At 33.6% G+C, this 72,089-nt stretch overlaps 3 protein-coding genes across 4 annotated transcripts; 1 reads left to right on the top strand and 2 right to left on the bottom strand.

The window, feature by feature from the left end:
* The first annotated feature begins 2,876 nt into the window (after window positions 1–2,876).
* LOC120088643 (ZIP metal ion transporter family) lies at window positions 2,877–9,564 on the top strand. 2 transcript variants are annotated; one of them, XM_039046058.2, is made up of 12 exons: window positions 2,877–3,437; window positions 4,280–4,338; window positions 5,029–5,121; window positions 5,219–5,308; window positions 5,416–5,494; window positions 5,701–5,756; window positions 6,795–6,851; window positions 7,692–7,732; window positions 8,059–8,126; window positions 8,433–8,489; window positions 8,583–8,700; window positions 9,301–9,564. In XM_039046058.2, exons 1-12 carry the CDS (start codon window positions 3,374–3,376, stop codon window positions 9,344–9,346), a joined length of 828 nt encoding a protein of 275 aa, XP_038901986.1. In that variant the 5' UTR covers window positions 2,877–3,373; the 3' UTR covers window positions 9,347–9,564. The 2 variants fall into 2 exon arrangements, with proteins under 2 accessions (XP_038901986.1, XP_090162061.1); XM_090305935.1 differs by lacking the exon at window positions 4,280–4,338 and having other exon boundaries at window positions 2,901–3,437.
* Window positions 9,565–27,825: 18,261 nt separating this feature from the next.
* On the bottom strand, window positions 27,826–30,724 carry LOC120089206 (zinc finger protein WIP2-like). The gene is made up of 2 exons (XM_039046617.2): window positions 29,926–30,724; window positions 27,826–28,421 (listed from the first exon to the last, which is right to left on the bottom strand). Exons 1-2 carry the CDS (start codon window positions 30,598–30,600, stop codon window positions 27,996–27,998), a joined length of 1,101 nt encoding a protein of 366 aa, XP_038902545.2. The 5' UTR covers window positions 30,601–30,724; the 3' UTR covers window positions 27,826–27,995.
* An 8,324-nt stretch (window positions 30,725–39,048) lies between these two features.
* Window positions 39,049–54,965, bottom strand: OEP80 (outer envelope protein of 80 kDa). The gene is made up of 16 exons (XM_039045562.2): window positions 53,952–54,965; window positions 53,338–53,431; window positions 53,150–53,232; window positions 52,876–52,973; window positions 52,646–52,715; window positions 45,198–45,291; window positions 43,756–43,837; window positions 43,598–43,639; window positions 43,199–43,352; window positions 42,987–43,115; window positions 41,842–41,912; window positions 41,665–41,743; window positions 41,480–41,595; window positions 40,820–40,967; window positions 40,083–40,152; window positions 39,049–39,363 (listed from the first exon to the last, which is right to left on the bottom strand). Exons 1-16 carry the CDS (start codon window positions 54,750–54,752, stop codon window positions 39,209–39,211), a joined length of 2,286 nt encoding a protein of 761 aa, XP_038901490.2. The 5' UTR covers window positions 54,753–54,965; the 3' UTR covers window positions 39,049–39,208.
* Between the last annotated feature and the right edge of the window lie 17,124 nt (window positions 54,966–72,089).

Below are 72,089 nucleotides of genomic sequence, written 5' to 3'. Positions count from 1 at the left end.
TAAGGTTGGAAATGCTATTGGAGATGCTGTGTTTGAGATCATGTTTTGGAGACGTTTTCATGTTCTTTCTTTTATGTATTTGTGAAGACATATTTCTTTTATTTGTTTATTTCTTCTATGTATTTTGCCAACTTTTGTCTATTTCTTCTATGTATTTTGCCAACTTTTGTCTATTTTAATAAAGAGTATTATGGACTTTGTTTGTTTGTTTTATTTCTTATGTGAATATTTTCTACTTGCTTAAGATCAAATTAAAAAAATAAAAAAATAAATGACTATCTCCTAACGAAAAACGTCGGGAGTTTGTATATCTCCCGACGACTGGAGCCATCAGGAGCCCGAAGAACTCCCAATGACGTCTATACATGTGTTAGAAGTACCAAACTTTCGACGTGGTATAACAGGTGTCAGGAGTTGCTTCTAACTCCTAATGTGATATAATAGGCATCAGGAGTTTCTTCAAACTCCCAACGGTATATGTTTGCACGTCGGGAGTTGTACTCCCGACAAACATCTCCTGACCAAACTCTCGACGACAAGTATGTCATAGGGAGTTTAACTCCCGACACATTTTTTAGCATTTCTCGACGATTTGGAGCATAAAAAAAAAAGGGTCATTTTCTTGTAGTGAATGGGATGACGAACGAAATCGGCGAGCATAAGTAGCAGCGAAGGGAGACGCGACTGGTTGGCAATGTATGTGATGGTCGCACGAACGGGCGTGACGTCTACCGACAGTCAACGGCAGAAGAACTCTGATGAGGTGAGACGATTGGACCTATTCAAACAATTAGGAGAAGACGTCCGGCTGCTGGACTCACGCGTGAAGAGGATGAAGACTCCCTTCTTTTTTTCTCTTCCACGTTAACTAAGGCACGTATATATAAAAATATATATATATATATTATATATATATATATATATATATATTATATATATATATATATATATTCATATTTCATTTTCCTTTTCCTTTTCCCTATCTAAAACAATTCCTCAAATTCCAAATTTAGTCAATTTTCTTTTCCAAATCTCAATTAATTCCTTCCAAAATTTCAAAATCAAATTTTAACCTCAAAACTCAAAATAACAACCAAATAACTTAAGATAATTAAATAAAAAATTATCTCAAAATTGGGTTGTTACAAGATACGACAAAAATGAAAATTGAAAGGAAAAAAAATGATGTGGTTTCTTTTCTACCTATTAACTTTTTATTGTGACTTTGTGAATATGAATGAAAGAAGTGAATGATTTATTTAGACAGAAAGATTTTAGGGATTGAGAGGAATTTGAAGGATTGGGAGAGATAATGAAGAGTTAAAAGAGAAAAGGGAAATGTGAATAAGTCAGAGTCTGGGAGATGGAAGGTTAAAGAGAGATGGATGTGAATGAATGAGTGGGAGACATAAAAGAGAAATAATGAGATGATTAATTAGATTTAAATGGAATTAGGAGGATTGTGGAGGTAGGATGAGAAGAGTAGTGTAAGAAGAAAGCAATAAATGAATCATAAAAGTTTCTCCACAGGATATTAGAATTTTCAAGGGTTTAGAATTTAACTTCATATGAGTTTTAGGACGTTTTGATTGAGAGAATCAAAATAGGAATAAGGTTGGAAATAGGTGAGGGATAAACATTCCCTTATTTGATGCAAGTTTTGTAGTTTTAGTATTGGAATAAGCTATTCTCATATATCTATTATATCTATGAATGATTTTCAAAAAATGTGGGTTTTCTTCATTCTTACTCTCTTTTTTTATAATACATTTATTTATTTTTTTTATTTTAAATTATAGGGTATGAATTTAACTATTCCTATTTAATAAATAAATATATTTTAAAATTTTTTAATATATACTTGGTTTTTATTTTAATTTAATAAATTAGTTTACATATACCTTTCATATAGATATCTATACTTATTTTTCAATAAATTGTAAACATCCGAAGCAATGAATCTATCACTTAATTAGTTAATTATATTTATAGTTAGTTAATGATCGTTATGATTAATAAATATGAATTTATCTTTTTAATAATTATAATTAGTTTATCATTAATTAATTAGAATTCATTAGTTGTTTTATTAATAAATTTATCAAATTATATAATCAAGTAACTTTAATTATAAATTTCTCATTTTACAAATACTTGTAATCAATAATTTAATTAATATTATTACTTGATTGTTAAATAATTGATTTTTCTCAAAACTTTGAATTGAATTTATTGTTTATTAATCAATCTATTAAAAATTTATAGAGTTTTCATGATTAATTTTATAAATTAAATACAAAAATAATTTATTCCCATAAAGTTTTGATAACATTCCTATGACACAACCAAACACAATCATTCTGGATTCTCATTAATTTTATTCTCAAACTTACTATTCCCAAACATCTTTAATTTCTAGGTATCTAAACCACCTGTAAAAGGTTTATTGTTTTTCCCTTCAAATGGGCCAAACACAATTGAATCAAACTTGTAAAAGATATCCTTAGGCTAAAAAATTGTCGAAGCACTAATGCAAGCTTTTGGCCTTGATTATGGCTTCCTCATTATCTAATTGAGCACTGAGTGTGATTAGTTGATATAGATATGGAACGCTTAGGTTTATTCAAACTTGTGTTCACTTCTACTTCGAGCCTCTTCTTTCTAACCTTCTTTAAGACTTGGACTTATTTTCTTTAAGTCTAATTTCACCCATAATAACTATAAATCCATAATTTGTTAATGATTTAAGTTTACTAATTAAATCCTAATAACCCTAAACTTGAACCAACATGAAATTAACAGCAAGGTTTAATTTCATAATTTGAGAGGTAAGGTAATTACTGAATTTAAAGCCTAACTGAAAAGATATAAAACACAAATAATAATAAAGTTTTAGGAACAACTCAAGAGAGAAGAAATAGAAGCATAAGTTAAGGATAAACCAGTGTGTAAGATAAACAGGAATGACGATTCAGAAAGTTAGCCGAAACCGGAACGAAAAAAACAAAAAAAAAAAAGTGCCCAACTTTCTTGAACCACTTTCCTAAACCATCTCTTCCTTTCGCCGTAAAGATTCTCTCCAAATCCCTCTAATCCATTTCGCTCTAAAGAAGATGAAGAAAAAGAAGTTTTTTAATCCATTTATTATATATTTGCTTCAATAACGGCGGCAAGTTCCACGCTGCTTGCAGAATTTAGTCACCCTCCCTCAGTTGCGCGCGTAATATCTCTTCAACATTTCTCTCTATTGTTAGCGTTTTTCCCCCAATTTTCTCTGAATTTTGAAGTTTTGAAAGCCCTCGAATCTTTTCGGGGGTTCATTGCTGTAATTACCGACGCCTTTGAATCCGGGATACAACTCTACAAGACCTCCATGGCTTCTCAGGTGTTGGTAGCTCTGGCACTTTCGCTTGTGGGTGGATTCAGTACATCTCTAGGTTAGTCAAGCTTATTCTCGTAATATGCTATGTGGGTCTGCTTCCAATTCAGAATTATCTCATGGGTTCTTTTCAGACCTCACTGCGTACTTAGTTTGTACCTTTTGTTCTTCATTCTTGATCATCTTTGGTTATGTTTTGAAGTATTTGTTAATTGGGTCTTGAGGCCAAATTTAATGTGAAATGTTTCTTTGATTATATGTCAGGAAGTTGATGTTTGGCAAATTAGTTATGATTGTGCTTCATCTAGTATTTTCAGTCTCAAAATCTTGATTGTTATATGGTTGGAGTATATCTATCTGGTTATGAGGTTTTGAAGTCGATGGGCTTTTGAGAATCGTGGGAAATTTTTACTGCCGTGCTTTTCCAGATGATAATTTTCTAGTTTTGACTTGAAAACCATTTTCTTCATTACTGATAACCGAGTTCCCCCGTTTTCTTTTTTCAATGGCTACAGTGCCCATTCACGTAGAGAAGAGCACTTCAAAGTTCAAAGTCATATTCTCACGGATTTATATGTTGAATTAATTCATTGGTCTCGTATGATTGACTTGTACTTTTCTTTCCACAACTTCTTTTGTTTCCTTGTGTGAAATTAGTTTTATGCGTCCTTATGTCCTATTGCACACAATCGATACTACTTCAACTCTCCATTATCCATGCGTAATTTCACAAAGAAGAATCAGCATGGTCTCTTATCCTCTCCCTCTGGGGTGGGGTTTGGAACTTAGTTATTTACAATTTTTAATGGACCAGTGTCCCTATTGAGCCTCTACACCTGCTTATTACTTCTGGTCAATTAGCATTTAAGCACGCATTTCTGTTCATAACATTTGGAACAGGTGCACTTCTAGTGATTCTTAGCGGGGCTCCAAATTTGAAGATGCTCGGTCTTCTACAGGTGATGCTTGGAGGTTTCCTTTTTTGGTTCTTTTGGGGACGGGGGCTAGCTTTGTAGCATAAATTGAATACTTTAATATTGTTCATTGGTGGTGATGAAAGGCTAACTGTTTTCTTATTTGTTATTTTTACTTTGTGATCAATGAAAATTGAAAACAAATTTCACCCTTACCTTATGGTTCCTATACGGTTTTATCATTCCTTACAGCTCCCTGTGCTTATGTGGGGACCATGTGGATTCTATCTCAGTCTCTTTAGAAAATGTTAAAATAGAAAAAGAAAGAGAAGGAAAAAAAAGGAAAGAAAGAATATGTAAAATTAAAATTTTAAAAAAAGAAGAAGAAAGAGGTCACCTTATCTTTAAAAAAAGGTGGAAACTGTGTTTTTTCTTCTTCTTTCCTCTTGCGTTTACCCATCTTTGAAGGAATGGAATAATGTCCGAGATTGAATTCAACTTGAACTCCAACACTTTCTAACAGTAGTAATTTAGGATGAATTTAAGTAGCTCAAGTTTATATTATGGGTCACTACTGCTATATAGTATTGACTTCTTAAGTTTAAAATAGTCAAAATTCTTGCAATGAGGAGTGGTTAAATACATCAGTTTCTTACTATGTGGCTGCCCGTTAACTTAATGTTCAAGTCAGTTCTACTACATGGATTAGTCTAAATTACCAAGTCTGGTTTGCAGGGCTTTGCTGCAGGCTTAATGTTGAGCATTTCGTTCATGGATTTAGCTCATAATGCTATTAACTCAATTGGATTCTTGAAAGGAAATCTTTGGGTAAATAATTATTGATCATTTCATCCAATATGTGTCATGAGCCTTTGTTGAATGATTTCAACTATTATATGTAAGTGTCTTGTTATCCGCACTGCAGTTCTTTGCAGGTGTAATCTTCTTTGCTTTTGTTGCTCACTTTATCCCAGAACCCACACTTGGCCCTGTTTCAGATACCAAACGTAAGAAGGTTGGGATTCATTCTCATCTAAAATCACTTTCTGTGCACAGTAAAGCATTCTCAAAAGGAGTAACATTAATTTTATCTCTAGAGTTTGACTCTATATTGGATAATAGGACAAGGATGAAGGGGGCAAGGATATTATGAAAAAGCACCGCCGTCAGGTTCTGTTCAGTGGGATAATAACAGCAATAGGTACGCGTACAACTGTCATGTTGAAATGGTATAAGTTTATGCTCTCTATCAATTTGTCCAAGATATGCCTAGGTTTCTTTAAACCTGATGGTCAAGCTAGTTGAGTGCTTAGGCAAATACTAATGCTGTTGAATAATTTACTTTCACCATTGAACCACACATCCTGAAAAGTAAGAACATCGTTAATTTAGTCTAATGAAATGCAGGAATAAGCTTACATAATTTTCCAGAAGGGATGGCTGTTTTTCTTGGATCAATTAAGGTATAGTCAGCATATCCCTTCTTTAATTCAAATAAGATAATGTAGTTTGATCTTATTTTAAAGAAACTCAAATAATAAATTCCAAGGTATTATTTTCTTCTTAAGAAAACTGTAAATGCTTTAATGTTGGAGTGTTGCTTATTCTTTTGTATCAGAAGCATATGACATGAACAAGGAGCCTACTTTCTTATCTGTCAGGTTGCTATTTGCCCATTTTTTCTTAATGTGTCATGTGTTATAATACCCAAGCATTTTGAGATGCGTGGACTCCCTCAAAATAATGCTTACAAATTCTACCCATCCCCAAACCATCTAATTCACCCTATTTATAACCCTGTGCTAACCAACTCCTACTATATGCGCTTCTAATATTTTCATAGTATACCTAATGTTTTCCTACATATACTCCAAACAAGTCTGCTTTTTTTAAGAAAAGAATATGAAAATTTTCATTAAGAAAATGAAAGGAGATTAATGCTCCTATACAACTAAGAACATAAATCAAATTACAACAATGATGAAGAAAAACAAGAAACTTAAAAAGATACGAAATTATAAAGGTGTAATTAAAGCAAGGCAATCACAATAGATATCTTGAATTGGAAATCCTTCAAACTTCTTGGAGAAAAAACACCTTGAAGATGAATTGAGCCAAGCCGAGTCAAAAAGGGTAGAAGTTTGAAAAGAATGCTGAAAAATGTGATGACTTCTTTCCATCCAAATCTCATAAAGCATGCCCTTGATAGCAACAACATTAACTCACAGTAAATAAGCTTAGTTATCAATGTATATTAGTTTCCATCCGAACAACGATGTTGAAAACAATATTTTCAATTATTTATTTTACAGCCAATGAAATTATGTTAAACTTAGTTATCAGTGTATATTAGTTTTACAACTTTCATTCTTCGTTGATTTGGAAATTTGAAAAGGAAGATCCACTGGGAATTCATTGGTGATCTTTTCATTTTTGGTTATTCTGAGCCATATTGCTTATATTTGCTGATACCAACCAAGTTTCTTTTTAATGTTATGTAGGGTCTTCGTGTTGGTCTGAACTTAGCCTTAGCCATCGCCTTGCACAACATACCAGAGGTATTTATTCTCTTGTTACATAGCCAACATTTATGCTTTTCTCTGGAAGTAGGTGTCCATATCATATTTAGCATCTTTCTTCAATGGTTATATGGATTGATAATCTGACGGTGTATGTAACCAGATAGTCTTTGAATAAATAATAATGACATACACGGAGTGGAGTAGATGTAGATCTAAGATTATCTGGTTCCAAAAGCTCTATAAAGAAGTCATAAATTTAAAAACCAACCTTAACAGACTTCTTTTTTCTTCTTTTCTTTTTTTTTTTTTTAAAAAATAAAATTTTCCTTAACTTTGGGTATTGTATCACTGGTTGGTGATTGTTCTCTAACATTTATGTGATGATTAATATTAAATTTATTGGTCTTAACAATGAATGTTCTACCTTTTTTTTTCCCCTCCAAATCTTTCCCTCTTAGTTTTGGACCTTCTATCTCCTTAAATTAATAAGAATGCAAAAGGTGTGTAGAAATGTTTGTTTTAGGTGTCTTAACTGTAAATATCGTGTTACACCAATTAACCAAAAAGCTTAAGAGTTATGGTATTGGGAAATCAACGCTCCAACACTCCCCTCACTTGTGGATTTGAAAATTTATTGAAGGCCCAATAAGTGGAATTCAATATTAAATGGGGAATAATTACTTTACAAACTCAAAACTTCTGCTCCGATACTATGTTAAATCACCAATTACCCCAAAAGCCTAAGCTGATAGGTTATGTTGATGGGAAATCAGCACTTTAACATATTGGTTAACGCTAGTGGAATAAAAATTTACTATGGGAAATGTTGCATGGAAATGATCGACGTTAGGTCTTGACTCTTGTATTATTATGCAGGGTGTAGCTGTTGCGCTTCCTGTTTATTTTGCTACACAGAGGTTAGTGGATAATTTCAGTTTATCTTATGTAATGGAGTAAAGTCAGTGCCTCATGCTTTAGTTAATCATTTTCTCTCGTATGAAATGTGCTATCGACCGACTAATTTTCCAATATATTCCTCAATCAAACGATAAGTTTTAGACTCTTTTTAGAGGATGGGTTCAATTTTGTTGTTGGTTACCTATGAATTTTTTGCTCTAAATATTTTAAATTCAAGCAGTAGTCGTTACCCCTAGAAAAAAGGTCACTTTGTTGTTAAGATTTTCACCTTATCCCATTTAAAGGATTGAATATGGTAAATTTATTGTCATTTTTTTGTGCTCAGCAAATGGCAGGCATTCAAGTTGGCTACTCTCTCTGGCTTTGCTGAGCCCCTTGGTGTTATAATCGTAGGTAAGTCCAGCTACTTTAAACAGACACCGAATCTAGATGTTCTTTGACTGAAAATGTGCGCTGGATTTCAAAGTGCTATTCATGCATTACTATATTCAATCAATGTTAGATAGTGATATTATTCCTGCCTTAAGTATGAAATATTTCGACCAAATGCATTGATAATACTGGCAGATTTGTGGGATTAACTGCAATTTTGGCCATTAAGGTTTGTGATATGGAATTTAACTTGAGACTTGTACGTTTATAACTAATCTTTTGAGGACATATGTAAATGATTGATATTTAAATGCATTTTATCCACAGCCTACTTATTTCCAAGCAGTTTGAGTCCTGAGATTCTTGAAGGTCTACTAGGATCTGGTATGGAAAAACAGAATATTTGGATTAGAAATTGAAGGAACACATCTTAAATTCTTTTTGACATAGTTCTATTCTATGTATTTCATGTTTCAGTTGGCGGAGTAATGGCCTTTCTAACTTTGCATGAAATGCTGCCTTTGGCATTTGATTATGCTGGACAAAAGCAAGCTGTGAAGGTAGTCTTCTTAGGAATGGCCTGTATGTCGGCAAGGTAAGAAAACATGGGAAAAAGTAGCCAACCATCTTATAATGCGTGACCCTTTTTCTTTTCCTTTATTTTAAACTAAATTTTCCATCTAAATTCACAGATTTTTATGTAGTTATATTCAAGATCATCCGCTCTGGTATCCATTAAAATTTTAACTGATGAAAACAACTTAACACTTTGCTCCTTGCTGAAGTGAAAGTGAATCGACTTTAACTTCATTATTTTCCTGATTGCTATTAATTTCTACCATGTTTTCTGTTTCAATGCCAATGGTCACTGCTTCAATTCTACTCTTGAGCACCCTGCCTCCGGGGAAGAAGGAAAATGGGAGCCAAAGTAGTAAAAAAAACGAAAGTTTTTTAACAAGGGGGATCACCTAAGTTATTGTCTGAAGAATAATTTTGTGAAAAAACATACTTGAAGTAGTTACGAGCTTCCATTTGCTAAGGCTTGAATCTTGTTCAGTCATTAAGGGATGATAAAATGAAAACGGATGAGAAACTGATGGTTTGGCATGCATTTAGCTCTTTCAATAGTTTGCTGCCTTATTTCTTTGTACTTGATTAAATCCATCTAATGTCACAATCTCACTGGTTTTTGCAGCCTTTATTTTCTGGAAATCAGCTTGCCGGAGGATTTGAGCTTGTAGCTACCTGTCTCTTCTGTTCCTTGCCATTTCTGTGCTGTAAATTTACTGGAAAAGAAGAAGATTGGGGAATCAAGGATTACCATTTCTGTGTTACCTGCCATTTGCCTCAACAAGCATACAGCCCTCTTCCATAAAAATGCTAATTCTGTGTAAAATATTGAAATTATTAACCTCATCAGAAGGTGAAAAATGAATCAAATTCTTTTACTTGATCTCAATTCTGTGTTCATTCTCGTATCTATGGTTTGTTTAGATGGCCCCATCATTTCCTTTCCTCTTCTATTTTCTGATACATTTATTTCTGGTGAGATCAATTTCTTTAAAATTCCTTCCTGAGACACGTCCAAGTTTGAGCTGAGATGGGCTCAGGGCTTGCGTATCAAAGGAAAGTAAGTGCAAATCGAAAGATGTGCACAGACCTCATGAAGGATTCCGTTCTTGTCAACTTTAATTTTCTTTTCCTTTTTCTCCTTTGAGGAAAATAAAGGCAATTGTTGGAAAACTACCTTAATCCTTCATACATGAAAGTTTGGTTTTATAGGTCGATGGATAATGATATTTTTCTATATTTGTAAATAAATTAACTCATTTTGTTATATTTGAAATAATCCTTTCTATAATCATTTAAAATATTTATTTGGAATTTTGCTTTTAAAAATTTCATAGAGTAGAGTTAATTGTCTTCATTTATATATTATAGATCCCTTTTCTTTTTTTTTTTTTTTTTTCTTCTAGTGTGAGCCTTTATTTGTATTTAACATTTTGTCTTTAATAATTTCAAATTTACCCCCTTACAAATCAATAGGATTTTATTCATTTGAATAAGCTACATAATTTAAATAAAATATGATGAATTCTCTCTCAAAAAACGGAAATTATATTATGCAAAATGAAAATCATAGTTACACTTTGATTCCCAAACACTCAAATATCTAATATTGGTTTAGATTTTAATGATTTTTTTTTTTTTTAATGTGGTCATGATTTCACAGCTCCTTGAAAACAAAGTAACCATAATAATATAATGGTTTATGAAGAGATTCATGGGATATTGAAGCTGTCTACTCCCACAACTTTGGTGTGGTTCATTTGATTGTATTTGGTTTAAAGTTGGAATAAAGAAATTAAAGTAACTTATATAATCAAAACCTAAGAGAGAGATTGTTTTCTCATCCAAGAAAAGATATTGAAAGCAAAACCAAAACTAAAACCAAAACCAAAACCAATCTTTTCTGTCAAACCAAAGCTTTATTGGGAAGAGGAAAAAGAAACCTTTTTAGATTCAACAATGTTTCAACAGTGGATGGACTGATTCAATTCATAGGACCCAACTATTAACAGATGCAAAAATCAATATCCAAACCAACCCCACACATAATACTTCTTCATCTTTTTTTTGACCCATACTTAGAAAAATGTTTCAACTATGAAAACATTAGCTTATAAAAATCTTAAATTACAAGTTTAGTCCCTAACTTGAACTTTTAAGAGTACTATATCTATTTTGTTTCCTAAATTTTTAATTTTGTATCTCATATGATATTTAACTTTAAACAATGTTTAATAGGTCTTTAAGCTTTCATCTTTGATTCTAATAGATCCGTAGATTATTTAACATTTTTAAAGTTCACAAATTTATTAGACAAAAAAAAAAAAATCAAAGTTTAGAGTTTTATTAAACATAAATTAAAAAATTTTAATTTCATATCTAATAGAACAATTAATTGCAAGAATTTTGAATATTTTAAGAATCTTGTAGATACAAAATTAAAAGTTAAAAGACATATTAAAGACTTTTTAAATTTTAGGAATCAAACAGACATAAACTTAAAAATTTATGGACTAAACTTGTAGTTCAATATATGCTTTAATAAAGACAAATTCTTACAAGTGAAGGGTTAGGTGACATATAAAATTAACAAATAAGTAATTTAAGATTGAACAATTTTTTTTTTTTTTGGCTGAGATTGGAGTCTTCATTGACGAAATTCTTTTTGTTTGAAACATTATTAACGCTATTCAATTTTGTCCTATCACTTGAGAGAACATATTTGCTCATGATTTTGCAAAGTTGGCTTCATTTCAAAAATGTTCTATGTTTTGGAAAGATTGTTTTCTGAACATAGGGGTTTTGTGCTGGCTTTTATTGTTCCTTTATTTCTGCCTAAACAAAATAAATCTACCTATTATATACAAGAATTAGGCTGGCATATGTATATATTTTTGCTATTAAATATAGAGAGATTTTCAAAAATAGAAAAATAAGAAAACTATTTACACAAAATAACAAATTTTAATTTTCTTTGATAGAGGTTGATAGAAGTCTATCAACGTTTATAAGTGATAGATACTGATAAAAATCTATCACTAATACTATGTGATAAATGTTGAAAGAATTCTAAGTGTCGTCTAATAACTTTTTTTTATTATTATTTCTATAAATAATTTGACATTTCTTTTTATCTGTAAAAATTTTAGGTAAACATATTTAACATCGAAATTTTCTCACTAGTTCTCTCTCTATGTGTGTATTATTTTTCGTTTAAATTAAAGCTGTTGTGCCTCCATTCAGAAAAACAAAAAGAAAAAAAGAAAAAGGCGTTGTTGTGCCAAGTTTATTATTATAGTAGATTACTGTCCTTTGCATGTTTCCTATAAGATTTCTTCACGTAAAATAGTATATTTTTATAATCAATAAAGGAAATATATGTTGGATTTAATTTTTCAAAGTGTTTGTTGATTTTTACATATATATATATATTATATATATAATTTTAAATTGTTTGACAACTATGTAAAATAACTTTTAAAAAAAATGAATTTATGAAATAAGTTTGTTGGAGAAAAACACATAAAATCAACTTTTAAGAAAAAGAATTTTTGAGTACGTTTAATAATTAATCTCTTCTTAATTTACATAATACATAAGATGATCAAAATTTCCTCGATAATCTTTATCTCAATTCCACCATTGGTGTCATCAGCTACCATCATCCTTCGTTGACCACCACCTTGCAAACTACTTCGACTAGACTTTTTGCCATCGTTGGTGACGCACCTCTGCCAACTAATTTTGGCAACCATCTTCGACAACCACATATGACGACCCCCTTCTGGAACCAATTCCGACGATGACGTTCTTTGATGACAAGTTTAAATGACTAAATGCATCCATTATCTCCAATGATCAACTCTAAATCGATCATATGCTAAAGAAAATACAAACGAAAAATTTTGATTATAGGATTTAATAATTAATTTTTATATCAATTTGACATTGATAGAACACTTTGAATACATGACAAAAACAAATAAATTTATATATAGAAATACTTATAGAAAATATAACTAAATACATAACTATTTTTATTTTAAAACATGTTTTTATAAATAATAATAATAATAATAATAAATAAAAATGACTTTTAAAAAACATTATTTTAAACAATTTTTTTCAGGTCAATATCGAAATTTCATTGGTAAATTTCTGGATATACATATTTCCACATCAGTCCAGAGCAAAAGTTAGAAAAAGTATCTTGGAATTAGGAGACCTCAAAGAGAAAGTGGTTAGATAGGAACTATTAATTATATATTCTTGGAGTAATGTATCCATAAAAACTTTTAAAGCCATCAAAATCTGCTTTGGAAAAAAGCATATCTTTTTCATTAATCAAAAGGTTGATTTATAATGCTTTCATATTTTTACTTTTATCTTTTTTTCTTTCTTTAACTAATGTAAGACTTTCCAAACATTTAACAAAATTATTCAACAACTTGAATTTAAGTTTTAAAAAAATAATAATAAAACTTGAAAAGTGGGTATGCTTAAATTTTTTTTATTTTTTTTTATTTTTATTTTTTGCTTATGCTTTTATAATGAGGAAAATTATAAGAACTGTTTCATTTGGTTGAGAGGAAGAAGAGAAGTATATTTATATATGAATCTAAAAGTTATCTTTTTTCCACTCCCTTAGAACATAATGTAAAAGGCTTGTGTTGTTCTTTAGAGGTTAAATTATACCCCCACCCCTAGAAAAACAAAAGAGTGAATCAAAGAAGAAAAGCAAAAGGTAGCTAAAAAATGGAGTAAGGAATGAATCGATGTGGGGAACTAAATCCATTTAAGTTCCATCTAAAGGACATCAACCAACATGATCAGATGGGATAAAGGTCAAATTTGGATGTGAAACATCCCAACTTTTAGAACAGTGAAAAGTGTTTTTAGTTAATTTTAAATATTTTATATTTTCTTTTAATTATTTTTTTTGTTTGTTATATAATGGTTAATGTTACTCTAATTAATTATAAAAATATTAATATATAAGAGATTCACTTGAAAGAAGAAAAAAAAAGACTAGTTATTCCATAGGTGACAAATAGTTTTTTAGATTAAATTTTAATCATTTTATAATTTCATTTAGCAAATAGTAAATTATAAACTAGAGATTTGAACTTCTGAAATTTTGATTGAAGGTATTATTATGTCTTCACCAACTAATAGAGCTATGATTCAAATATTCAACCCTAAAATATATTGGACTATAGTTGTAGAATCTTTTTTTTCTTGTTCACTTTTTTCAATATGTATATATATATAATTTCACATTGTTGAGCTAAAAAAATCATTAGTTTAGAACCCATTTAATCATTATTCTATTTTTAACTTTCCATGGATTTACTCAAGGCTATGAGTTTTTCACTATAAAAAATTAAACTATATAATTCACTAAGTACTCTTATAAATCACAAACCTATATAATCCAAAATAAAAGTTATAAAACTCATAATTCATGGATTATAAGACAAAATATAGATTAGATAGAATTTAATATTTGAATAATTTTTTTTAATAAAAAAAAAAGGGTGATAGAAATTGATGTAGTGAAATAGGGTTACAAATTGGTCTTAAAATATGAAAGGCTGTAAAGGGTTTTGATATTCGATACTTCAACTACGTTTCCCAATTGCATGATTTCCCATATTTCACATATCGAACAGAACATTTTGAAAAATCAGAAGATAAATATTAAAATTAATAATATTTGAATCTTAAATAGAAAAAAAAAAAAAAAGAAAAGAAAAAAGAAAAAGTAAAGTAAAAGTAAAATATTACTGCGACATCATGTCTTTCATGGTGAAGGGGAAAGATGGATCCATCATGTCTGAATGGCAGACAGATGGTTATTAGTGCTGCGACATCACACTGGAAATGTAAGACTACAGATTTAACAAGAAAAGAAAAGAATCGCATTTTTTTTTTTTTTTTTTACTTTACTTTTTTGTTTTTTTTACTGTTGTGTTAAATCACTCATTCATTTCTACTTTCAAAAATCCCCTCTTCCCTAATAACTACTATAACTGTTCTATTTTCCTATTTTAACAGTCCTCTTTCTGGACCTAAAACTTTGAGATGACATCTCAATAAAAACCCTTCCTCTCTCTCACACCTCATCTCAAACCTCTTCCGACACTTCAACAAAACCTTCCACTAAATCATCGATTAACTTAAAAATTTAAGTTTATTAATAAATTAATTATAGGATTCCAACACAAGACTTTCAATTTTGATTCTATGTTAAATCAATGATAAAAATTCTATTTTTTTTATTCAATTATGAGATGGAGAATTCGACATTTTTTTTATCTGCGTAGACTATATATGTTAATTAATTAAATTAATGGAGAAAATCCTTAAATATTTGAATGTGTGGGAGAAAGATGTAATAATTTTTAATCATGGTCAGGAATTTATGATGGGGGAGTTGAGTTGTTTGTAAATAATTGTTTCAGTTGCATATAAGCTATGCCCTTTATCATAATTTTGGACCCCATTTCTTGTCCTTTTACACCTTTCCAATCATAAGGGAAATAGTTTGATTCTAGATCAAATCTAGTAAAATTAGTTTTAGGCTATATTGTATTTGTTGGGATTGATACCCTAAATCTCATGGGTTTTATAGCTTGTAATTGTAATGTATAAACAATTTATTTATTTAATAAAATATGAGATATTTTATTTATCATTTAGTACTATTAACCCACAAAACCAATAAACTAACATCATCTGTAGCTTAAACATGTATGTAGAGACATATAGGTGGATCATGTTTAAATGATAACCTAAATGATCTGTAGTAGATGGATAAGGCTGGATATCTTATCCTGGTGACACTACGAATACGACCAACTTTATAGATGTTATAATTGTTGTAAAGTGCTACTAATGATCTAATCCTGATCATTTGTGTAGAGACATGTGAGCGAGAGTGTTCTATACAAAGGAGTCTGTATAAGACCGGACCACGAAATGACTAGTCTCTTTATATAACACCATTCATAATAGAGACTTACATTTCACCAAGATGACCATAGGTGACATGACCTGAATCCTAAGTGAGTTGTGAACTTTTGCCTATGAAGGCGGTCCTTTGGTCTGTATGGGTGAGAGTGGTCAGATTGCCGACTCAATAAGCTTACCATTTTTCAGATTCGTTTGATTGGGGAGTTGGGAACATAGTTACATAAGACGAAAATCGCTCCTTCTCAGATGTCGGGGTAAGTAGATAAATTTCTCCCTTAAAGGTTGATTCTGGGGCTTGAACAATGTAGTGCCTGTTGGGATTGGTGTCCTAATTCTCCCAGAGTCCCGTAGTTTGTAAACTATACACATTGTTATGAATAAAATAAGAGTTGTTTTATTTGGCATTTACTCATATCCAATAAAAAAAACTCCATGGTTATTGTATGAAAACTTAAGCATGTATATGAGATATACAAATGGGTCATTCCTTAAGTGATAACCTAAAAAGCTCTATAGTATAAGGATTAAGGAGGGATACCTGATCCTTGTGACAATACGGATACGGCTCGCTTTGTAGAGGTTTACAAGTATTGTAAACTACTATAGATGGTTGATCCTGACCATTCATGTGAAGACATGCGAGCGGGGGTGTCCTATACAAAGAGTTTATATAAGACCAGACCACGAGATGACTAGTCTCTTTATGTAATGTCGTTGATACTTGAGACTTACATCTCACCTAAACGACCATAGGTGACAAGACCTTAATCCTAAGTGTTTTGGGAACTCCGGTCTTTGAGAGCGGTCCTTTGATTAGTATGGGTGAGAGTGGCCAGATTGTCAACTTAACAAGCCTACCTTTTTTGGGGATTTGTCTGATTTGGGAGTTGGTAACTTAGTTACACAAGATGAAATTCACTTCTTTCCCGAAGCAGAGGTAAGTAGATAGATTGCTCCCTTAAAGGCTGATTTCGGGTCTTGAACATAGTGGCCACAACTTCTCTTTGGAAGAGATGACTTAATCATAGTAAGACTATGAATTATTTTCATTAGAGGGATCAGTGGTATTTAAGGAGTTAGATGTAACTTCAGGGGCAAAACGATAAATTGGTCCAGCTATATTTACGAGCAATCTGTGAAGGGTTATCACACTATTGATTGGTTGATATGGACACAAAATATATCTGTAGTAAAGAGAGTTCAGTTGCCCTTAGTAGAGTGTCTGACAGTTAACGAATGGTGAATCTCGTGACTAAAGAGTTTTGTCAGTTATTCACGTACCATTGGAGTTTTGAGCTACATGTTCATAAGGTCCCCTTGGTAGCTCAATGGATTCAAGTTGAGGATCAGTTCTTGGTGTTGATTTGAAATATTCAAATTGGCAAGAGATAATTCGATTATATATGATATGATCTGTGTAGTGTATGAGGTACATCAAGTGGAGGATTAATGTAAATGAGATTTACATTAAGTACCATGAAATAGAAAAGAAGCTATGGTTTATATTTTTCATGAGATGAAATATTAAAACTATAGGTTATAAGTATACTATGGTAAGCTGGTTATCATATATATCTATAATAATATTAATTCTTGGATCATTATCTCTTTTTCTCTAATAACCAATTGAGTGGGAGATTATTGATGGTTTCATGGTAATCGTGAGATAAAAGGAAAAATGTTTTCCTAATTTTAGTTATGTTTTTGTGAGAGATTCTATTCTCGGAAAGTTCTACAGTGGTTGTCAAGTAAATGAGATTTACCAAATGACAGCTGAAGAGAGACTAGACGATCGTGGAGTGTTTCTATACGATAGTCACTCAGTTGGCCGATTAGCTAAACATCGCACAACTTTTGTTAAACGATCGCATAGCTTCTGTTAAATGATTGAGCATCGTCTATACAATAGATATTTGTCATCTTCCACTTACTCAATCGTTTACACGATTGTTCTTTCTCCGGTCTCGTCCTCTAACCAAGTCCACATAGAGCCCACACTTATGGATTCTTACACCGAGAATACTAAGGTAGCCATTTTGGTGGTGTCGTACTTAACTCGATATTGTCAAGGTTTATTGGAGGCATTCGTTGTGTTTGTGGTCTTGGAGTTTGCTGTGTTCGTGATCTCGGAGATCGCTGAGTTAGTGGTCACTGTGATTGTGTTGTATTGCGATCAAAGTGTTTGAGCGTTCATGATCAAGGGTGTTGAAGATGAGTCTTCAAAGGTATGTAAAATTCTATCCCTTGATCTTATAGTAAAACATGCTGTAATTTCATTTTGTGCATAGTCTGTATGTTTCCATTTCTTGATTGTAATTATTAATATTCATATACGAATGAAATTTTGAACGATCATTCCGTTGCTCATAAAAATCCTCACATCTGATTTCCTTCAACGCCACACCCTTTCTTGGCTCGAGAGGGGTATGGTCATAGTTGAACTATGACTTATTGTTCATTAGAGGGATCGGTGGTACTTAAGAAGTTAGATGTAACTATAAGAAGAAAAAAAACAATAATTTTGGCCCAGTTGTACTTACGAGCAATTTGTGAAGGGTCATTGCACTGTTGACTGGTTAAATCCAATGGACACAGAAATATATTTGTAGTGCGAAGAGTGCAGCAGTCGGTCTTTAGTAGAGTCTCTATTCCAAAATCACAGAGCCCACACCTCCTGTGATTTTCAGACCCTATGGAGAATACAAAGGTAATTTTTGTGGTGGTGCCCCTAGGTTTTACCGTTCGTGGTTGTAATTGTTCGTGATTTTTATTGTTCGTGGCTGATCGTTATTGGAGAGGGGATTTCGTGAAAGCTGTGAGTTCTTCAAGGGTAAGTGATTTCTAAACCCTAATTCCTAGTGATTTCTAAACCCTAATTCTTTTTCCTTCTCTCAGCAAGCTGTAAATCAGTTGACATAATACATATTTTGGTTCTGTAAATTTCTGTTTTGTATAAAATTAAAAATTGAGATCGATCCCCGCTTTCGCTGCAGAACTTCATTGTTCCTTCAATTGGTATCAGAGTGGTGGTTTTGGTCCCAATTTTTTTTTCCAAGATTGATTTATAGATTAATGATGGGTATGCATTCTGTGAAATATTTCATATCATGAATGTGTTTGAAATGATGATGGTTTACAATTATGGATAATTTCAGGATTGGACCTTAGATTTATCGCTTTATTTTACAACTTGGTTTGTAAGAGCCTTTAGTTTTTGGACATAAATTGCAATAGAGTATGTAATTTGAAAGTTTTGAGTCGTTCATGATCATTTCAGAGTTTTTCTAGAGAAAACGAGGCCAAAATCGGAGAAGATTCAACGGAATTTGCAACTGTATAGTGGCTACTGTACAATAGCATTGCAACGTTGTGTCATAGCATTACAACATTGTGGAGGGCGAATGGAATGTTCTTTCCATGGTGTTGCAACGCTAGGTCACCGTGTTACAATGCTCTGAGATGGAAAGAATAAATTAGTTCGTGGTTCGGCTCGTGGCTCAATTGGTTCGCTTGGTTTGAGCCGTTCATGGTCGTTTTGGGTACTGAGCAGTCCGGTTTATGCAGTTCAAGAATCGATTCACCTATTTAGAATCGGTTGGCTATTAATTATGTAGTAGTTACTTTTAATTAGTTAAATTAACATAATAGTTATATTAATTTAATTAATTGCCTTAGGAGTCCAATCCCAGTCCAATAATTGTTGTTTAAATTATATATTTGATATATAGTTTATTATTATTTATATATGTCATAATGAATATCATATAGTAGAATCCCACCATAGGTATGTATTATTTATACATCATTTATATTATAAATGTCATAATATATAGCTGCATAATTTAATTTTATAGCATGTTCATGCATTATATAATATAAGTATTATAATATATGTTTGCATGCATTAATAACATAGTCATGCATCATTTATATTATAAGAGTTATGATATATAGTTTGAATGTATGGATGGATGTATGTTATTAATTATTTCATTATTTTATTATATAAGTGTTATGTATGTTAAGTAATGAAATGGAATTGCATGAAGCATATCACTACTTTAGATTATTTTATAATTGTTATAATTTATCTAAATATGTTTTCACATGCAATGATTGGTTTTAATTTATTTCATTTCTTTCATAAAATTTATAATTAAATGAAATTAAAAATTAAAATCAATAATTTAGAATTGTATGCAAACTTTAGGTTAAAATCATTTTTTAAAATAGTTTAAAAATATGATTCACATAGACCTAAGATCACATTTCTAATTAGATTAGAAATAAGTTTAATCTTTTAATCAGTTTAATAGGATTAAATTGGTTTTAATTAAAAGATTAAATTTATAGTAAATGCATCTATAAAGGATCTTTTGTCTAAGGTTAGTTTTGTCTAGGATGGGGTATTTAAGTTGACGAAAACGAAACACCCCTACCTGGGAACTAACCTAGAAAGGTGAATTAGATAGATTTGCTACAAGCATACAATTATTGATTAGAGTTTATTAAAGTGTTTAATGAACATTAATCAAAGTTGTTTAACTATCCAAAGTAAGTGTTACTTTTGGGCAAATTTAAACAATCACTTAGTAAAAATAAGTAGTCTTTTCTAAGTTAAAGAACCCTAGGTAAAACACTCAGTGAGAGAAAAATAGAGTATATAATACTTCATTTTTCCTTTTTTCACTTTTCTCCATATAAGTTCACACGGTGAGATCTATACTCGGCCCCGAGGCACCTTTGCTTATGTCCCCCTATGGGTGGTGTTTGTATAGGATAATACCAAGGTGAATGGAGAAAGTGTTTATAGTAAGTGGGAGCAGGACGTGTGTTAACACATCCCACGGTCTCTCTCATTAGTTTATAGTAAATTTTCATGCTCGGTCTCGAAGCATCTTTGTTTGTATCCCCCTACGGATGACATTTGCATGACTCTTTACTCAAACTTTAGAAATTGATATGATTGTTTTAGTTTTTATCCTAATCGATTTTTTCCTACTGTTGGCTCATTGGACGGAACTCTAGAATCTAAATGGTGGGTTACACTTACAAGAAAATGTTAAGCTAGTTAACATTAACATTTTCTGGACCGAACAATGGTGACTAATAGTTACAGTAACAAGGAATTTTCTGTATATTGGTTGAGATTGTCTCTTCAGTGAAGGGGTATTTAATCATCCTACAGTGGCTTTTACCCTGCCTCACTGAAACATCATTGCAAAATAGATGTCACATAGGGTACATTAAATTATTTTGCTAAATTTGATTGACTTTTCTAAATGGGTAATGCTTGAAACTAAATTTAAATAAATTGTATGTTTAAACAAATTCATTATGACTTCCGCAACACTAAACTTACTCACCGCCGACAAACTTACCGATGAAAATTACGTAACATGAAAAAACACAATCAACACAATATTAATCATCGATGACCTGAGATTTGTCCTTATAGAGGATTGTCCTCCTCTTCTTGCTTAAAATGCTCCTCAAAACATTTTGGAGGCATACGAACGTTGGACATGGGCAAATGAAAAGGTCCGAGCGTATATCTTGGCAAGTCTTTCTAAAATCTTGGCCAAGAAGCATGAGTCCATGCTCACTGCCCGTGAGATCATGGATTCTCTACGGAGAATATTCGGACAACCGTCCACACAGCTCAGGCATGACGCTCTTAAATTCATCTTCAATGCCTTTATGCAAGAAGGGGCATCTGTTAGAGAGCATGTTCTCAACATGATGGTCCACTTCAACATGGAAAAAATGAATGAGTCTGTCATCAATGGGGTCAGTCAAGTTAGCTCCATCCTGGAAACTTTACCTAAAAGCTTTCTACAGTTCCGAGCAATGTTGTTATGAACAGGATTGACTACAATCTAACCACTTTGCTCAATGAGCTACAGACTTTCCAATCTTTGATGAAAACTAAGGAATAAAAGGGTGAGGCAAATGTTGTTTCATCCTCTAAGAAGTTTTACAGAGGTTCGACCTCTGGAACTAAGTCTGTGTCTTTTTTTTTCGGTACTTAAAAGTGGAAAAAGAATAAGGGTGGAAAAGGGAAAGCTAATCCACCAGTTGCTGCCCAGAAAGGCAAGAAGGCCAAGATTGCAAAGGGAATTTGTTTTCGTTGTAATTAGAAGAGACACTAGAAGAGGAATGATCCCAAATACTTGGTAGAAAAGAAAAAAGCCAAGCAAGGTAAATAAATTACTTGTTTTGAAGACTTGTTTAATGGAGAATGATGATTTAGCTTGGATAATAGATTCAGGCGACACTAACCATGTTTGTTCTTCATTTCAGGGAATTAGTTCCTAACGACAATTGGAGGCTAGGGAGATGACGATGCGTATTGGAACTGGACACGTCATCTCAGTTGTGGTAGTGAGAGGACTCCGGCTTACTTTACAGAATAGATATATTTTATTAGAAAATGTATTTGTTGTTCCTAACTTAAAGAGGTACTTAATTTCTATATAAAGTGTTTACTAGAACAAAAATATTTTGTTTCATTTAATGTAAATAAAGTGTTTATTTACAAAAATGGTATCAATATTTGTTTTTCTAAGCTGAAAGATAATCTTTATGTGCTAAGATCGTTAGCAACTAAAGCATTCTTAAACACTAAAATGTTTAAAATTGCGATAACTCAGAATAAAAGACTTAAAATTTCTCCTAAGGAAAATGCTCATATTTGACACTTAAGATTATGACACATAAATCTTAATAGGATTAAGAGACTAGTCAAGAATAGATTTCTAAGCAAGTTAGAAGAAAATTCTTTACCGGTGTATGAATCATACCTTGAAGGCAAAATGACTCAAAGATCTTTTACTGGAAAAGGTCACAAGGCCAAAGAGCTCTTAGAACTTGTACATTCAGACTTCTTTGGTCCGATGAATGTTAAGGCATGAGGAGGGTTTGAATATTTCATCGCATTTACTGATGATTATTCTAGGTATGAGTATGTTTATTTAATGCAACATAAGTCTGAAGCCTTTAAAAAGTTCAAGGAGTACAAGGTTGAACTTGAAAATGCATTAAGTAAAACCATTAAAAAATTTCGATTTAATCGAGGTGGAGAGTATTTGGATCTAAAATTTCAAGACTATTTGATAGAACATGGAATTGTATCCCAACTTAGCACCTGGTATACCTCAACAGAATGGTGTATCAGAAAGGAGAAATTGAACCTTGTTGGACATGGTTTGGTCTATGATGAGTTATGCTATCCTACCAGACTCGTTTTAGGGTTATGTGGTACAAACTGCAACCTACATTTTGAACTTTGTTCTGTCCAAAAGTGTTACTAGAATACCTTTAAAATTATGGAATGGTCATAAAAGGTAGTTTATGCCATTTTAGGATATGAGGATGCCCAGCACATGTGTTTGAGACAAATCCTAAGAAATGGGAACCTCATTTAAAATTGTGCCTATTTGTAGGTTACCATAAAGGAATGAGAGGTAGTTACTTCTATGATACTAAGGATAATAAGGTGTTTGTGTCGACAAACGCTACCTTTTTAGAAGATGATCACATAAGGGAGCATAAGCCCCACAGTAAAATTGTATTAAATGAATTTTCTAATGAAACTATTGAACCTTCAACAAGAGTTGTTGAAGAACCCAATACCTCAACAAGAGTTGTTGAAGTTGGTTCATCTAGTAGGTCACATCCACCTCAAGTGCTTAGGGAACCTCGACGTAGTGGGAGGGTTTTGAACCTACCTGTTCGTTATATGGGTTTAACATAAATCCTGACTATCGTAGCTGATGGAGATGTTGAGGATCCATTGTCTTACAAGAAGGAAATGGAGGATGTTGACAAAGATGAGTGGATCGAAGCTATGGATCTCAAAATGGAGTCTATGTACTTCAATTTTATTTGAGATCTTGTAGATCAACCTGATGAGGTTAAACCTATAGGTTGTAAGTGGATCTACAAGAGAAAACATGATGCTGATGGGAAGATGCAAACCTTCAAGGCCAGATTTATGGCAAGGGTTATACCTAAGTTGAATGAGTCGACTATGAGGAGACTTTCTTACATGTTGCCATGTTGAAGTCTATCTGGATCCTCCTATCCATCGTCTTAGATTATGACTATGAGATTTGGCAAATGGACATCCAGACAACTTTTCTGGATGGCAATCTTAAGGAGACCATTTATATGGAGCAGTTTGAGGGATTCATAAACCCAAGGTCAAGAGCAAAAGGTTTGCATGCTTAATCGGTCCATTTATGGATCAGAAAGCTTCTCGATCTTGGAATATAAGATTTGATACTACGATCAAATTTATGGCTTTGATCAAAATGTTGATGAGCCTTGTGTATACAAGAGAATCATCAATAGTTCAGTAGCTTTTCTAGTGTTGTATGTAGACGTTATCCTACTTATTGAGAATGATATAGGCATGCTGACTTAAATTAAAAGTTGACTAGCGAACCAATTCCAAATGAAAGATTTAGGAGAGGCGTAGTTTGTTATGAGCATTTAAATCTTTAGAGATCGAAAGAACAAATTGGCCCTGTCTCAGACATCGTACATTGACAAGTTGCCTATCAAGTTTTCGATGCAGAATTCCAAGAGAGGTTTACTCCCTTTCAGGCATGGAGTTATTTTGCCTAAGAAACAATGTCCTAAGATACCTCAAGAAGATGGGAAATGTGATGGATCTCCTATGCATCGGTTGTTGGTAGCCTGATGTATGCGATGTTATGTACATGACCTGACATCTACTATACAATGGGGATAGTCAGTAGATATCAGCCTAATCTATGATTTGATTATTGGACCGCCGTTAAGAACATCTTCAAGTATCTGCGAAGAATGAGGGACTACATGCTCATGTATGGTTCTAAGGATCCGATCCTTATAGGATACACGGACACTGATTTTCAGACTGATAAGGATTCTAAAAAATTCACATCAGAATTTGTGTTCACTCTTAATGGAGGGCCAGTAGTCTAGAGGAGCACCGAACAGGGGTGCATTGCTGACTCCACTATGGAGATTAAGTACGTAGCGTCTTGTGAAGTTGCTAAGGAAGTTGTGTGATTCAGGAAATTTCTGACAAATTTGGAAATAGTTCTAGACATGTCTAAGTCCATCACCCTTTATTGCGATAATAATGGTGTTATGGTAAATTCCCAAGAGTCTAGGAGTCACAAGCGCAAGAAGCATATAGAGCGAAAGCATCATCTCATCCGAGAGATTATGCATCGAGGGGACGTGATCATCACGCAAATAGCTTCAAAGCACAATGTTGTTGATCTATTTACAAATGCCCTCATGGCTAAGGTGTTTAAGGGTCACCTGCAGAGTATAGGTCTACGGGATAGGCCATATTTAGTCTAAGGCAACTAGAAGATTATGTATTGGACGTGTATTATGCACTAGTTTACGGTTTTACGTACTTGTCTAACTTTTATGATGTACACCCCACTAGCTTTAGGACAAGTGGGAGATTGTTGAGGTTGATGTCCTAAATCTCGTGGGTTCTGTAGTTTTTAATTGTAATGTACAAATAATTTGTTTATTTAATAAAATATGAGATATTTTATTTATCATTTAATAGCATTAACCCACAAAACCAATAAACTAACATCCAAGGTTATCATCTGTAACTTAAACATGTATGTAGAGACATATAGGTAGATCATATTTAAGTGATAACCTAAATGATCTGTAGTAGATGGATAAGGCTAGATACCTTATCCTGGTGATACTACGAATACAACCCGCTTTGTAGATGTTACGATTCTTGTAAGTACTACAAATGATCTGATCTTGATCATTCATGTAGAGACATGTGAACGGGGTGTTCTATACAAAGAAGTTTTTATAAGACCAGACCGCGAAATTACTAGTCTCATTATATAACATCGTTCATAATAGAGACTTACATTTCACCAAGATGATCATAGGTGAAATGATCTGAATCCTGAGTGAGTTGTGAACTCCTGCCTATGAAGGCGGTCCTTTTATTTGTATGGGTGAGAGTGGCCAGATCGCCGACTCAATAAACCTACCATTTTGGGAATTTGTCTGATTGGGAGTTGGGAACACAACTATACAAGACAGAATTCACTCCTTCCCTGATGTCAAGGTAAGTAGATAAATTTTTCCCTTAAGACTGATTTTAAGGCTTGAATAATGTGGCGCCACACCCTTTTATGGCTCGAGAGGGTATAGTTATGGTTGGATTATGATTTATTATTCATTAAAGAGATTAGTGGTACTTAAGGAGTTAGATGTAACTGCAGGGGAAAAACAGTAATTTTGGCCCAATTGTACTTACAAGCAATTTGTGAAGGGTCATTGCGCTGTTGATTGGTTAAATTCAATGGACACAGAAATATATTGTAGTGCGAAGAGTGCAATTTTCGGTCTTTAGTGGAGTGACCGGCAGTTAATGGATGTTAAATAATTTAATTAAAGGAGTTTAATTAATTAGTGAAGTACCATTAGAGTTTCAATATACAAGTCCATAAGATCCCCTCTATAGCTCAACAGTGATTCCTGAGAATCAATTTTGGATTAACTTGAATTGTTCAAATTAATTGAGGGAATTAATTATATGTGATATAATTAATATAAGGTATTTGATACATTATAAAAAGTTTGTTTGAGAGGAAGTAAATATTTGAATATGATTCAAATATTAATCATGTGAATTGGATTCATATAATTAAATTTAGTATAAATGGGTTTATATTAAATACCATATATTAATGAGAGAATTAAAATATAGGTTATATTGTATTTAATACAATATTAAACTATAGGTTGTGTGTTATATATGATATAACATATATATAATAAGTTAGTTATTATATATATATATATACACACACAATATTTATCTAAATTTAAATTAATTTATTTTAATTTAAATTTAAAATTAAACTTCTCTCCCTTTAATGCTCTCTTAATCTCATGTAGTAAGTGGGACAGTTGGACTGGTGATAATCTTCTTGACAGAAGACTTGTGATAGCGATATTCTCTGTGTTTGAGATCTCAAGAAAATCCTAGACACTCTCTCTTCTCCTCTCAATCTATCTTCCTATTTCAAAATCACAGAGCCCACACTTCCTGTGATTCTCAGACCCTATGGAGAATACATAGGTAATTCTTGTGGTGGTACCCCTTGGTTTTATCGTTCATGGTTCATGATTTTCATTGTTCGTGGTTAATCGTTATTAGATAAAGGATTTCGTGAAGGTTGTGAGTTCTTCAAGAGTAAGTGATTTCTAAACCCTAATTCCTTTTTCCTTCTCTCAGCATATTGTAAATTAGTTGAAATAATGCACATTTTGGTTCTGTAAATTTCTGTTCTGTGTAAAATTAAAAACTGGGATCAATCCCTACTTCTGCTATAGAACTTTACCATTTCGTCAGTATTATTGTAGCTAATTATTGCATCAAGTATCAAAACGAATTAATTTATCAAAGCAAGAATTAATTTATCAAAGCAATACTTAGTTATAAGCTAGGCTGCACCTAAATTTCATGATACCCTTTTCTAGTCACACAAAAATATTTTGTAATTATCGCAACAGAGGTTGTACAAGAGATGAGTGCAACACGGCTGCACATAAGTCTTTTCCTTCGTCAAGTAGTATAATTTCATTAAACCCAGATTTTATATATATTTAAAAAAATGTAAAGACAAAATTGTACAAGTGGAAATTTCTTAATTTCTCTAACTTTTTCTTTGATTATCATTTAGTTTTTGAAAATAAAAACTTGGTTTTTTTTTTTTGTTATTCACTTCTCTTACAAAAAAAAATAATTTTGAAATTTAGTTAAGCATTCAATTGCTTTTCCTTTAAGTAGATAAATTATGGCAGAAAACACAGTTAAAGCAGAAAACTAACAAGAAATTGGAACCTAAACTATATCTAATTTATCCAATCTGTTAATAGCTAAAATGAAGTATTATCTATATAATTGTATTGCAAATGGTAATTTCGCAATTTTGAGCATTTTTATAATCACATGTAAATAATACATATAACCTAAATTCCTCGGCCACCAAAAATAGTAGGTTTCAATGGAAAATAAGGAAATCAAAGAATAAATAAAATTAAACCCTAGGCATATTCAAGGATAATATATGAAGGCAAATTTTAATTTGAGTATAGCATATTCAATTAGCATATACTTGGTGAAAAGAACAACAATAATAATGATTTAAAACAACTCCAATTTCACAGTACAAAAAGCTACAATTAATGATGATCAGAATTATGGAAGCAAAAATTAATCCAAAAACATTTGGGATAATATATCAATAAAATGGTCCGTTATTATTAATAATAATAATATATATATGATAATCATGTTTCAATCTCAGAAGCTGGCTCATCATCTTCATCAAAAGAGTGATCATCAATCCCATAAGCTGCATGGCCATGTCCAAAGGCTTTGATATGATCTTTAAGAGATCTTTTATGCTTAAAATCAGAGCCACAAGTGCAATGCCAAAGCTTCCCACAATTCTTCTCATGAGTTCTCCAATCTCCTCTTACAGCAAAAGCTTTCCCACATTTTCTACATGTAAATGGCTTCATTCCATGCTTTCTTTTGTAATGTGTTTGGAGAGTTCTGAAGTCTTTTAATGGCTTTGATCTTGGATGGTCTATGTTGTTTCTGCACCCAGCTGCACAGCAATAACATGGCAGCCTCAGCATTGCTGTTGGTTGTGTTCCTCTTAGTGATTGTGGCCCTTTTCTATATTGACTCCCATGCCCCCACATATGCATCTGTTAACATGTCAACACGAATATAGCTCAGCATTTAATCATGTCATTAATAAAACCGTAACAATAAAAGCTTAGGTTATACATGTTACTATATTCATGATGACAACGTCAAACATACGCCAACATGAATATATATAACTCAACACTTTAGAGTTAGAATATGATATGAGTGTTAAGAATGTGTCAACTTAATTGAGATATTCAAATACACCGACGGTTATAAAAAACAGAAGAAATCAACCCTAAGCGATGGCGATTACTAAAGTGGCATCAGCTACATTCTTAATTTCAGACAGATCGATAGTCAGCTTGCATGTAATTATGATCTTGAGGAAGGGTTTGAAATCTTAATTATTTTATGTAGATATTTCATAAAATTTATGAAGTTTTTTTCAAACATGTGTATGAAGTAGGGGGTTTGAAATTAAACATATATATAATAAAGTTGTTGCACTGAGGTCAATCTGATCAAGTTCAGTTCCTTTGTTACAAATTTTTCTTGTACATATATCATCACTCTCAGTTCTCTTTAGGCAAAAGATTCTGGAGTTTTCAACTTAATAAATGATATCAAATCTCCTGAGTCAATTATGATGGTCAAAGGGAGAATTGGAAAAGCAAAGGGGTAAAAAATTTAAACAAGAAAAAAAGAAAAAGAAAAAAAAAACTTTTGTTGTTCTCAAAAACTTGGGATTCCTTTTAGTGTTGAAGTACAAATATACCAAGAATATAAAGGCTCAAAATTGCATTAAACAGGGTTCAAGTGAAAGTACACAAAGAATATAATTAGGAGCAATAATGTTTGAGTTAAATTAGATTTAGATTTCACACGAATGCCAAAGTTTATTAAATAACACACGAAGTTCAAAATGTGTCAAAACAGCAAAATGGCTGCTGTGTGTTGTTCAATCACATAAAAGAAGGGATTTACACTGATCTCTTATATTCTGAAAATACACCAGCAGATATGAAGATTTGTTCTGATCTTTTGAAAATCCCCAAAACTACAATAATTATGACCATGCACCAAATATATATATATATATGAAAATTACTTAAATGCATTGTGACGAAATCTATCTTTGTATATCCCACCAAATATTTAAATAATAATTGAAAGTTAAATGCACGAAGATAGTAAAACTTGGGATATACCAAAGTATTATATAGATCATCTGTGAAGACAACCAAAACCCTAAAAAAAATTAATAATTAACCAAAATTATGAAATCTCATGAGAAAAAAAAAATAAATAAATAAAAAGGGCCCTAAAGAGTCTGCAAATATTCTTTATCCTAGTCACTCCCAAGTTATCAAATTACAAAAGAGCCAAAGGCTGAAAATCAGTCTAGAAATTTTCAAAAGAGTAGGGAAGCAAGCATATGGCATAAAGATGAAAAATTTCCTCTTTTTCAGCAATATTATCATGATAAAATGAATAAAAAAAAAGGTACTGATGAACACATTAAAATTGAATAATGAACATAATAAAATAAATAAATACCTGCATGTTGTTGTATCTGTTGAAGGTTTTAAAGCAAAGAGGGCAAGAGAACTGAGTTGGACCAATAAGAATCTGAGCAGGAGTTGGAATCCAATATTGACCCTTATTAAGTCCAGTAGTAGTAGTAGTAATAATAGAATTATTAGATAATGAGGAATAATTATTAGGAAGTTCTTGTAATTGATGATGATCTTCTTGATCTGATATCTCAGTTGAAGAAAGTCTCAAAATCAAATCAGAATTAGAAGAAGAAGAAGAAGGAGTTGGAAGCCCTAAATGCAAAGCAACAGTAACATTTTGATCATCATTGTAAACATCATGATCAACATGATCATCTTCACAATTAGCAGCAGCTGGAAGCCTGCACAAGTTCTTCATCAAATCTTCACTGTCATGATCTTGTACTACTCTTGCAGGGCTTAAGCTTAAAAGGGGAAGAAGAACTTGGGGAGAGGAAGAAGAATGATGAGGAGAAAATAAGGGAGATGTCATGTTGTTTTCTAGGGTAGTATTGTTATTATTATTATCATTGGAGTAAGAAAGAGAGAAGAGATGATCATGATAAGGAGAGTAAGAATTTGAAGAAGAAGAAGAAGAAGAAGAAAAGTAGTGGTGAAGAGGGTATAAATTACCAAAAGAGCCATTATTATTGTTGATGGAGTAAGGATCAGTCATTTTGAAAAATGGTTATGGGGAAGTAGATGACTGTTTAGACAAACCCTTATAATATATAGGAGAAAAAGAAGGGACTGAAAGTTAATAAGATAGAATAGAGAGAGAGAGATTTTGGACAAATCACAACAAAATTAAAGAGAAGGGTGTTGTGTTGTGTTGTGTTGTGTTGTATTGTGAGGGTTTATTGGAGAAATAAATCCAAAAAAACAACCCTTTTTTCTAAATATTTTGAAACCAATCCTTTTTTTTCCTAATTTATTTTTTAAAAAAAAACCTTATTTCTCCAATAAACCCTGTGTTGTGATATAAAAAGGGAAGGAAAAAGAAAAACTAAAGAGGAATTCCCAAGTGAGTGGAAAAAAGGACAAAGGCCAAAATCACATGCTAGAATGACTAAACAATGAGAGCAAAAAATAAAAATTAGAAACAAAGGGTGTGGGAAGAGAGATATCACAAGTCTTGGGATTTGAAAGAACAAGCGACTCATTGAACAATGTGAAAAGAGTATATCTAATAATATTAATTAAAATTAAAATTTAAAAAAAAAAAAAAAACATAACCCTCTCCCCTCATGAATAAAACAAAAAAAAATAATATAATGCATCATGAGTTGCACTCATCTTTATATACGTTATTTAAAATATTAAATTATCAACTTACTATATGACAAACATTTTTTATAATATATTTTTATCTTTTATGATTAAAGGAGATGCATGAAAATATTTACAATCCGAACTGTCTCAAATATTATCGTAAAACAAATTTATGTACACTTTCTATTAGTTCTTTAAAAGAAATTACAATATTATTCTTAAATTTTCTTAAATATTTCAAGACTATTTAAAAATCTCCAATAAAATTTTGGATGAAAATTTAGAATGGAAAGGGTGTATTTGGTAGTGGCATAAACACATTGTTACAAGTTCACAAACTCTTTATTATTTTAAGGTCACCACTACACTTATTCCAAATCCCAACTTACATTAAGCATAACTTCCTATAGATTTTATATTTCAAAAGTATATAGTTTTGAAACATATCTTAAATAAGAAGGCATAACTTTCAAAAATTATAATAATTAATATCCTATTCATTAAGTGATGCACTAATTTAGTACAATAACCTTACCATATCTAAGCAATTGGTTTAACTCCCAAGTCCCAACATATTAATTGGATTGGAGCCGATATATTTGAAGTGTTGATTGAAGTTCACGTGCGAAGAGAGATGGGAGAAAATCATGAATTAATTAATTAATGTAAAAGATGAGAGTTTATATAATAAGAAGAGTTGAAAAAATGGAAGAAGAAATGAGGAAAGAAAGCGATTAGCATTGGAGAGTGTATTAGGAGACCGTAATGGTAATTCCATAGCTATTGCCATATTTATGCCAAAGACTAGAGAGTAGAGAAGAAAGGGGCAAAGAATTGAAGTTTGTAGAAATTGAGGGACTTTGGAAATGAAATTAAGTGTGGAAGCCAAACATTTGCTTTGGTGGTCACGTCTTGGTTTCCTGGTCGGCTAATCCAACATTCACCATTGTCCCTACTACTAATTCACACACAATTCCACAAACATTTTTTTTTTCACTTATTCCATTCGTGTCCTCACCTTATTAATCCTTCCCCTCTTACCCTTGATTTTTTTTACAGATAATTGTAATACCTCCAAGTATTAGTGAATATAACACAATATAAAATTTATAAATATGATAAAATTTAGATCTGTAACTTTTAAAAATATTGTTATACACTTGATTATTATCTCTACTCTTATTTCAAGCTATAGCTATTTCTTTCCCATCTTTATTTTCAAATTTTCTTTTTCTATATCTCCTTAATTCTTCACTTAAATTACCACCGACCTTCTCAACTCAATGTTTGATAAATACTAACATGGGAAAATTAATAACAATAATAAAGTTGAAAATGACACCCAAGTACCAACTCTCAATTTTCTTAATAATGTATATTTTTTTATAAATTTTAAAGCAGTTTGTTTACCAAATATTAATACTTACCATTTATATAGATGGTTGTTATCGATTAAAACTCTAAACTAATAATTATATCAATTTTTTGTCTGAATTTTCATAAATATATCAACTTATAATTTTCTTTAGATTTATAATTTGAGGGAATTAAACACAAATTTTTATAAGCCAATTAGTTTAGACCCTTCATTATAATTACCTTTAAAAATCATCATGTATTAATTCTCAAACGTATGTAGACTTCTTCAAATATCAGTTTTACAAAATAGACGATTATGGTGAATGCATTGATAGTTCTCGAAATTCTGACGAAAATTCTAAATTGATTCATTTATGAAATTTTGAGGGTCTAATTGTTATGACGGGATTTTTTCAAATAAAATGTAATGGAAAGTGTATACTTACAAAATTTGTTGAAATTGATACAATATTTAGTCCAAATTTTAAATTGAAATGCAACTCCTAAAATTTAGAAGTTTAAATTGATATTTTCTCAAGTTTTAAATTATATAGGCTAAATCATTATAAAGAATATATCCCACAGTATAGAAACAAACGTGCTTTTTTTCTTGGTCCTAGTAATAAGTTGCACACAAAAAAAATCCTTAAGTTCATCAATTTATTTTTATTTTTTTAAAAAAAATCCTATTAATTTAGGGGTATTCTTTGTAATTTTTGTGTAATGATCCATTTATGTTCTTTCTCTCTCTCACTTTGGTTGCAATTCTATAGTGTGTGATGAAAACCCTCCGTACATGAGTTTTAAGATGGGTTTGATAAGACTTTTGTGGTAACAGGAAGCACATTTCAATAAATAAAAATATATTTATTAATTATGTAATTCGGATTAAGTTAAATTCTTACTTTTCAAATTCTTAAAAGATCCGTTATTGGCCTATGAGTATCATTATGGCTTTGTGGGTCGTTGTGCTAAATTTGGTTCAAAAATACTTCTAATAAAAGTAACAATTTAATTTATATATTTTAGTAGAGATGTTCAATTTTTCCACGGAGACGGGATCCATCAGAGCAAGGATTCTCCGATTAGATGGAAAATGGGAAAAGAAGTGGAAAAAAAAATCTCCGTAAGCTAAACGGAGATGAGGACGGGGAATGACGGGACCCCCGATTAGCTTTTATATATTTATTTAGTATAGTTATCTAATGTTATCTTATTATTATTATATAAATATTACATTTAAATTCAAATTTGATTATTTATTGGGAAAGATAATGAATATGTTTAAATTTAGATCAAATAATTTGATTTATATTTATTTCTTTCTACTAAAAAATTAATTAGCTTTTTTAGACCAAAATTTGAGTGATTTATTTTTAAATTCAAATTATCATATAAAACTACCCATAATAAACAATTTAGTGATAAAGTTAATTATTTAATTAAAATTTGTTCACATTAGTGATTTAAATTAATTGAATTTTTACAAAAAAAAAAAATAACGGAAAAAAATTTCCCACGGGGAATCCTGCCCCGATCCTCGTGAGAAATTTCATGGGGATGGGGAATGAAATGGGAAACGGGGACGAGGATGGGGAATGGCATCCCTGGCCCCGTCTCGCCTTGTGGACATCTCTATACTTTAGTTTATAATGATTTAATTCGTAAGTTTTAGTATGTAACAATTCCATCCTTATACTTTTAAATTTGTTAGAGAAATTCAAATGTTAAAGTAGATCTATCGATCCAAACAGATTTGTCCATCAGTAATGGGGGTTCGTGCTTTAACACTTTGATTTCACGTTTCATAAACTTCTGAGAGTGGGGAACCCAGTTCTATCCCAATGTAGTTGCTCGGCAAAGCAGCTCAACCGAGAGGGAGAGGGGCCTTGTAATAATTTGTCTTTAACTTTAAAAAAATTATCAAAATTAGTTGTCAATTTTTATTATTTTATGATTAGACTTTGTATATAACAATTTTATTCTTTACTTATGCAACAAAATTAATTAAATTGTAACAGTAGTATCTACAATATGAATTAAATCGTTACAAATTTTAAAGTATAAGGACTAAATTATTATATAGTAAAATTTAAGTATTAAATTGTTACAAAATTAAAATTACAGGAACTAAGTTTGAGACAATGTGATTTTTAATCTATATTTTTTTAGTTCATTTTGAGTATTTTTATTATCTAGTTGACGTATTTTTAACCTGCTCAAGTTTGTGGGGGACTATTTCCATAGTCGTTTATATTCAAGTGTTTTCTACAACTTAAATGGAAATATTTTTTAAAAAATATTTTGGTTTCCAAAGCATGTGTGATTAATTGATTGGTTTATCATAAATTTTCTCATTTAGTTTTATTAGGTAATAATGAAAATCAAAATAAATTTCTTATTTCATTTATTCAAAATAGCTATTTAAATTTCTCATAGTGCAAAATATCTCTGTTAATTTGAAAAAGATATAAATGTCAATGAAATTTTAATAAACAATATGACTCAACGAGTTGAACAATGCTTAAGTTGGCAACCAAAGCCATGATTTGCAACATTATTATTTTCACCCATATTTGATTTTACTGTCTTGATGAGGATCAAAAGATGTTCATTTAAAAAAATCATTTGCAAATAATAGAAAAAAAATTAAGATTTTTTGTTATGCTGTAGAACACAGAAGATATAATCGGTAGTTAATACAGCACAAGTGTCATAAAAAGTAAACTTTACTTTAAGCTAATGGTTGTTAATAATCATCTCAATTGTCATCTTATATAAAATATCCGCTATAAAAATAAAATGTCATGGAAAAAGGTTGAAAAAATCTAGACTAATACCTATACATTTAAACCAATTAAATATAGATAAAAAAAAAATGTAAAATGTAAAGAGAACCATAATTTGAGGAGGATATTCAAATTCATCATCATGTAGAGAGAAACTTTTGCTATTATGAATTCAGTCAATGATTGATGAAAATTCTAAAAGTATAAAAATATTATTATTATTATTATTTCAAATACTTTTCCTTTTCATAGAAAGAAATGTGCTATAATTAAAATCAGTGTCTTACGGAAATCACATATATGAGAAATAGATTTAGGAAAATGGTGATGCTGAGTCATATTTGACAAAAAATAATTAGGAATTAAAGTGGAAAGCCAAAAAATAAGAAAAAGTAGTTTTGTTCTTTCAAGATGCTTCATTATTTGATTTGGGGCCTAGATAATGATAGCAATGAGATAAGATCCTTTTCCAACATTACAACCTTATTCTTTTTTCTCCATAGCAATATATTGCATATTCACTTTGTCCAACTTCATATCAAACAAAAGTAACTGAAACTCCCTACTTTTTCTTATCTATACTTTCCACCATGGCCAAAAATTAATCCAACCCTACTACTAAAAAAGGTAAGAGAGAGAGAGGATCAGATCTACGTAAAAGAAACCAAAGAAAAAGAAGAGCTTAGGACTTTGGTATATTTAATAATTTAATTAATATGTAAACTTTGGAAGAAGGGCATTTGCCTGAGACAACAAAATTACTGCAACCATAGGAATGATTGTACCTTAAAATGATGACATCCTCAGCTTTCATTCAATGAAAATGTACCTTATTTCGAAGCTGCAGTGAGCAGCTTTTGCACACTGAATTGTAGAGTGTCACCACCTCTGAAATAGCCTATTTTTCGTGCTCTTACAATGGGGTTAATTAGATTTAAATCAAGTAAATAACTTAGTACATAATTTCAACTTATTCAGAACAAGCAAGTTTCAATACCATTCTTTATTCCTGTCCTTGTTCTGTCCTACACCCCATTAAAGAGTCAAGCTAGTGGCCATGAATATAAATATTATCCTACTACACACAAAGAAACAAATTCCTCAAAAAGCTTGCTCCCTATTTGGTCTTGAATATACACATAAAATAATATACTGTTAGAAATTTTGAGACAGATGTATAGGTTTTAACCAAAAATATTGATAAAGAAATAGCTTACTGTTGTATCACTAAATATCTATACTGTTTAATGAAATATATTGAAATAACAAAGAAAAAGAAAGTAATAGTATATGAAACAAAAGAAAAAAGCCAAAAGGACGGAGACAAGATCTAAAAGAGAAACATTCCTAGTCTACCTAGATCAATGAAATCGAGAAAAGCTATTACCTTCTCTGCAAGAAAATTTATCGTTCCAAATATAATCAGACATATGTATCTATATATATTTATAAATATTTGTGTGTGGGTCTGTGTGGGTGTGAGGGTGGGGGAGCTCTCACACCCTATCCCAAATTCTCTATTCAACCCGAGACGAGATGTTACGACGATAGATTTTAAAGATGTAATGGAACCTACTGTCAAAATTTTCCTTACCTTAAACTTTACATCCTTATACTCTCTTCAACATAGCATTCATATTACAACACATAAAACATCACTAACCTAAATCTAGCTTAACGTCTAACTAAATATACATACAAAAGATGTATTGTGACACGTGGTGAGACCGGTGACAAATAATGGTAAGCTAACTCTTTCTTAAAATCAAGAACAACCTGGTGAATTTTTTTTTTTTTTTTTTTCTTTTTAAAGTGTGAAGTAAAAAGCTTGGTGTGTGATGAGTTTAAAATTAAAATAATTTAGTAAAACTATCTTCAAACCATTAGAAAATTCAAAACATTCCCTTGTAATCTTTTAAGATAAACTTGTAAGAATCTTCACTAAACGCGTACTCCAACTTAAACATGTTGGTGTAGATCAATACACACAATCGATATTTCCTTCCATACGTAGGTCAACATTTACATCATTGAGACACATTTTGGTGGTGTATAAAAAAACATAACCATAATATTTATACCTTAGAAACATATTCTCAAGGTGTATTGAAAAACATAACCATATCATTTATACCGTGGAAACACATTCACGAGGTATACAAATAATCACATGAGTACAAGATTCAGTGCATTTTAAATCACTTTATCTTAAATCTCATAACTTATTCTAAAACCGTTTGGAATACAACATACTTTAATGCTTCCTTTTAACATAACATCAACTAAAAACATGATGATACTGTAAGTTTGTAAACAATTCATGAAAATCACTTAGCAACACTTTTAAAACCATTCATAAACATAAATTTCATGAAACCTCTTAAAATATAATAAATAATAAAAAAATTCATAAAATAAACCACTCACAAAAATATTGTCGATCTCCCTTTAGATTGTAAGCAACTCCAACTTCCGTCCAACCTGGAATTCCAATAACTATAAAATTATTTCAAAGTAAATAAAAACAATCCTTTTTTTTAGCTTCTAAAGTGCACTTTCTCTCTCTCAGACCAACGTCCATCCTCAATCAATTGTATTACACATTATTCCTTAATTTCATTTTCTCTAACCTCCTCAGCGACTTCAAAACTCATGAACCTAAGAACCCTTGCCATTTAAATCCAAGAACTAAAAATAGACTTCCTTCAACATTTCCGCCATTAAACACAATTTCTTGAATATCTTTTTCTTAAAAATTAACAAAACTCACCGATTTCTTCAACAGTTACTTATTGCATGAAAATACACCAAATTCTTTTCACAGTATTAATATTTCACGCCAAGTTTTAATTCCAACATAATCCTTATCCCCATTTGTCTATTTTCAAGCCGTCTTTATAAAACTATAACAAAACATGTAAATATTCTTACCTTTCAAGTTATATTTCTTCTTGTTTTTGGCCCTCTAAGAGCAACTTATTCCATTTAAGTTTTTCTCCTCAATCCCTCTCAATCATGGTTGTGGTTAAATAAAAAATAAATAAAAAAAATCAGTTTCTTTTTTTTTTTTTTTCTTTCCTTTTCATAGAGCTTCTACTGACCGACTTACTATTTCTTCCTCTTCTTTATTTAGCTTTTATTGTAATTTTTTTTAAAAAAAAAAAAAAAAAAAAAAAAGAAGAAGCCACGCTTGTTTTTTTCCCTTCTTTCATTTTTTTTACCTTTTTTTTTCTTTTCTGGAATATTCAATTTTCTTTTATCTAATTTATTATTTAATCTTTTCTTTTTCCTTAATGTTTTTTTTTCCCTTAATGAAGTAACAATGATATCTTTGCAACTATGAATTCCTCACTTTTCTCCTTAATATCTAATTCAAATCTTATTTTTCTCTTCCAATTATCTTCAAACTTCCTCCATCAACAATATAGTTTGTATCCAAAATATTATATGGAAATGTGGGTCCTATAGATGTATATTTGAATATCGTTTAAGATGTAGGGTTTAGGGTTGAACCCATCTAACACGGCCAAATTCCGGTTAAGAACCTCCATTTTTGTCTAACAAACAAACAAACTTTAATTTGAAGTATATGAATTAAAATATTAAAGTAGAAAATGAATGAAAAAAAAAAAAAGGATTGAACTAGATTAATCACGTCCGAGGTAAAAAAAAAAAAAAATTAAAAAAAATAAAGAGGGAGAGGATGATGAAAAATATTTTACTTCCCAGAAAAATACGTTATAAATTAATTGATTTTAAGTTACTAACAAGATCCATCAACCGCCCCCACCAAGAAAAACAAAGAAAAGAAGAAAAGAAGATTGCTACAAAAAGGGTCCTACATCTAATCGCAGGAAGAGGGAGTTAATTCCGGTGGCCAACGCCAAAGTGAAACCTTTTTGCACCTTTGTCGTTGAATGCATATTCTAGACGAAGAGGCCCCAAAGGGGAGTCCAGACGGATGCCAAACCCATACCCATATCCACTTCCAGGTTTCATCCTAGCCCCCGCAGGATCACCTGATTCAAGGAAAACACAAGCTTTTCATTCAAATTACAGCAGAGAGATTCTATTGCCGTCAATAGAATAGCCTGTTGAATAGACCAAAGCATCAAAACCACATACATTGCTTCATCAATACCAGGCTAACTAATAAGCCATCACATCAAAGAACATCAAGTCTGGAATGCTTAAATATTCAATTCAATGTAATCTTTTCTAGGAAGACAACATGAATACCCCATATGCTTATTTGCTGTTGTGCCTGTGCACGAATTCTAGTTCCTCGAGGCAATCAATTCCAGTATTATGGTAAATCTCGATTATTTATGAATGATTATGGAAATCGCCAAGATATATTCGAGAGCTCCTCTCCCAAAACACCCAAAATATGAGGAGTTTACAATGGATACCCAAAACCATACCACCCCTCCCCGAAGAATCACCCAAGCAGCACCTCAGAGAGAGAGGAAAAAAAAAAAAAAAAACCCTCTGACAGGATTGTAATTGGGCCCACAAAATCACAGCAGCACACGCCCAAACTATTACAGAAATTACATGCTCACTCCACATAAAACATCACCCAACTCCCCGTTCATCTCTTTCCTACATGTATAAAATTTGGTGACTTGGGGCCTATCATATTACCACATACTAAAATTAATTATCTTCAGAAAGCAAGAAAATGAATCGAACATAGAAAATGTCCAACATAACCGAAGAAATGTAGCAGACCAACCTGGAACAGTTGAGCCCGATCCAAGATCAGTTCCGTAGTCAGCAAAAAGGACTCCTTCTACAGGGGCAAACTACAAACGAGGGTAAATAAAAGGATTAAAAAAGATTATCCATGCCCACCAGCCACCAAAGGTATATTCAAGACGTAATTCATAATTCAGGAGCTGAGATTAGCAAGAAAATTCTAGGCATTTGATCAGCAAGAATACCGAGAAACTGACTTAACTTTTCAAGCCTTCTTCCATTAATTTCTTTAAAAAAAAAGAAAAAGAAAAGAAACCTTATTTCATTAAATTTTTTACGTCAATGGCTTTAAACTCCTTCAATCCAGCATAACTTTGATCTTAAGGTAAAGTTGAAAAACGGAATTGGTAATTACCATTGACCCCAACTCGGACTGTTCAAATCAATGCGCACAATCTCCCCCCTCAAATACTAATTTGTTCATGTAAATTGCTAATTCAAAATCCATCCAATTTCTCTCCTTTGAAAGAGCAAGAAGCCGAGATGGGTTAAAAACTTCTATGATTTTTAGTCAACATTCAGTTTTGACATCATCTAATTTAAATAGCTCAACTAGCTTCATCTAACACGTCAAGATCCACACAAAGAAATGCAGCTGTCATTTATCAGACATTTATAGCATCAAACGAGTCCTTTATAATGAAACTCAATGGAAAGACCAAAACAAATTGAAGCATAAAACATAATGAGACGAAGTATGATTTCCCTACATACCAAGGGAAAAGAGATCTCTCCACATCCAACAGTATAAGATCGACCCGAGCCTACAGCGCCTTCTTCGTATCCTCTTACACTGTTTGTTCCCCCAATGGCAAATGCTTCATGTGGGCAGAATTTACCAACTACGTGACCTCCAGACAAACTAGAAACGAGGACCAAAAAACATCAGCGAAGTAAAATCAATCTGATGATTTTCCTTTTTTTCTTTTTTTCCCCCCTCAATTATGAATAATCTGAGAATTTCATTGATAAATGAAATAACCAGACCACCAAGGATTGCCAACTATAAATTAAAGAAGAAAGATTATGATCCTTAAAGAGGTGAGAACATTTTCACCAAAACAGCATTAAAAATAACCAATCCCTAAAGTCATCATATATTAAGTGTCTATTGTGAAGATTCATTCATTCCTTTCACATCAAAGGGACCAAAAGGAGTGATTAAAGGCAAGCCATTGTGTTTTCCTGTCGCCTTAAGAGGAATGTCCTACAAAAATCAAAGAAAGCAAATCCAACATATTTCCAGGCACGATCATATTCCATGATTCATTTCAAACCAAAAAGAATAAAGGAATTAAGGGCAGCATTCAAAGCAATCCTCCCAGTATCTTTCAACTTATAGCGATTCTTGCACTTCATAACTAGGCACCATACCTCAAAAGGAGCTGAGAGGGACCAACTTCCATGCTTGTTCTGGCACGAGCATTCACTCTATTAAAACATAACCATTCAGGTAAAAATGGAAGCCCCTGTTCCATGCTAAGAACAAACTGCACGGAGAAAAGTTATGAGGGATTATCAAAGCTGGAGAATAAGTTGAGATGATGGAAGTAACTAACCATGGAAGATCCATGGTCCCCAGAACCAGTGTAGACACCCTCAAGTTTAGCCAGTAACATATTGTCGTCAGCATTCCCACTAACATCAATAAGAGACAATGTTTAACACAATTAACTTGCATCTAGCATCAAATTCCTTAAAAATGAAGTGTAATTGAAAATTGCAAAGGAACAGACCTTGCAGTGAGAGGGCATTTGATGTTATCCATTATGATAGGATTTCCTTGTTCATCTCGAGCACCAGCACGCTGTATATGAAGATGAATAGGCAAAAATATTATGAAATCTCCCTAAAATACTTCAATAGAGGAAAAGAACCAAAGAGTGGCACATTTAATGCAGAAACTATGAATATCTTGGCTAATTTGCATAGTAAGCCAAACAATTCTTTTGATCTGACTGTTGACAGAACTTTATAAATAACATTCCAGAGGTTCAATAATTCCATGCACAACCTGGAATTCGCCAAAATCTTTTTCAGCTCAAATTGCATAGTCCAGGTACGCATAAAAGCGCAATAGTCTTATGAGGCTTAAATGCAAAGTGAAAATAAATGCAAGCATTTTTATGTAAAGCGCACTATATATAAAAGTACTACATAAAGAAGAGAAAGCATAGTTGAAGTGGGAATATGAAGAAAAGAAAAGGAAAAAAAAAAAACCCTAAACACAAGGAATTTTGCATTTAAGCTTAGGAGATTTTATTTCTTTAATTAATATAGAAGGAAAAACTCTGATAATATATATTTTTTTTTCAAATAATGAAACAGCCTCAAGATTCAGGGCTTTAGGCCTTAGGACTTCACAGAAGACGTAAACTAATCCGTATTCTTTTGCATGCCTTGCCTTGAAAAGACGAGATGCCAAACCTGTGCCTAGTGCCTAGGCGTGCGCCTAGGAGGGCCTTTAAAACATTGGAAATAAGAAGTCTAGTACTTCTTAGCTAGAAAGTGACCAGAATGGTATTAGGGAGTTATCATAGTATTAAGGGTATATCAGTAATTAGCTAGGGAGTTTGCTATACTTGTTGTAACAAACAAAGGGGGAGGGGAATGAAGAAAATATTGTGGTGAGTGAATTACGCCTTGAGAGAGATATCAAGATTGGCAAGGTCCAAGTACCACATATTACTTGGTTACCGATTATATCTCAATATATTTGGGTCTATCACAAAGTTAGCAACCGAACAGCATAGAGAGTTGAAGTTAATTATGTAGAGAAAACATTAGTGTGTGCACGCGCATTGGGGAGGGGGGGAATCACTTTCCTGCAGTGCATATGCAAAGGATATTCAGAAGCATGTATCCAGTTCTACTAAAGTACCTGGAAATAAAGCCCTCCCGTTCCACTCCACGTCGGCCTGATAGGGCGGTTGAATTCCAAACCAGCTGTAACCCGACCAATAGTCAGGTTGCTACCACCATGGACAAGTGTACCTGGAGTCCTTGAGTTCTGAAGGAAAGAACCAAAGAATCTTGATCAGGTTATCACTGAAAAATATCGTAAATAGAAATACACACCAAATCAAAGATTACCTGAACCATAATTGTCCGTGATGTCCTCTTATCATCTCCTTCAATCCATGGGTCTGTGTAATTTATGCGAAAAGTGAAATCAACTTGTCCCCTCTCCAAGGAGACATGGAGCTTCTGATTCCTCCCAAAAAGATTTCTGTGGGAATAGGCAAAGCTGCAACAAGTATAATATTGTTACTAAGCTAAAATGCTCAGCACTTGGTGGCCGGCTGGCAGCAGAACTTACTGCTGGCGTGACACAAGAAAACTAAGTAGTTGCAAATTAATCCATCATAGAGAGATAACAGTGGTACATGAAGAAAAGAGAAACATGTAGATTATATGTCTCTCCAGACGAGAGTTTATATGAATGGATTTATGTTGGGGGTTCCAGAACAGGATGTTTAGCTTTGAACTTACCTTCCAATAAGGGCAGCTAAAGGGCCACCACCACCAGTGGTCCTATATTTTAAAAAGTGACAAAAGTCAACATTAAATAAAGATAACTGAAAATACTAAATGTAGTCAACTGTGAGGAAACTTCAGCAAAGATGAAAAATCGTTCATCTGATTCATACCCACATGATAGACCGCCACCAGCAGAGAAACCTCCACTTGGACGCTCAACTACGTTCATCAGTATGTCAACCTTTCCAGCATCTAGACAATTCCAAATAAAAGAAGAATTATGAGAATTGGATATATGTTGTGAAAATATATACAAGTCCGCACAATAAAAATAGATCATAAAGAGATAACTTTGAATCTGACATTACTATGTTTTCTGACTTATGAAGATAACTATTGGACTCCACTTTCTTAGATTCTCTCTTTCTCTCTCCCCCTCCCTCTCCCCTTCCCCCTCTTGCCCACGTGCCAATGTCACGCATCCTCTTCTTGAGTTTTGAAAGAGTTTAGTTCTTCCATTTCTCCAGTTTTTCGTCGACTTTATCCAAAATGCCACTCAAATCAGATTGCCTCCAACAGCATGCCCAAATACAGAATGATTCAGCCACTCTAGGAACAATCCCAAGTAGTAGTAACCAGGGCAATCACTGTCTCTCTTTTATGTTGATATTAATTCCGCAAGTAAATATTTTATCCATAATCAAATTCAAACCTGATGCCACCTCAAACACACTAAACACAACTAAATATCCAAGTCCAATAAAAATGTAATGGGCAAATATCAATTTATACCCTTAAACTTTGGGGGTTGTATCAATTTAAACCCTACTAAGAATTGTATCAATTTAAACTTTAAACTTTGGAGATTGTATCAATTTAGACCCTGAACTTTGGGAGTTGTATGAATTTAAACACTAAACTAATAATTGTATCAATTTAAACCCTAAACTTTCTTGAGTGTATCAATTTAAACCCTGAACTTTCATAAATATATCAATTTAAACCCTAAATTTTCACAAGTATATCCAAATAAAACATAATAGAGGATTTGAGTTGATACAATTATGAAAGTTCAGGGTTTAAATTGATACAATTATTAGTTTGAGATTTAAATTGATACAACACCCTAAGTTCAAGGTTTAAATTGATACAATTCTTAGTTTAGAGTTTAAATTGATACAACACCTAAAGTTTAGGGATATAAATTGATATTTGTCCAAATGAAATCTACACATAAACTACTGATTAACTTCAATTTCATCCTTTTAATTGGTAAAAGAATTTGGCTTTCATTAAATTATTTTTTTTTTTTAAAAAAAAAAACACACACACACGCGCGGAAGAATACATGGACATAAAAAAAAAACGAAAGCCCACAAAATGCGAAAACAGATCAGGCCAAGCGAATAGCTACAATACAAAAGAGTCTTCCCATAAAAGTTTAAGTTGATTTTATGCACTGGATCTTATGACACTGGACTTGAGGCATAAGACTTCCCATGAAATCAGAAGTTTAAGTTAGCAATCAGCCAGGAACTCTGAGGCCTAAGTAATGAAATAAAGAGAAAATACAAATCAATCGTTCATGTAAAAGTGAAAAATATTTTGTCACCAGCTGCAGGTTGGGGAATAATGCTGACGTCTTCCATGATCCCCATGGTTAAGACAGTCTCTGCATCTCTTTTTCCTTGGAGCATACTGTAGACCTGTAATGAATAACTTCAACCTTGAATCAGAGTGTATTCATATTAAATATTATCTTTAAATTGAAGACTACATATGATTGAGAAACCAGCACATTCGAGCTTGGAGATCAGTAAAATGAATTGCCCATTAATGTGTGTGTAATTATGCTAGCCAAAATGCCAAACTAAGAGTACACTCAATTTTCCCCCACAAAAACCTAACTATTTTCCAACAACAACCATCATGAAGTGGCTTTCACCAATTTAAAGGTAATGTAGACTACAAATTTTGGAGAATTCTTGAAAGAAAATCTTATTCATTAATTGTTATCTATACATGAGAGGGAAGACTCCTATTTATAGAGTTTGAATACAAGTGGGGGTAAAAAGGAAATTAACCTATACATTTACCCAATTTAACCCCTTCTACTTGCATCATTCTACTCCTCCAAAAAGAAAACTAGTCCTCGAGTTTTAAAAAGAAGAAAAAAAAATGAAACAATTAAGAAATAAATAAACTTGTACAACGAACTATAGTCAAACCAACCTCCTACATCTTGAACAAAATTATTATGAAAAAAGTCCAAAACATAAAATTTCCATCAAGCTCATCAAGGCTCCAAGCATTGTAAGTGTTCGAGTACCCGTTGACCAAGATAGTATCTCTAAGCCAAAAAAAAAACATTTTTGGCTAGCTAGTTATAGGTCTTTTCCCATAAGCACGTCGGTTACCTTGAATTTGATCCCACCAAGCCGATGCCCCACTCTTTAGTTTCAAAGAAACTAGTTTAACCTTATTGTTTTCCGAGGTTCCCATGTAATCAAAGAAATTTTTCAAATTTTTTATCCAATCTAAAAAGATCTCAATGTTCATCTTCCCATTGTATGTTGGAATATTGATTTCCATTTTGTATTCGGTTTCTTGCCTCCAATATGGCTGATCTTGCCAATCTTGAAAATACTTGATTAGCATGTCTTCGTAGTTGAATGAGAGAAATTTGCCTTTGGAATAAAGGATTTTCTGCATGATGATGGAGTTGAAATCTTGGAGGATAAATGGGCTGAGGACCAGGGTATTCTTCTTCTTTGGACGAGTTAGAATCTAAACCTATCAAATGTTGTGGCATTGGTCTTATTTGTGGATAATCTGGGACTTGAAGATGGTATGGAAAAGGATTAGGCATTAAAACTGCTCTGTTTAAATCTCCTTGAGGTATTCTTGTTGGTTCTTGATTTCTTGGAAGAACTTGTCGGTTATTTCCTTGGTTTCTTGGTAATACTTGCTCATTACTTCCTTGTTGATGTAGGGATATTAAAGGTATTTTGCATTTTTTTTTTTTTGTAAAAAAGGGTGTTTTGGATATTTCTTGTAAAATGACAGACTGTATTCTCTTTTTAAATTCAGTTTTAATATTAGGTGTGACAAAACCCTTCTCCTTTGGGTCTATTTAAAGGGAGTTAGGTTAGTTAGTTAATTAGGTGCATACAAGCCCTTTTCTTTTGGGCTTATTTAAAGGGAACTTATCGCTCATTTTAATCAATGAATAAAAACTTCAGCTCCAACATTCTTCCAAGATTTCTCCAAGACTCTTTAGTCTTCACCATTTGGTATTAGAGCGACCTCGTGAAGGGACCTCATGACGAGTAAAGGGCTCGATAAACTCCCCACTCTTCTCCCCCTCTCTTCTAATGATGCGGAAGCATTTTTTTCCACTTCTCAAACCACCAACCGAAGATTGGGCAATTTAGAAACTACCGTCAATGGCATCATGGATCATATGAGTGCTATGCAAAATTCTATGGCAGATTTGCAACAAGCAATTGAAAAACTGACTTTGGACATGGGAAGAATGGTTGAAAATCAACCAATAACTCATCAAGAAGCACCAACCAGACTCCAAGCTGGTGGAAACAATCAAGATCAGCTGCAAGAAGTTCAACAAGGCCTGAAAACCAGCACCAATTACTTCAAAGAAACCAAGATTTGCCTAGGAGGGTCGAAGAAATTCCTCCAAGAATTCAAGAACCAGCAAGAATACATCAAAGATTTGAAGATAGAGGAGTGCGGCTGCCGAATCCTGTTCATAATCATCAACATCTGCCAGTTTACTTGCCTTCTAGACCCGTGCCACCAAATTTGTTGAGGCTGGATTCTGATTCATCCGAGGATGAAGACTCGGCTAGTCCCCAACCACATTACCGAGCAAGAATGATGCATCCACCTCATGGGAATAACCCACTTTTTCAACAACAAATTCCTTTTGCACAAGCACAGGGGTATGGAAATCAAGATTATTATCAAGATTGGCATGGACAACCAAATTGGAGACAAGAAAATGACTTTCAAAATGGAGATCGACATACCCACATATAATGGCAAGATGAATATCGAAATCTTTTTTGGATTGGGTGAAAAGCATGGAAAATTTCTTTGATTATATGGGAGCCCCGGAATACAAGAAGGTAAAACTTGTTTCTTTGAAACTTAAAAGTGGCACATCGGCGTGGTGAGATCAAATTCAAAGCAATCAACGTTTGTATAGTAAAAGATCTATCACTAGTTGGCCAAAAATGTTGAAATTAATGAAAAAAAGGTTCTTGCGGCTAATCATGAGAGACTCCTTTACAACCAATTTCACCATTGCAAGCAAGGAACTCGTACAATCGAAGACTATACGGAAGAATTTCATCGCCTTAAGTATTAGGAACAATTTGGCCGAAAGTGATAACCAACAAGTAGCTCGATTTGTCGATGGCTTGAGACAAGACATAAAGGAAAAATTACATTTACAACCCCTATCTTCTTTGGCAGAAGCAGTATCCGTGGCATCTACAATTGAGGAAGATGAAGCATTAAAACAGAAACGATGGGATGGCCGAAGGAGCAATTGGGATAGAAATTCAACAACCACCAGAAAATCCATGGCAGAAACTTCGAAAGGGCAGTCCAGTGAAGTATCTACCAAAAACAAGGGGAAAAAAGTTGAATCTAAGGGAAGTCCTACTTTTTCTTCTAGAAATAATAATAATAATCCTTATAATAGACCTCATCTTGGCAAATGCTTTACGTGTGGTCAAACGGGACACCTTTCTAACAATTGTCCCCAAAGGAAGAACCTCACAATTCAAGAACATAAGGATGAAGAAGATGAGGACTATTCTGAGGAAGATATCAATGTGGCCCTACCAGATGAGGGAGACATTCTTTCTTGTGTAATCCAAAAGGTCCTCTTGACTCCGATAACCGAAAAAAATCCTCAAAAGCACGCAATGTTTAGAACCCGTTGTACCATTAACGGGAAGGTATGCAACGTTATTATTGATAGTGGTAGCCCGAAAAGTATGGTGTCTAAAAAACTTGTACACCACCTTAAGCTAAAAGTTGACCCCATCCAAGCCCTTATAAGGTAGGATGGATTAAAAAGGGGAGTGAGGTTATTGTTAATGAACTTTGTACGGTTCCATTGTCAATTGAAACACATTACAAAGATCAAATCATATGCGATGTCCTAGACATAGACGCTTGTCACATTCTACTTGGAAGACCTTGGCAATACGATAATCATACCAAACATAATGGTAATGCCAACACGTATGAGTTTGAATGAATGCGTAAAAAGATGATCCTTGTACCTATTGATTTGAAAACTCATATGAGCAAACATATCATCAAGGAGAAGCACAAGGCAAACTAATTTCTATCATGCCTTATAAACAAGCTTGGGCAAATGCAAACACATTCAAACTAGCTTTATTTGTCCATGCCAAACCCAAGGCCTTATTACCAACCCCTATGGACAGCAAAATGCATAACCTTTTAGACAAGTTTCCCTCCATTACTAAGATCCCAAGTGGCCTACCTCCACTCCGGGACATCCAACATAACATAGATTTCATCCTCGAATCTTCTTTATCCCACTTGCCCCACTATCGAATGAGCCCTAGTGAGTATCAAGCCCTCCAAGCCATTATCCAAGATCTTTTACATAAGAAACATATTCAACCTAGATTCAGCCCTTGTGCTGTCCCAACTCTTTTAGCTCCTAAAAAAGATGGTAGTTGGCGCTTATGCATAGATAGTCGTGCAGTCAATAAGATAACAATCAAATATAGATTTCCAATTCCAAGAATTTCGGACCTACTTGACCAATTAGCCGGTGCAAAGGTATTTTCCAAGTGGATCTACATAATGGATACCACCAAATAAGAATTAGACTGGGGGATGAGTGGAAAACCGCATTCAAAACTAACCAAGGACTATTTGAGTGGCTTGTAATGCCCTTTGGGCTGTCAAATGCACCTAGCACTTTTATGAGACTTATGTACCAAATATTTTTACCTTGCATCAACAAATTTGTGGTCATTTACTTTGATGACATCCTAATTTACAACAAGACTGTCAACGACCACCTTACACACCTCCAGGAAGTAATCTCTATCCTTGAATCTAATGCTCTATATATCAATCCTAAGAAATGTGTCTTCTTATGCAGCAACATCAAATTTCTTGCCTTCATTATTGGACAAGAAGGTGTCCAAGCGGATCCTCAAAAAATTGTAGCCATCAAAGAATGGCCAATACCTATATCGGTCAAAGAGGTGCAATCTTTCCTTGGTTTAGCATCATTTTACCACAAATTTATTAAGAATTTTAACTCCATAGCTGCCCCTTTAACTCGTTGCATAAAGAAAGGTAAATTTGCATGGTTTAAAGAGACTACGGATAGTTTTAATGCTTTAAAAGACAAATTAGCTAACCCACCGGTTTTAGATGCAAGTTCTACTGGCATAGGGGATGTCCTCTCACAAGAATCTCATCCTTTAGAGTTTTTTAGTGAAAAGTTAAGCGAGGCTAGACAAAAGTGGTCCACCTATGAACAAGAATTTTATGCATTGGTCAGAGCCCTCCATCAATGGGAACATTATCTTATAGGCAAGGAATTTGTTTTAATAACTTATCATTATTCCTTAAAATTCCTTCATTCTCAGAAAATATAAACCGAATGCATGCTAGATGGATTTCTTTTGTACAAAAATTTGATTTTATCATCAAGCATACATCTGGAATCATTAACAAAATGGTTGATGCCTTGAGTAGAAAGTCATCTCTCCTTACCATGCTTCAAAGTAAAATTATTGCCTTTGATCATCTACCAAATTGTTATGAGAATGACCTTGATTTCCATGATATTTGGCATAAATGTTTCTCTAACTCTCCTCCTAAGGACTACCACCTTTTGGATGGTTTTTTATTTTGTGGTAATAGGTTGTGCATCCCACAAGGATCTCTACACAAGGCTATCATCATGGAAGCCCATTCGGGCGGTCTAGCAGCTCATTTAGGTCGTGACATAACCTATGAAACCCTTGCCACACAATTTTTCTGGCCTCAGCTTCGCAAAGATGTCAACAATTTAGTAAAAAGGTGCTTTACTTGCCAAATCTCCAAAGGTCACACTCAAAACATCGGTTTGTATACTCCTCTTCCAATCCCTACTAACATTTGGGAGGACTTATCGATGGATTTATATTAGGGTTGCCAAGGACACAAAAGGGGTTTGACTCTATATTTGTCTTGTGGATAGGTTTAGCAAAATGGCTCATCTCGTACCTTGTAAGAAAACATATGATGCTTTGAACATTGCTAATCTTTTCTTTCAAGATATTTTCAAGCTTCATGGAATTCCAAAGACAATTGTGTCTGATAGAGATGTCAAACTTATGAGTTTTTTTTTTTGGAAAAGTTCTTGGAAACGTTTTGGCACTAACCTCAAATTTAACTCTTTAAGCCACCCATAAACGGACGGTCAAACAAAAGTTACAAACCGAACATTGGGTAATATGCTTCGATGTCTAAGTGGAAATCAACCAAAACAATAGGACACTAACCTTGCACAAGCGGAGTTGGCTTACAACAACATACAGAATAGATCAATAGGGGAGTGTCCATTTGAGATTGTATACACTAGACCCCCTCGTTTGACTTTTGATCTTGCAACTCTTGCTTCTAACGTATATTAGCGAAGAAGTTGAACAACTTGTTGAACATATTCAAGAACTACACTCGAAAGTCATTGACCACCTAGAAAAAGCAACCTCCACATACAAAGCTCAAGCGGATAGTCATAAAAGACATGTTTCATTCAAGCCAGAAGACCTTGTAATGATATATCTTTGAAAGGACCGCTTGCCAAAAGGAGCATACAACAAACTTAATGACAAAAAGCGCGGACCATTTGCTATCCTTGAGAAATACAATGATAATGCTTACAAGATTGACCTCCCCTCTTCATTCAACATAAGCAATACTTTCAATGTTGCAGACATCTTCCCTTATCAAGTCCTGGATGAGTTCAAGCTTTCAACTTAAAACTCGAGGACGAGTTTAATTCTAAGAGGGCCGAGTTGATGTAGGGATATTAAGGGTATTTTGGGCATTTCTTGTAAAAAGGGTATTTTGGATATTTCTTGTAAAATGACAGATTGTCTTCTCTTTTTAAATTCAATTTTAATTTTAGAATAGGTGTGACAAAACCCTTCTCCTTTGGGTCTATTTAAAGGAGGTTAGGTTAGTTAATTAGGTGTGTACAAACCCTTTCCCTTTGGGCTTATTTAAAGGGAACTTATCACTCATTTTAATCATTGAATAAAAACTTTAGCTCCAAGATTCTTCCAAGATTTCTCCAAGACTCTTTAGTCTTTACCACTTGCCTTTGCTGAAGATCTTGAAATTGCCTTTGGTTATCCAGATTTTCTTGGTTTCTTGGTAAGGTTTTCTCGTTATTTCTTTACCTTTACTGAAGATCTTGAAGCTGCCTTTAGTCATCCAAATTTTCTTGGTTGGATGTAGGAACTTGGTTGGTTCTTGGTTGATTGTTGGCTATCTTTTTTACTTCAAAAGTCAATTTCTCAATTGATTGTTTCATAAGAGCCATTGAAGTTTGCATTGCAATCATCTTATCCAATAAACCACTTATAGAGGTTTCCAAATTCCCAAGTCTTCGGTTCACGGATTGAGGATATGTGGAGAAGGATGCTTCCGCATCACGAGTTTAGAGGTCAAGAAGCTTGTTGGTGTTCTTGATCACCATCAAGCCCTTTAACGAAGGCGTTCTAATACCAATTTGATGTAGACTACGAATCTTTGAGAATTCTTGAAAGAAAATCTTAATCATTAATTGTTATCCATACATGAGGGGGAAGACTCCTATTTATAGAGTTTGAATACAAGTGGAGAGTAAAAAGGAAATTAACCTATATTTTTACCCAATTACCCAATTTAACCCCTTTCTACTTACATCAAAACGGTGAAGAAATTGATCGATGATCATATTTTATAAATAAAAGTTAGACACATCAAGCATGCACCAAATACCTGTCCTTTCTTGGTAGTAAGTTGCCGGAGTATTGTCTCAGGTCTTGTGTTTCCTGAAATTGGCTCGCCACTGAATGTAACCACCAGTCAAAAAATTGAAATCCAAACTTTCAAAAAATATAAAGCCCATGCCACATAGGCGCATGTGTGTGAGGTTGTTCTACTGCAGTATGCATTAGTGCATTATGGCTGTTAGCATGCAAATTTAGATGCAAAAGACATATTCTTACGTCTTTTTGTCAAGAAATCGGATGGAAATGTTATTTACTTCAGCTTCAGAAACTTGTAAGCTAAGAATGCCCCCGGATAGAATATCTACAGCTGATACCTGTGTTATAGTCAAAGTATCAACATATGAGAACAATAGTGATCATAAAAAAGGCACACCTAAAGTCTGCAATGTGTTAATCCTTACAAGGCAAAAACAATTTAACTTTCAATTTAAACAAACTGATGAAATTGTTAAAGGATAAAGATTAAAAAAAAAAAAAAACAACAACTAACCCTGCCAAAAAGGCCACGTTCACCATACCAGCTATTGATGGATGATATTACATCATCTAAATGCCGGAGATTGACAACTTTTCCTGCACAGCTTGACACCAAAGAATCCAAAATAATGGTCGTCTGTGAGCACATTGTATATTGGTTCACAGAATTGCGATAATCTATAATTATGTAGGAAATCCTACCATAGCCTTCACGAAAAGCTTCCTCCAGAAACTTTGCTGGAAGGACGTTAGCACCTTCACAGACCAACCCCCGAAACTCTTGATTTGGTTCTACCTTGTGCCATTAGAAAATAACATTAATAAATATTCTTTTGAAATGTAAAAAGGAACTTGTTCATAACAATGACTTTCCCTGTGGAAAGTGTGTTAAACACTTATACCCCATTCGGTAACTATTTGGATTTTGAAAATAAAGTAATTTTCAAAAACTTGTTTTTGTTTTTAGAATTTGATTAAGAATTCAAGTGTTTCTTCAATAAATGTGAGAACCATAGTATAGAATTGATGAGAAAGCAAACATAAATTTCAAAAGTAGAAAATGAAAAACAAAACCGTTACCAAACAGGATAAATTCTCTCTCTGTAGCTTCAAAAGAGGGTTATCAAGAGATTTTTTTATTTTTCAAGCTCACATGTGCATAATTTGTCATCGCAACTTGCATTAGAACGTATAAGTTGTTTGAAATTTCAATCGAGCTCCCCTTTCACTTAACACAAACCATTCCACACGTAAAATTCTTCCTAGTTCCTTCCCAATGGGGGGAATATATTATACAACTGATTCAACAATTATACCTGAAATATTAATCTTATGCCATCTCTGGTATCAACTGCAACGGGTATGCACGAGTAGAAATATCCACTATTGATGATCCTGTGCACATCTTCTTGAACCTCGCGTACAGTGAGCGCAGAGTTGGGTCGGCTCGCCTTCAAAGCGGTCAGAACCTCCATCTCGAGGTCCTTCCTCTCTAGCTCCTCACCGTCCTTATTTCTCACGAGAACCTCACTGATTAGAACCCTCTCCTCATCCAGCCGACCAGCTGAATACCCCTTTTGAGGCAATTCCTTACTCTCCGAACCACCAGGCTGACTCGACTCGTCAGAACGCGTCAAAGCCAATGAAGCTGAACAAAGAAGAGATGATTTTCCAACGAACCCCGTACTCTTGTCCTCCATCCCCCGTCGCCTTCCTGAATGCTCCGTACAATGACCAGAATCAGACTTATTCGACACGTCTGATTGAATTAGCGACATTGACGCTGAACAAATTAGAGGAGATTTGCTAACAAACATTGCCCCCCAAGTCCAACTTGCTCGTCGATTGACCGAATTCTCTTGCTGAGTTAGCTTCTTTGAAGCACCAAAGGGGAGTGCTGGTGGCCATAAGTGGGGAATACTGTGATTGAAATGAGTCAATTTCGAACCTTTCTTAACCGAATCAATGAACTGGAATATTGAGTTGCAGGACTGATCGAACTGTGAAGCTAAATTTCGGAAGCAAAATCTGAAACTCGAATGCGAACTAGACGGAGGAAAGTGTGGAATTCTAAGCGTAGCTCGGGAAGTAAAAACAATGTCATCGTTCGGTGGCATCTTGGTGGACGAAGAACGAGAAATGAGGTTAGAATTTCACACAATGGAAGCTCCTTGTTCACTTCAAAATCAATCAAGTGAATTTGTGGACTTAAATAGGGTTTTGGAAGAAGAGGGAAGCAGCAGCATAAACCCTGAAAAACAGAAAAAGAAAACCGCCAACCTGAGATTAAATCAAAAGAAAAAAAGAATTTGGGGGTAATAACCTAGGTCGGATATATAGGTGTTTATGGAAATATATGAAAACATCGATACCTCGATTTTAGTGAAAATATCGATGTTCATGAAAATTTTGAAAATTTTATAAAAGTGAATGAAAATTATTATAATTAGTTAATGAAACTTTGAACCGAGTCTGGGAGACCATTTCGGGTCTGTGAGCAATTTTTCACTAAAATGGAACTGTCCTCTTTGTCAGAATCGAGCAATTACAACCTAATTTCGACTCTAAAGACTCTAGCAAATTTACAGACCCTTCATGACACATTAAAGCCCATAAAACGCTGGAGAATTACAATAGTTAATACAATCCAAGAGGAAAAACGGATGCCAAAAGTGAAATTATCCATTTTGGAACACAAGTATTCATCAAATGAATCAATACCCACCATATGGATAAATTAACCAAAAAAATTAGTACTTTAAGCATGCTCTGAGACAATTGATGGAACGAACACATGCACAGTGGAAGAAAAACATATCTAAAGTACTCTAATTAGGTTAATTATAAAGATAAGCATGCATTAATATAACAAGTAAAAGGGAGAAAAGAATATAACATTTGTAGACTTTGAATCTTCTCCAAATTAACTCCAATCTTCTCACGAACGATTCATAGACCACCACGAGAGTTTTCTCAACTATTCTCCAGCAGGATGGTGGAATCTGGTGAGTGACTAATTTGGAAAGGAAAAGGTTAAGACTTTGAGAGAAAATTGCAATGAGATTATCACATAATCTCATCCAATTCCACTATGGCCAAGAATTTTTGCAATTTAATAAACACTCCCTCTTAAAGACCATTACATGCAAACACATGAGACTTTGAGTTTGATGAGAATTTGACACTAAAAAATCTACTAACTCAAAATGGGATTTTGTGGGACGAGTGTCTTCAAATGAAGACAACACTTAGAAATTCAATAGTTGGAATTTCCCACTCACAAATGTTGGGGCTTTCCACTAACTTGGTCAAAGTTTGATTCTCACAATCCAAAGTCAACAAATTTGACTTTTTGGCTTTCAAAAATAAAAAATCAACAATTTGACTTTCATTGCCATTTTTAGCTAGTCAACAAATTGACTTTTAATGCAATTTTGACCAATTCCATTTAATTTCAAAATTAATTCTAATAATCAATTTTAAAATTAATTTAATATTAAATAATTAATTAAAAAATTTAATTAATTTAATTTAATATTAAATCCAACACTAATCTCAATTTATATGAATCCTTGTTCATAATCTTGATATTTAAATCTTATTTAAATATCTCACATTTTCTCTCTCTTTATGTTTAATTCACAATTATACATTAGGTTAAATATATTGTATATATTTAACGATTTGCTCCAAAAACTGAATTTGAGCATTTCAAATTCGTTCGTCACACTATTTTAAGGTTTAGTTCAATATGAGCTAGTAGGGGGACCTCACGGACCTACAGATCGTGACCCGCAATTAACTGGTTAAACACTTTAACCTAATTAACCACCATTTGTTAATTACCGGGTCACTCCACTTAAGCCTAGTAGTTGCACTCCCCTCACTTTAGATATATTATGTCCACTCGATATAATCATGATTAGTAAGTTAACCTTTCACAGATTGTTCGTAATAATGACTGGATGAAAAGTTGTTTTACCCTGAGATTACATCTTGCTCCTTAAGTCCCATTGATCCTCTAATGAACAATTGGTTTGTGATCCAATCACTAAATTGAGTCCTCTCGAGCTAATGAGAGGGTGGGACCCCCCATTCAAGACCCAGAGTCAGCCCTAAAAGTGGGTAGGAGTGAATTCTGTCTTGCACCCTATGTTCTCATATATCTACCCGGTCTTACATCTGAAATGGAGGCTAATTGAGCCGCACTATTGAGTCAACTCTCACTCATGCAAGTCTAAGGATAATCCTGAATAAACAGGAGTTCATAGTTAGCTCAGGATCAAGGTCAAGTTACCTAGGTGATCGCTTTGAAATAGTCAGTCTTAAACAGTAAACAACGTTATAAATGATTTAATTCTTGGTCCGATCTTATACAAACTCATTGCATATGACACCCCCGCTCCTCATGTTAATACATGAACGAATTAGGATCACTTCGTTTGTAGCACTTTACAAGAAATTGTAACAACTATAGAGTAGGTCGCATCCAATAGTTTTACTAGAATAAGGCACCCGACCTTATTCATATATCATAAATCATTTTGACTATTTAGTCGAGCCTGATCCACTCTCATGTCTCCACTTATAGTTCAAGTACTCATGTAATAGTCATGGATCTTTTAGTTTATTTGATTTATTTTTAAAACGAAATAAGTCATTCATATATTTAATAACAACTTTATCAATTTACATAGTCAATTTATTATTTACAAACCACGAGTTTTAGGACATGAAACCCAACAGTAAAGTCATACCCTACCTTTGCCAATAACTTATATGCCTTTGGATAAAAGCCATCTTTTATTTATTTTTCGGAAGAACTGTTTTTGCCTCTGAAGGAACTCTTATACAAGAGTATCTATGAGCGGAAGCAAATCTTTCCAATTCATTGTGACAGAATTTCCACATATACATTCACACATACAGATATGCATTAACACCACTAAATTACCGGCATGCTTAGAAATAAATAAATAAAAGAACGAGGAACTTACCAGTTGAAGACTCTCTTCACTTAAAATCCCGCTCTCTCCACGAATGAACTCCCCTCGCTCTCGCTAGTGTAGGATTGTATCAACAGCAGCAGAAGCACAAGGATCATCTAAGCACTCAACTTCACTAATTTTGGCATAATATAAAACATGCTTCTGCAGAAAAATGAGTTTCAAGACATACCTCTTGTAGAACTTCTTCAAAGCTCTTTCTCCAACTGCAATCTTCTCCATATCTTGTTGTAGACCACCTCAAGATCTTCCCCACTATTCTTTTGGTCTCTAGATTGAGTTTGGGACTCAAAACAAGCTTGAATCAAGGGATGAAGGAGAAAAGCTCACTGCAGCAACCTTGTTGAAGAATCATTCTTCAAAACGAATTTTCTCTAAAATTCACTATAGATTGTATGCCCGATTTTCACTCCAATCTCTTTATTATATTGCAGATCAATATGTAAGGAGAAGATTTGCATAAGTTGCAGCTCATGCTTAGAGAAGACAAGGCCAATACATTGCAATATGTATGAGTTAGTTCAAAGATGGATAATGGAAAAACTTATTTTTCCATTTTGTGTGTTTTGTTTACCAATTTTTCAATTTTATCTAAAAATCAAAATTTTATTTTATAAAATCTATTTTGATTTTAAAAAAGAAAATATAATTAATTTCATAAATTAATTATTAAATAAGACTTAATTAATTTAATATCAAATATTAAATTAGTTTTAACACATATTCATCTTTATATATTTAAATCATATTTAAATATATAAATTCTCCTATTCTGTTTAATTCTAAAATTAAACATATAATTATATCTCATATAATTACTAATTCCCTTAATTCTAATTTGAACGTTTCAAATTAACTTATCACGTTATTCTAGAGCTAGTCCATTACAAGTTAGTATGAGGACCTCGCGGACTTACAGATCATGAGCTCCAACGATCCAAGATTAATTGGCTAAACTCATTAGACCAAATTAATCCCCATTCGTTAACTGATGGGCCACTTCACTAAAGCCCATAGTTGCACTCCTCTCACTGTAGATATATTATGTCCACATGATTTAACCATAATCAGCAAGTCGATCCTTCACAGGTTGTTCGTAATAACGGTTTGGTCAAATATCTGTTTTACCCCCAAGATTATGTCTTATTCCTCAATTCCCTACTGATCCTCTAATGAACAACTGGTTTGTGATCCAATCACCAAACCAAACTCTCTCACCCCAGTGAAAGGGTGGGGCCCCTTGTTCAAGATCTAGATTCAGTACTTGAGAGAATAACCTTTCTCCTATCCCTAAAACGGGTAGGCGTGAACTCCGTCTTACACCCTATGTCCCCAGCTATCTATCCGGTCTTACCCCTGAAGTGGGAGTCTTATTAAGCCGGTGTTGTTGAGCCAACCCTCAACTATGCAAATCTAAGGGCAATCTCGAATAAACAAAAGTTCATAGTTAGTTCAAGATTAAGATCGAGTTACCTAGGTCATCTAGGTGAAATAGTCAGTCTTAAATAGTAAACAACGTTATAAAGTAAGAGTGACTTATTTCTTTGTCCTAATCTTATGCAAACTCATTGCATAGGATGTCTTCACTCCTCATGTCATAACATATACGAATTAGGATCACATTGTATGTAGCATTTTACAACTCTTTGTAATAACTATAGAGTAGGCCGCATCCAATGGTGTTACCAGAATAAGATACCTAACCTCATTCATGTACCATAGATTATTTTGACTATTTACTCGAACCCGATCCATTCTTATGTCTCCACATAAAGTTCAAGTACTCATACAATAGTCATGGGTCTTAGTTTATTGGATTTAGACTTTCATACGATTTATGAGATCAATAACAAGTTTATTGATTATAGAAAATGTTTATCATTCTACAAACTATGTGTTTTGAGGACATAAAACCCAACAGCTAGAACAACAAGTAATCGTTCAGCAACATCCAGTCGTCTACCACGAACGGCTTCACACGAACAACAGAAAATGAGGACGAGACCACCATTTGGAGCCATTAGTATTCTCGGAGTGAGAATCCAAAGTGTGGACTCTATTCGGATTTGATAAAGGTGAGGAGGAAAAGAGATCGTGTACAATGATCAAGTAAATGGGAGAAGGCAATGACTATCGTATAGTCAAGATGCTTGATCTTTTAGGCGAGGTACATGATCGTGTAGGAAAAGCTAGACGATCGTTTAGTAAGGCTCGGGCGTTAAGCGATCGTTTAGTAAATTGTGGGCGAACGTTTAGAGAAGCATGCGGGGGTGAGCGATCGTTTAGTAAAATAATGCGCTATCATATAGGCTCTGATTTACTAAACGATTGATTGCAAATCACACCGTGAGCAATTATGCGTATGTCTTGCAAAATGAAAACAATTTTCATTTTATTCTTCAGTTACGAAAACCGAATTGAACTTCCCACTAACGCGTGATTACGGAGAAAACGTCGGGCAATTATCCCATAACTGTCCAATTAATAAAATAATAATTATAATCACATTATATTCATATTCTATAGTTTGATATCATATATCATCCATAGTGTTTTCTCCTCTACTTGATATAAATCATATTTATATCCAATTTTCTTTAAATTAATGTATCTCATACATTTAGTCAATCATATCATATATAATTAATCAATTCAATTATATCATGTATAATCGAACTTCCTCTTATCAATTTAAACATTTCAAACTGACCCAAAAACTGATTCTCAACTTGTATCCAAGCTACCAAGGGGACCTTATGGACCTATGGCTCGAAACTTCAACGGTACGTGAATAGCTGACTAAACTCTTTAGCCACGAGATCCACCATCCGTTAACTGTCAGGCATTCCACTAAAGACCTACAGCTGAACTCTTCTTACTACAGATATATTTCTGTGTCCATCAAATATAACCAATCATCAATACGATAACCCTTCACAGATGCTCGTAAGTACAGTTGGACTAATTTATCGTTTTGCCCCTACTCTTAAGTACCACTGATCTCTCTAATGAAAAATACAACATAGTCTCACTATGTGTGGACACCTTTTGGGCCATGAGAAAGTGTGTGGCGACCCATCGTACCTTTAAGGGAGCAATCTATCTACTTACCCCTACTTTGGGGGAGGAGTGAATTCCATCTTGTGTAGCTGAGTTCCCAGCTCCCAAATCAGACGAATCCCCAAAGTGGTAGGTTTGAGTCGGCTACCTGGCCACTTGCACCCATGCGAATTAAAGGATTGCCCTCAATGGCAGGAGTTCCCAACTCACTCCGGATTGAGGTCATGTTACCTATGGTCATCCCAGTGAAGTGAAGTCTCTGTCATGAACAATGTTATATAACGAGACATTAACACTTCATGGTCAGGTCTTATACAAACTCTTTGTATATGACGCCCCCGCTCGTATGTCCCTACATGAATGATCAGGATCAGACCATCTGTGGTAAGTCACAACACTTGTAACCATTCCACAAAACAGGTCGCATCTGTAACATTACCAGGATAAGGATTCCCCCATATATCCATATACTACAAACCATTTTGGTTATCACTTAAGACATGATCTACTTGTATGTCACCATATGCATGCTTAAGTTACATAATGACAATCAGGGATTTTAGTTTATTGGTCTGTGGTAAAGCAAATAAAACATCCAATGTGCAAAGTCAAGAAGTGAAGTAAATATCACATATTATACATCACAAACATTCGTACGAAATGTTTACAAACTACAAAACACGAGACTTTAGGGCATCATCCCCAACATCCTCTTCTTTTTTGGCCTTTTTTTACTTCTCCTTTATCCATCTTTAGAAGTGGTGTGGTGAATTTTTCTTTAAAAAATATGATGTCTCCGATCATCAGATTTTTTTAGCATTCTGAAAATGGTGATTCACCTTTCTTGCGTCGAGAAGGAGGAACATAGCTTAGGATAGGAAGGTTTGAGACCTTTTTTATGGGCTAATCTTCTTTTCGTTCTTTAACACCTTAAATTTGATTTCGGTGGTCAGTTCGTCATTTCCTTGGTTTCTAAAAGCATTTACTTCATTCGACTTTGTTGTTGTGATCACTTGTTGTTTGGGCTTATAAGTGTCTTTAGCCATAGGAACCTCTTTCGTTATAACTTCACAATACCATTACTTTTTAGATAAAACTTTGCATCAGCAAAGTGAGATTCAGCCTTTGAAATGGCTTCGAGTCAATGCCATCTTTCTTGATACCTTGTTGATAGAATTTAAAATATTGGTGGAGCGTGGAGGTTACTACTTCATTTTTGTGAATCCAGGGACGCCCTAGCAACAATCAGTAGGTGGTTCTTGCATCGATCACGTGAAATATGGTGCTTGCTTGCAAATCCCCTATGGTGATTTCGAGACGAATTGTGCCTATCCCTCTGATTGAAGCCCTGAATCACCTGTTTACTACCCAATAACTCCTCCATCGAAATGCCCAGTTGATTCATGGTTGATTTTGGCAGTTTATTGACAGCTAAGCCATTATCGATGAGGATTCGACTGAGTTTCTGCTCTCGGATATATCCCAACACAAATAAGGATCTATTATGGAGCTTTAACCCAAGTAGCAAATCTTCGTCGGTGAATGATATCGATATATAACATAAAGCACATGTATTTGTTTGGGTTACAAAAGTAGTGGGAATTTTATTACCTTTTAATATTTTGACAAGTGCAACCTTGGTCTCCCGTGGGAATGACAGCAAATCATTTATGCTGAAAGAAGGTAATTTCTCTAGCTTGGTCGTCGCTTCTGCAGAATTTGAAGGGGTGTCATCATCTTCAGTCATACTAATGACATGGAATGAAACAGTTTCGACTGGAAAGCTCTTTGGAAAGAAGTCTTTCAAGGTTATTGGTTGTCGAGGTCGAGAAATCTCTTTGCTTTTTTCGATAACTAATTGAAGTTTTCTCATATTCTTCTTTGCTTTTTTTCCTTTGAGACTTACTCTTCCTCTTATAGTTTTGATACACATGAGATTCTTTCTAAACAAATTTTTGTTGGCGCCTCTTCCGACGAGTTACTAATGTCCATCCTTCATTTGCATCTTCCACTTTTTCCTCTCTCTCCCAAAAGTTAACTCTCTGGAAATCGGTCTTTTGTAAGGGCTTCGGTGAAGAATATATAATAATAGGCTCAAGAGATCCAAAGTGGATCAAACTCCCTATCGTAGGTAGTCAAATATCAAGATGAATCATTACTGTGACGTGATTTGTTTGCGCTCGAGGTCCAATTTAGTTTTTTTCTTTTGAACTAACTTCAAAATTAACTCCTTCAGTACAATGTTGGGATTGGTGCCCTAATTCTCTCGGAGTCTCATTGTTTTGTAAAGATACATATTATTAAATGAATAAAATAAGTATTATTTAACTTTGACATTTACTCATATCCAATAAACAAAGCTCCTTGGTTATCTTATGTGAACTTAAGCATGTATATGTGATATACAAGTGGATCATACCTTAAGTGATAACCTAAATCGGTCTGTAGTATAAGGATTAAGGTGGGATACCTGACCTTGGTGACACTACGGATACGACCTGCTTTGTAGAGGTTTGCAAGTGTTGTAAATTGCTACAGATGGTAGATCCTGACCATTCATGTGGAGACGTGGAGTGAGGGTGTCCTATACAAAGAGTTTGTATAAGACCTGGACCACGAGATGACTAGACTTTATATATAACGTCGTTGATACTAGAGACTTGCATCTCACTTAAACGACCATAGGTGACATGACCTCAATCCTGAGTGTTTTGTGAACTCTTACCTTTGAGGGCATTCCTTTGATTAGTATAGGTGAGACTGGCCAGATTGCCAACTCAACATGACTACCTTTTTAGGGACTTGTCAGATCTGGAAGCTGGGAACTCAATTCACAATATGGAATTCACTCCTTTCCCGAAGCAGGGATAAGTAGAGAGATTGCTCCCCTAAGGGCTGATTCCGGGGCTTGAACATAGTGGTCACAACTTCTCTTTGGAAGAGAAGACTCAGTCATAGTAGGACTATGACTTATGTTCATTTGAGGGATCAGTGGTACTTAAGGAGACAGATGTAACTATAGGGGCATAACAGTTATTGGCCCAACTGTACTTACGAGCAATCTGTGAAGGGTTGTCGCATTGCTGATTAGTTAAGATGGACACATAATATATATGTAGTGGGGAGAGTTCAGTTATCAGTCTTTAGTGAAGTGCCTGGCAGTTAACGGATAGTGGATCCCGTGACTAAAGAGTTTAGTCAGTTATTCACGTACCATTGGAGCTTCGGATCTACAGGTCCATGAGATCCCCTTGGTAGCTTGGATTTTGTTGAGAATCAGTTTTTGATGTTGATTTAAAATGTTCAAATTGACAAGAGGTATTTTGATTATATGTAATATAATTGGTGTGATGTATGAGATACATCTAGTGGATGATTGATGTAAATGAGATTTACATTAAGTACCATGGAATAGAAAAAGAACTATGATTTATATGTTTCATGAGATGAAATATTAAAACTATATGTTATAAATATAATATGATAAGTTGGTTATCATTTATATTTATAATAATATTAATTATTAGATAATAATATTTTTTCTTTTAAATAACCAAATGTAGTGGGTGGTTATTGGATCGTGGTAACTGTGAGTATAAAGGAAAATGGTTTCCCATTTTTGAAAAAGAAGTTTTTCACAAAATGTTTGAAAAGATTTTGAGTTTTCTTTTCGGCAAAAAGAAACTCACGAAAGTCGTCAAGTAAATACAGAGTTACTAAACGACGGTTGGGCGAGTTAAACGATCATGCAGTGTTTACTAAACGATCGTATAATTTTGCTAGACGATTGCTAGCCCAAGGTAAATGATCGTGTAGAGTCTGTAAGATAGGTCTCCGACTTCTCCCACTTGCCGAGTCAGTATAGAGCTAAACGATCACATAGTTTTATCTAAACGATCGGGCATCGACCTATACGATAGGTCTCCGACTTCTCCCACTTGCCGAGTCGTGTACGCGATCGTTGTTTCCTCCGTTCGTCTACCTCACACTAAGTCCGAACAGAGCCCACCCTCTAGATTCTCACACCGAGAATACCAAGGTCACCTTGTTGGTGGTATCAGACTCAACTTGACACCGTCGAGGTTTTCCGGAGGCCGTTGGTGGTGTTGCGGAGGTCGTTCGTTGTTGCGGAGGAATTCGTGACCGAGGAGATCATTGAGGACGAGCGTGAAGTTTTCATGCGGTGTTGCGGTCATGTTGATCAAGCGCTCGCAGTTGCTATTGTTCGATCAAAGTGCGCATCGGAGCGTGGAGATGCTTCTGTCATTGTTAGTACAGTTTTTCCCTCTGTACATTTGTTGTTTCATGCTATAATTTCTCTGTAAATTGTATAACTGCTTGTATTGAAGTCGACTGTAAATGATTTGTTGATTTATGATTGTAATTTAGAATGGTCTTGTTCCACTGCTCATGGAAATCTCGATTCCGATTTCCTTCATACAAAACACTTTTCTACTTGATGACCGACAACTCGATGATATTTGCATTAATTGGGATCATTTATTCTCCCCATTTCTACAGGTCGTTTACACTCGGGAAGTTCAATGAGTTGTTTCTCTAGTAGTTACTCTAATATATCAAGCAAACCGGAGTCTGGAAAAGGGTAAACTTTTTCTTGTCTTTCTTTCAACGTCGGACGTCTTTTCTCACCCCCATTTTGGCCTTTTTCAATCTCTTTCTCCTTGGAAATGAACTTCCAAGGGGTCATATTGACGACCATGGCTTTTTTACTGGCACCCTTCAATACCTTCTGAATGCTCTTCACTTATTTCTTTTCTTTCTTTACTTCTAGGACCAGTAAATTGTTGTTTCCTCTATTAGCAATGCTTAGCTTCATATCATGAGCTCAGGTCACCAAGTCTTTAAAGGTGCGGGGTTTTATCCCTTGTAAGATATACAGAAGTCTCTAGTGAAGGGAACCAATGAAGGTCCCTATGCGAAAGCGGGGACCGTTCCCAATTTTATTTTTCACAGAATTGTAAAATTACACTTACCCTTGAAGCCAATCTTCTATGTCGTCCCTCGATCCACGATCACAATCTGATTTCCAAACCAGGACACCACCACTTGAGAACCTTCTGTATTATCTTGGGATGAGAAATGGGCAGGAGTGGTAGGCTCTACACAATTTTTGGAAGAGGGAAGAGAGGATGAGAGGGAAGATCTTTTTCTTTTTCTTAGAAATAACTTCTCTGTAATCCAGAAGAAGATGGAAAACACTAAAAAAAAACCCCACACTGCACGTTTGTTTTGAGAGAAATTAGAAGAAAGGAGTTGTAACTCCCCCTCTTTAATTAAATTAAAAATAAAAATAATTTAACTAAATCAATAATAATAATAACAATAATAACTACCTTATTATATATACACACTATATATTATATCAAATATAACACATAACCTATAGTTTTATATTGTATCAAATACAATATAACCTACAGTTTTATTTTCTCTCAACAATGCATGACATTTAATATAAATCATATTTATACTAAATTCAATTATATGAATCTCATCCATATAATTAATATTTGAATCATATTCAAATATTTAATTCCTCTAAACTATTTATGGTATTTAGCATAAGTCATATTTATATTAAATGTAATTATATAAATCTCATTCATATAATTACTATTTGAATCATATTCAAATTCCTCTCAAAATACTTTATATTATAATGTATCTAATATATTATATCAATTATATATATAGAGTTAATTTAAATAATTATATCATATATAATTAATTTTTCTCAATTTATTTGAACAATTCAAATTAATCCAAAATTAATTCTCAATTAAATCCCCGTTGAGCTACAAAGGGGACCTTATGGACCGGTATATTGAAGCTTCAATGGTACTTGGATAATTAATTAAACTCTTTAATTAAATTACCCAACTTCCATTAATTGTCGGTCATTTCACTAAAGACCGATAGCTGCACTCTTCACACCACATATATATTTATGTGTCCATTGGATCTAACCAGTCAACAGTGCAATGACCCTTCATAAATTGCTTGTAAGGACAGCTGGGCCAAAATTACCATTTTGTCCCTCTAATTACATCTATCTTCTTAAGTACCATTGATTCCTCTAATGAACAATAAGTCATAGTCTAACTATGACCAAGTTTCTCTCGGGCCAAGATAGAGTGTGGCCATGTTGCTCAAGGTCCGGAATCAACCCTTAAGAGAGCAATTTATCTACTTACCCCGACATCAGGGAATGAGTGAATTCTATCTTGTGTAGCTGTGTTCCCAGCTCTCCAATCAGACGAATCCCCAAAATGGTAGACATATTGAGTTAGCAATCTGACCACTCTCACCCGTACAAATCAAAGGACCGCCTTCATGAGCAAAAGTTCACAACTCACTCAAGATTAAGGTCACATCACCTATGGTCATCCTGGTGAAATGTAAGTCTCTCTTATTAACGGTGTTATATAATGAAACTAATCATTTCGTGGTTCAGCCTTATACAAACTCTTTGTATAGGACATTCCTGCTCACATGTCTCCACGTGAATGATTAGGATTAGATCATTTGTAGTACTTTACAACACTTGTAACATTTACAAAGTGGGTCGTATCCGTAGTGTCACCAGGATAAAGTACCCAGTCTTATCCATCTAATACAAACCGTTTAGGTTATTATTTAAACAAGATCTACTTGTATGTCTCTACATACTTGTTTAAATTACATAAAATAACCTAGGATCTTAGTTTATTGGATTGAGTGTATGCTTATAAAAAAAATTATTTTGTTAATAACAATTTGTTTATACGATGTTTACAAACTACGAGAACACAAGAGAGATTTAGGACAAAATCCCAACATCCAGTGCATTCCTCGAGCCACTGCTGACAATTTAGTTAATCGATCTTTGCAATCAAGGCTCAATGCTCTCCAGTGATTGATGTAGTCAATGACCAACTCGTATTTTCGTTGTTTGGTGGTCGTGAGCTTTATCATGTCAATGATACACCTCATGTTATAAAAGCGGTTAAGGAATTCTCTTTCAAGCTGCTCCCAACTATCAATAGTTTCAGGTTCAAAGTTGGTATACCAGTCGAAGGCATTTCCTTTTAGAATTAAAATGAACTGTTTGACCTTCAAATCTCCTTGCAAACCAACATTCTCACATGTTTCGATGAAATGAGCAACATGTCGCTTTGGGTTGCCCTTCCCATTAAACTATTGGAATTTGGGTGGCTAGTATACACTTGGCATTATTAAATTGTCAATCCTCTTTGTATATGGCTTAGAATATAAGAGGGAAGTCTGAGTAGGTCCACCATACAGAGCCTTGATGGAGTTGGTAATCATCTCTTGTAATTGTTGAACAGACAACAAAGCAATTGACGTTGAATTTTGTGGTTGACCTTTTTACACAATAGTCTTCCCCTTGTCATCATTCCTGGCTATAGGTGTATGACTTGATTTAACAACGTCACGAATCTCAATGTGATTCTTGAGGGATGTAATTTCATAATCCCTTTCTTCGACAATCTTCATCAGCATGTTAACTTTCTTTTTTAGTCTGGCCATCCTTTCTTGACTTGTTCCCACGTCGGCCATCATGACTGACATTATATTTGGGTTGATGGAATATATTAACATGCAGTGGAGAAAATCAGGATCAATAAGCACTCTAATTATACTTAATTTGAGTTTAAAACATGCTTCAAAGTAACTATTACAACAAAGGGTTTATTGAACACAATACCTTTGATGAAACCTCTTCAACACCAGTTGAGTTCTAAGTAAATGTGCTTCAATCTACAAGTAGACCACCAAGAACATCTTCTCTACTATTCTCTTGCTAGGATTGTGTGATGGAAACACTAAATTGAACTGGATTTGATGAAGATACGAAGAGGTTTCGAATTATGCAGAGTTCTGGAAAGCTTAAAAAACATATTCAACCCAAAACTTTAATTTATAAAACTTTCATCATGCAAATTCAAAGCATGCATGAATGTCAGCTCCTTCTTCATGGAGAGAGTGGAATTGGATGAATAAGGTGCTTTGCACCATAGTGGAGATTTCCAATTTTTCTTTGAGTTTTCAAAATTGGTTTTAAAAATTGATTTCTAAAACCAATTTCTAAATAAACAAATTTATTTGTTTTATTAGTTTTATAAAAAAAATTATTTCAATTAATTAATTTTAAATAAAACTAATTAATTAAACCTTTTAATTAATTTTGTTAATTTAATATCTAATATTAAATTAATAAAATACCAATTTCACTATAATGAATTTAATTTCATATAATTAATATTTAAATCATAATTTAAATATTAATTTATTCTCCAATTTCGTTTAGTTTTGATAAAATTAAATATTTTAATTGTATCAAATACAATTAATAGAAACCCTAATTGAATTTGAACATTTCAAATTCTAAAACCTAATTTCAAATCTCATCAAGATTACTCAATTTACTAATCCAAATTACGAGCTAGTAGAGGGACCTTATGAACCTACAAATCATGAGCTCCAATGTTTTGTAATTAATTGGCTAAACTCTTTAAACCGAATTAATCACTATTTGTTAACTACCAAGACATTCCACTGTAGCTCGATAGTTGCACTCTCCTCACTGTAGATATATTTTTGTCCATTTTAACCATAATCGGTAAGTCACTCCTTCACAGGTTGTTCGTATTTACAGCTGGGTCAAAGATTACCATTTTACCCCTGTAAATACATCTTCCTTAAGCTCCCACTAACCTTGAATAATTTATTTATAGTCAAACTTATAAATTATAACCCTCTCTTCCATGAGAGGTCAGGGGCCCGTTGTTCGAGACAAGGTATCAACGCTTAAGAGAACAACCTATTTGCTAACTCTAAATCGGGTAGGAGTGAATTCCATATTGCAAAGCTATGTCCTCAACTATCTGTCTGGTCTTATCCCCAAAATGGGAGGCTTATTAAGCAGTGTTGTTGGACTACTCTCACTTATGCAGATCAAAGAATAATCCCGAATAAATAGGAGTTTCATAGTTAGCTCAGGATTAAGATCGAGTTACCCTAGGTCATTGAGTTTGAGATAGTCAATTTTAACAGTAAGCGGTTGTTATAAAGAAAAGTGATTATTTCAAGGTTTGGTCTTATGCAAACTCATTACACAGGATACCCCCACTCGCATATCTCTACATGAATGATTTTTGGATCACATCATTTGTATCAATATACAAAATGGGTCGCATCAAATAGTATCACCAGGATAAGGTACCCAACATCATCCGTATACTTACAGATCATTTTGGCTACATACTAAAACTTGATCCATTTTTATGTCACCACATAAAGTTAAAGTATTCATGTTATAACTATGAATTCGTTTATTGGATTTTCATAAAAGGATGCGATACCAATAGTAATTTATTGAATAAAAAACTCAACAACATCTTTATTGATAAATATAATATGTTAACAACATTTACGAACTGCAAGTTTAGGACATTCCCAACATGGGTGTGATGCTTCTTCACTTGATTGTTCAAAAGGTGGAGTACGCATGTTAACTGCAAAGCTTTCTTTAATGACAATTCCACCTCGCGGTTGTTTTGAAATTTGTTCCCATATATTCCTTGTGATCTCAAAGGGTGGCAACTCTTCAGATTGTTGAATTCTCTTAGAGCGGCTGCAAGTAATTGGTCTGTTGTAGACATTGCTTGAAGTTTTTGGAGCGTTGTTTTTGGATGTCATGACTTCTTTAGGTAGATTGTGTTGTAGGGAAAGAGATGAAAGGTAGAGATGGTTCACTGGGCATGCCGAACTATTTGACAAGTTACCCAGAGAAATTTAATTCATTGAATTCGAACTTTGTATTTGTATTAATTTATGGTATGTAAAGGTATGATCTCTAATATATATTCATTTGATTCTTTCTATCAAACGTTACAATAAGTTTAAGTCTTCCAGATCTTCTTACAAGTTTAGTTCGGAAGCCTTCAAAAGATTTGAGCCTTAGTCTTCCAAGTCTTCGATCTACAGATCTTTAGGGCTTGAGAGCTTAAGAGCTTTGGTCTTTTGAGCTTGAGAACTTTGGAGCTTCAATCTTTTGGAGCATGAGAATTTGGGAGCTTCGAACTTTAGAACTTGAGAACTTGGGAGCTTCAGACTTGGGAGCTTGAGATATTTGGAGCTTTAGTCATTTGGAGCTTGAGAACTTAGGAGCTTCAGACGTTAATTCTGCAGAATTTCAATCTTCAGAGCTTCTAATCTTCAGAGCTTCCAAACTATAGAACTTTTTCCTCCCCCCAAATGAAAGGGCAAAACCTCTATTTATAGAAGATTTCTATGGGTTTTAGGTGGGCTTGGGTCCCATTTTCCTTTGGGCTTTTAGGCTTGGGCCCAACTACTTTCTAGGTTTGAACTAAAGTTGGGCTTGGCCCGATCTCTTTTCTTCGGCCCAAATTTTTCACTGTGGGCTTGAATTGGATCGAATTTTGGACCTGAGCAATTTTAAATACTCGGTCCGATCCAATTTATGATTTAAAGCTCAATCGGTCATCCATCCAAATTTATCGATCGTGGTTTAGGTTTTACCACCTTTATAGTTGATAAGCCCATTATTGTGATCAAATGACCAGATGGACAACACATGGCATTTTGTGATTGGCCGAAATTTCTTCTCCAAAGATTACCAAATAATATAAAGCTTATGAATATTTTAAGGTGAAATGATGTGAAAATTATGAAAGTTTTGGATGGTTAAAGTGTTGGGTTTTATGTCATAAAACTCGTGGTGTATAAACAATAAACTTATTCTGTTAATCAATATAAATGTTATTGAAGTTTGGTTCAATAAAGTTGTTATTGAATGTTTGAATTGCTCATTTTGTTTTTAGAAATAACCTAAATCCAATAAACTAAGATCCATGACTATTTCATGGGTATTTGAACTTTATATGGAGACATAAGAGTAGATCAAGTTCGAGTAAATAGCCAAAATGGTCTATAGTATACGAATAAAGCTAAGTACCTTATTATGGGGACACTATCGGATGCGGTCCATTTTGTAGATGTTACAGTTGTTGTAAAATGCTACAAACGAAGTGATCCTGATTTGTTCATGTGGAGACATGCGAGTGGAGGCGTCCTATGCAAAGAGTTTGTATAAGATTAGACCAAAAAATAAAGTCACTCTTACTTTATAATACTGTTTATTATTTAAGACTAACTATTTCAAAGCGATAACCTAGGTAACTTGACCTTAATCCTGAGCTAACTATGAACTTTTGTTTATTTAGGAATATCCTTAGATTTGCATGAGTGAGGGTTGACTCAATAGCGCCAGCTCAATAAGCCTTCCATTTCAGGGGTAAGACCGAGTAGATAGCTAGGAGCACAGTGTGCAAGATGGAATTC

The sequence above is a fragment of the Benincasa hispida genome, chromosome 10, assembly GCF_027475165.1.
Source record: "Benincasa hispida cultivar pf3 chromosome 10, pf3_genome.v1.1, whole genome shotgun sequence".
Lineage (NCBI taxonomy): Eukaryota > Viridiplantae > Streptophyta > Magnoliopsida > Cucurbitales > Cucurbitaceae > Benincasa > Benincasa hispida.
This window is presented reverse-complemented; position numbering and strand designations above follow the sequence as displayed.

What these genes read in the sequence shown, in the direction of transcription:
- LOC120088643 (XM_039046058.2), top strand. Translation starts at nt 3,374, where the DNA reads ATGGCTTCTCAGGTGTTGGTAGCTCTGGCACTTTCGCTTGTGGGTGGA. An exon ending in CAGATACCAAACGTAAGAAG is followed by an intron (nt 5,309 to 5,415) that starts GTTGGGATTCAT and finishes ATTGGATAATAG; the next exon opens with GACAAGGATGAAGGGGGCAA. An exon ending in CCTTGCACAACATACCAGAG is followed by an intron (nt 6,852 to 7,691) that starts GTATTTATTCTC and finishes ATTATTATGCAG; the next exon opens with GGTGTAGCTGTTGCGCTTCC.
- LOC120089206 (XM_039046617.2), bottom strand. Translation starts at nt 30,600, where the DNA reads ATGACTGATCCTTACTCCATCAACAATAATAATGGCTCTTTTGGTAAT. An exon ending in ACAGATACAACAACATGCAG is followed by an intron (nt 28,422 to 29,925) that starts GTATTTATTTAT and finishes ACATGTTAACAG; the next exon opens with ATGCATATGTGGGGGCATGG.
- OEP80 (XM_039045562.2), bottom strand. Translation starts at nt 54,752, where the DNA reads ATGCCACCGAACGATGACATTGTTTTTACTTCCCGAGCTACGCTTAGA. An exon ending in CACGGACAATTATGGTTCAG is followed by an intron (nt 43,116 to 43,198) that starts GTAATCTTTGAT and finishes TCTTTCCTTCAG; the next exon opens with AACTCAAGGACTCCAGGTAC. An exon ending in GGGACCATGGATCTTCCATG is followed by an intron (nt 41,596 to 41,664) that starts GTTAGTTACTTC and finishes TTCTCCGTGCAG; the next exon opens with TTTGTTCTTAGCATGGAACA.